General features: G+C 37.7%; 13 protein-coding genes across 13 annotated transcripts in view; 7 read left to right on the top strand and 6 right to left on the bottom strand.

The window, feature by feature from the left end:
- Window positions 1-16,181, bottom strand: part of Cbr-ckk-1 — a gene marked incomplete at both ends in the record, with an annotated part of 22,327 nt that extends 6,146 nt beyond the window's left edge. The window contains 3 exons of the mRNA XM_002641070.2: window positions 1-25; window positions 4,184-4,388; window positions 16,096-16,181. The exon at window positions 1-25 is cut by the window's left edge and continues 26 nt beyond it. Of these exons, the coding sequence (XP_002641116.2) occupies window positions 1-25; window positions 4,184-4,388; window positions 16,096-16,181 (316 nt within the window). The remainder of the gene's footprint in view (window positions 26-4,183; window positions 4,389-16,095) is intronic.
- Window positions 16,182-20,502: 4,321 nt separating this feature from the next.
- Window positions 20,503-27,895, bottom strand: Cbr-daf-4 (the record flags this gene model as incomplete). The annotated part of the gene is made up of 10 exons (XM_002641071.1): window positions 20,503-20,720; window positions 21,399-22,063; window positions 22,890-23,275; window positions 23,851-23,952; window positions 24,002-24,129; window positions 24,821-24,929; window positions 25,811-25,918; window positions 26,495-26,620; window positions 27,046-27,264; window positions 27,728-27,895. The coding sequence occupies 10 exons, from the start codon at window positions 27,893-27,895 to the stop codon at window positions 20,503-20,505; spliced, it is 2,229 nt and encodes a 742-aa protein (XP_002641117.1).
- An 11,477-nt stretch (window positions 27,896-39,372) lies between these two features.
- Window positions 39,373-39,588, top strand: CBG25847 (the record flags this gene model as incomplete). Its single annotated transcript, XM_045243662.1, has 1 exon — window positions 39,373-39,588. One exon carries the CDS (start codon window positions 39,373-39,375, stop codon window positions 39,586-39,588), a length of 216 nt encoding a protein of 71 aa, XP_045098862.1.
- A 245-nt stretch (window positions 39,589-39,833) lies between these two features.
- Window positions 39,834-41,358, top strand: CBG08965 (the record flags this gene model as incomplete). Its single annotated transcript, XM_002641072.2, has 3 exons — window positions 39,834-40,110; window positions 40,155-40,654; window positions 40,990-41,358. The coding sequence occupies 3 exons, from the start codon at window positions 39,834-39,836 to the stop codon at window positions 41,356-41,358; spliced, it is 1,146 nt and encodes a 381-aa protein (XP_002641118.2).
- A 621-nt stretch (window positions 41,359-41,979) lies between these two features.
- CBG25846 lies at window positions 41,980-42,494 on the top strand (the record flags this gene model as incomplete). The annotated part of the gene is made up of 2 exons (XM_045243661.1): window positions 41,980-42,013; window positions 42,304-42,494. The coding sequence occupies 2 exons, from the start codon at window positions 41,980-41,982 to the stop codon at window positions 42,492-42,494; spliced, it is 225 nt and encodes a 74-aa protein (XP_045098861.1).
- Window positions 42,495-43,491: 997 nt separating this feature from the next.
- Window positions 43,492-50,550, bottom strand: Cbr-bas-1 (the record flags this gene model as incomplete). Its single annotated transcript, XM_002641073.1, has 7 exons — window positions 43,492-43,677; window positions 43,722-43,826; window positions 43,878-43,976; window positions 44,026-44,379; window positions 44,429-44,638; window positions 45,079-45,546; window positions 50,428-50,550. 7 exons carry the CDS (start codon window positions 50,548-50,550, stop codon window positions 43,492-43,494), a joined length of 1,545 nt encoding a protein of 514 aa, XP_002641119.1.
- CBG08968 lies at window positions 46,163-46,909 on the top strand (the record flags this gene model as incomplete). The annotated part of the gene is made up of 1 exon (XM_002641074.1): window positions 46,163-46,909. One exon carries the CDS (start codon window positions 46,163-46,165, stop codon window positions 46,907-46,909), a length of 747 nt encoding a protein of 248 aa, XP_002641120.1.
- A 2,095-nt stretch (window positions 50,551-52,645) lies between the features above and the next one.
- On the top strand, window positions 52,646-55,082 carry CBG08970 (the record flags this gene model as incomplete). The annotated part of the gene is made up of 6 exons (XM_002641075.1): window positions 52,646-52,939; window positions 53,555-53,725; window positions 54,095-54,226; window positions 54,279-54,354; window positions 54,405-54,756; window positions 54,818-55,082. 6 exons carry the CDS (start codon window positions 52,646-52,648, stop codon window positions 55,080-55,082), a joined length of 1,290 nt encoding a protein of 429 aa, XP_002641121.1.
- Window positions 55,083-55,263: 181 nt separating this feature from the next.
- On the bottom strand, window positions 55,264-57,767 carry Cbr-gak-1 (the record flags this gene model as incomplete). Its single annotated transcript, XM_045243660.1, is given in 7 exon segments — window positions 55,264-55,338; window positions 55,386-56,670; window positions 56,726-56,885; window positions 56,939-57,030; window positions 57,076-57,277; window positions 57,304-57,309; window positions 57,326-57,767. The coding sequence occupies 7 exon segments, from the start codon at window positions 57,765-57,767 to the stop codon at window positions 55,264-55,266; spliced, it is 2,262 nt and encodes a 753-aa protein (XP_045093928.1).
- Window positions 57,768-59,053: 1,286 nt separating this feature from the next.
- Window positions 59,054-61,836, top strand: Cbr-madf-11 (the record flags this gene model as incomplete). The annotated part of the gene is made up of 8 exons (XM_002641077.2): window positions 59,054-59,120; window positions 59,244-59,344; window positions 59,394-59,652; window positions 59,881-60,176; window positions 60,480-60,686; window positions 61,071-61,126; window positions 61,180-61,630; window positions 61,678-61,836. The coding sequence occupies 8 exons, from the start codon at window positions 59,054-59,056 to the stop codon at window positions 61,834-61,836; spliced, it is 1,596 nt and encodes a 531-aa protein (XP_002641123.2).
- Window positions 61,837-62,065: 229 nt separating this feature from the next.
- On the top strand, window positions 62,066-63,664 carry CBG08973 (the record flags this gene model as incomplete). Its single annotated transcript, XM_002641078.2, has 3 exons — window positions 62,066-62,270; window positions 62,342-62,824; window positions 62,874-63,664. 3 exons carry the CDS (start codon window positions 62,066-62,068, stop codon window positions 63,662-63,664), a joined length of 1,479 nt encoding a protein of 492 aa, XP_002641124.2.
- A 251-nt stretch (window positions 63,665-63,915) lies between these two features.
- On the bottom strand, window positions 63,916-66,061 carry Cbr-ced-6 (the record flags this gene model as incomplete). The annotated part of the gene is made up of 5 exons (XM_002641079.1): window positions 63,916-64,217; window positions 64,269-64,716; window positions 64,765-65,064; window positions 65,591-65,868; window positions 65,917-66,061. 5 exons carry the CDS (start codon window positions 66,059-66,061, stop codon window positions 63,916-63,918), a joined length of 1,473 nt encoding a protein of 490 aa, XP_002641125.1.
- A 1,150-nt stretch (window positions 66,062-67,211) lies between these two features.
- The window catches only part of Cbr-ucr-1, a gene marked incomplete at both ends in the record, with an annotated part of 2,568 nt that continues 119 nt past the window's right edge, over window positions 67,212-69,660 (bottom strand). Inside the window, 8 exons of the mRNA XM_045243659.1 lie at window positions 67,212-67,276; window positions 67,342-67,471; window positions 67,517-67,727; window positions 67,774-67,885; window positions 67,940-68,240; window positions 68,287-68,486; window positions 68,535-68,751; window positions 68,799-68,948. Of these exons, the coding sequence (XP_045093927.1) occupies window positions 67,212-67,276; window positions 67,342-67,471; window positions 67,517-67,727; window positions 67,774-67,885; window positions 67,940-68,240; window positions 68,287-68,486; window positions 68,535-68,751; window positions 68,799-68,948 (1,386 nt within the window). The remainder of the gene's footprint in view (window positions 67,277-67,341; window positions 67,472-67,516; window positions 67,728-67,773; window positions 67,886-67,939; window positions 68,241-68,286; window positions 68,487-68,534; window positions 68,752-68,798; window positions 68,949-69,660) is intronic.

The raw sequence follows: 69,660 nt of genomic DNA, 5'->3' as shown, positions 1-69,660 counted from the left end.
AATTCGGTGACATGGTGGCGGCGAGCTGAAAAAAAGCAAAAATATAAAAATGAATTCAGCGAAGTGGTTTTTTTATTGTTCAGGAATACGAAGGACCCCGTATATTCCCGAATGCGTTTTTTGATATATAAAAATATATATGGGACGCCCTTTTTCTTCTTCTTCTCCGAGTCGACGTTTCGATTTATGCAACCTCGTAAAAAAGAAAAAAAGGAGAAGAAGAAGAAGAAGGCGTCAACGCCTTCTAGCCTTTTTTCTCATTATTCTAGACCCACTTCAAGACCCATTACAGTAAGATTTAACGATTCTGGAGGCGTCGAGTGATGACGTTGGATAGATTCAGATGAATTGGACGAAGAAGTAGGGATGAAAAGATCAGAAGAGGATCAGAAGGTAGAGAGGAAATGTTGCAAAACTTTGTGATCTTGGTTCCTGGACATTGTTACACTGGGAGAGAGAGATAGAAATAGAAATGAGGGAGAGCAGTTTGGGATAAGATGATGATGATGGAAGAAGGAGAAGAAGAGGAAAATTGAAATGACACCATTGAGATGTTGGAAAGAAGAAGAAGAAGAAGAGCACTTGGCTTTTATTGCAGATAAAGAAGAAGGTTCTTCTTCTTCTTTTTTCTCCTCGATTTTTCTGATTGAACCTATTCAGAATTGAGGTGAGAAAAGGATGGAAATGGAACATGTTGATCAAGAAAAGAATGATGTTAGAATTGTTTAAAAGTGGAACTTTGGAAGCATTTTTAGGCTTAAAATAGGTTGGGTTCATCTAGACAGGTCGGTTTTTTTAAATTGTTGCTACGGTGAGTCAAAAGCGCACACGAAAGTTCCCTTGTCTCTCGAGCTGAATAGTTGTGTCTTTTTTTCATTTTCAAAATCTACTTTAAAATTGGAAAATCGGAATTTTCTGAAATACCGAAGATTTGAAACTTGGAATTACTAGCAATTCAGAAGTTTTGAAATTTAGAAAATCGGAATTTTCTGAAATCCCTAAATTTAGAAAATCGGAATTTTTGAAATTTCGATTTTTTGAAACTCGAAATTTTCGACATTCCGAAAAATCCAAAAATGGTGTTTTGACTTTCTCAATTTTGTTTTTTTTCTCTCAAATTCCAAAAAACGGTTTATCCTTTCCAATTAGAAACACGGAAATTTCTAAAAAAATTTTTGAAAATTCAAAAATGCTGTGTTCTCTGTCAGAGAATATCCTAGAAAGAAGAAGATAAATGAAAAAAGTGATTTCCTATTTTTCAAAAAGCAAGCAAAATGTATTAGGCAAAAGTTCAAGTACCCGAGACCTCTCTCTTTAATCTGATTTTCGTCTTTTTTTTTCAAAAATCGAGTGTCTGCATTTGTGCTCTACGGCACTACAGACGAATCCAGGTATTAAGCTACAGTAATCAAGCAAAATGAATGCTGAAGAAATCAAAAAAAAAGAAAGAAAAATTCAGACTGGGCGGTTTCAAAAAAGTATAGAAGTCGCCCCTGAAATTCTCCAAAAAAAGAGGAGACGTTCGTATGTTTTTTGTTTCGTCCGAGTGGTTCATGTTCATCATTGAGAAAGAGAGCAGCTCCAAAGTGAGAAAGGGGTGTCTGGGGTGTATTCCTCCACACAAAAAAAATAAGAAGAAGAAATAAGGAAAGTGTCGAGGCACTCCCCTATGCCAGTTCATTCGAAATCATACTCCCCCGGGAACAATTCACCGCCATTATGAGGCATCGAACTTAAAGTGTCCAGCTATTTGAAGACCGACAATATGAGAAAAAAGGGGAGTTTTTGGAGACGAAAAAGGAGAACAAGAGAAGGATAAACTAAATTCTTGATGCTGAAAGTATTGCAAACACAACAAAATGACTGGGCACTGAAAAGGTGATGCTGGCGAGAGAGTGGCAAATGGGTGAGTTGTTTTGGGTTACGGTAGTTCAAAAAATTATCGACAAGGTGTCTACGCGAGTGGCGCTTCGATCCCCAAATTTGGAGAAAAGCATCCCAAATCACTGGAAAGTTAGTTATTGAGCTCCTCAGTCTCGTATTGAATCATGTCCAGAGCATCCTAATGAAAACAATCGAGATCCTCGATAGTTGTTCTCCTTTTTTTCAAATTTTTTCCAAATTCAAATTAATCGATTTATAAAAAAAAAGAACTGTGGTGTCTTCGATTTTCATCATTCACCGGAATATTTTCGAAACATTTTTCGGTATTCAAATTCTGATCGGAATATTTCCGACTATTTTTTCGAAGTTAAAGCATTTTTGACTACGGTATGTCAAATGCGCTCTCAAAAAGTTTCCTTGCGAGTCTCGAGTGAAATTACTGTAAACATTTTTTCCGCGTTTTCGAAATCTGTTTGTCAATTTTTCACTAATTTTTAGTGTTTTTGTAATTGGAAATTTCGGGATTTTCAAAAATCAAAATCTTCGAAAATCAAAAATTATAATTTAGAACATCGAATTATTTCAAAATTCCAAATTTTCAAAATCGGAATATTCCGAAATTCCGAAATTTTTAAAATTTCCAAATCGGGAATTTTGGACATTCAAAAATTCCAAAAAAAAACATTCCGAATATCCCTAGCAATTTTTGTAGATTATTAAAATCTTTAAATTTACTATCTGAGGCTCATTGGATAGGTTGATTCGTGGGATTTGAAGTTTCTATAAATTTAGAATTCCCCAAATATTAAATTCGATAATTTTAAAATATATTGAAATTTATTGATTTCATCGGTTCCTCAAGATTTCGAACTTTCAATTTCCGATGTTTCAACTTTATTCTCTTTTTCGAAAAAAATTTTAAGACTCCTCCGGGAAGTTGCTTTTGATGGTTTTATGAAGTCTGGTTATTAGAAATTCAAGTGCCAAGAATCAAAAAACATTCGGAGAAAAAAACGTTCCAATAAAGACAACTTTCGGATATTATAAAATACCAAACGGTTTTCAAAAAATACGAAAAAAGTGAAATCATCAGAGAACTGGGAAACCATCACATTGGGGGATAAGAACATGGATAATAACAGAAACCCCCCGATTTTCAGAAAAAAGAAACAACTGGAAGTTTCTAAACAAAAGCAAGACAGTGAATCTGAAAAGATGGAGTCTATTTCCAAAATTAGAACATACTCAGAATCACTCAATGATAACAAAAAGTCTAGGAATTTCTCTCAATTCTCCTGATAAAAGAAATTTCTAGTTTCATAAAAACAATATCTCCTTTTTCCCACATGATAACGGGAATCATGTGGAGGCGGTTATGACCTAATTATCTCTATTTTTGAGGATCTCTTCTATTTTCTCCAGGGATATTCATAATTTGTTTTTATGATGAAAACTAAAAACAGTGAGAATCATCTAAACATGACGTAAGTAGGAACCAATTAACACAATTTTGGGGGGAAGAGGAAGGAAGGAAGTCGAATATGCTTTCAATCAGGTAAGAAGGTATTGAGATGTTCAAACTTTACAGTAATCCAGAAACGCATATACTGTAAACATAGAAGGTTACCCTATACTTACACTTTGAGCTCAGTTATCTCAATTTCTATAAAAGATAACAAAAATCTGTCAATTGACAAAGTTTTTATCAAAGTATTGCCTACATTTTATCAATTGTCTGATGTTTTACATCTCTCATAGGAACCGAGATAATTGAGCTCAAAGTTGATGGTTTGGGCGGGCTTCTATCATAGGAAATGCAGTAATTCAACTTCACAGTACTCCAGAAACTGTTCTTTAAATACCCAAGTTAATTTTTTTCAGAAATGCATGCGTATTTGATTACTGTAGATTACTATGCCCAAAATTTTGTTAATAATTATTGTCTATTTATTTTTAACAGTATTTTGCTTTTTTTCTCTTTCTGGAAAATCAATTAACATTTGAAATTATAGGCAAAAATTGCCGTAAATCTGTATCAGATCTGCCTCACCTTTTTTGATAATTACGAAATTTTTGGGCTAAAGCAAATGTTTTCCATACTGTGTGATTTTAAAAATTTTCAAACGACATTCAAATAATTAAAAAAGAAGTTGTCATCTACAAAATCCGCCTTTCCAAAAATTTGAACAATTTAAACTTCTATTTCAGAACTGGATCTCTCGGTTTTGAGCACAAATTCTCTTCAATTTTTTCCTAACCACATTCCCCACTCAAAATTCTAAATCCCCTTTAAACTCACATTATTACTAGAATGTGGTCCAGCTTCATCATCCTCCTGTACAGCTCTCGCCCTGACAAGCCTCCTGACTCCAGTGGTATCTGATTGCTGCCGAACCATTGAAGCAGCCGATAGAAGTGACCTCCTATCCACCGTTCCAGTCGTCGTCATCACATTTGTTTGAGAAGAAGGTCCGGGCGAATCGTCGGATGTATCGCCGACCATCCTGAAAGAAAGCAAATGTTAAGAAATGAAGATGTTGGAGAAGAGAATGGTGGGCGATGTGGAGGGATTTTCGGAGGATTTTCTGGGAAAGGAGATACAGCTCTCTTCACGATGCAGATCCTGTCAAAATATCACAAAATAAGAAGATTTTGGAGAAAGGATCCACCTCGCTTTTTTTCTGGATTTTAAAGACATTTCAAGAGTTTTAACAGTTTTTTAAAAGATCCATGGATTATAAAGTATCATTTTTCTATTTTCAGAGTTTTTTGGAGTTAGAGTATGCATACTAACGTGATGGTGTACAGTGTTCAGTGTTCGAGGTCCCAGAAATTCCGTAAAAAAAGCCAAGGAAAAATGGGTGGAGTCCGGGGGCGGAGCCTAAGTTGCAAGCTGTGCACGGTTTCGCCGTACGCTTTTTCTCATCACCGAATTCAAATGAGTAAAAAACTATGCTGCAAACCCGTGCACACTGAACAGCTTGCAATTAAGATTCCACCACCTGACTCCGCCCACTTTTCAAAGGTTTCTTTGGAATTTGTGGGGTCTCCATAATTTTTATGTTTCGAAACCAAATCACGAAAACTTCAAACTTCAGAACGAAAACTTCAAACTTCGAAGCAGAAACTAAGAATTCAAAAATGTCAGTTTCAGCGAAAAATTCTCAAAAATTGATCAATAACTTCAAATTCTACAAACTGTTTGTCGTGCGAAAAATCTAGACAAATAACATTTATGTCCTTGACAGATATTATTATAACTAGAGATACATATCCTTTTCAAAAACTACAAAAAATGCAAAAAATGCATTTTCAAACATCGCCCCAAAGAAGGATCTGGAAAAAAATGAGAAAAAAAAGAAGGAAAAAACCGGAGAAAAAAAGGAGAAACTGGTGAATGAATGAATTAAATAGTGAATGAAACTGGCTGGAGAGCCCCTTTCCCCCCCGAATGGACCAAAAAGAGAAAAAAAAGAGGCAACAGAAACTATAAATTATTCAAAAGTCTTTCCCCATTTTTCCCCGAGTGAGAGCTTCGATGGAAAAAAAAACTGAACTGAAAAAAAACATTTTCCTTGGGTTTAGGTTTGAAAAAAAATTAAGAAAAATTTATAGAGCAAAACCAGCAAAAAGAGTTCTCTCTGACGAAAATCCGATAGATGGAATGGCGGGGATGAAGAGAAAAGAAAAGAAGACGGAAATTCGATTTCAGTTAGTCAGTCAAGTGGAAGATATGTGTATGGAATGGGCGAATGTGTGTTGGAATGTATGTGGTCTTTTGGGATTCTTTGAAAAATATAATCTTAGAAAATGTTGATTTTAAAGGTGTTGGGGTGTTCTGAAACCTGAGTGGTTTAAAAACTTGGTTTGGAATTAGAATTCTGAAAAAGGACCGTTGACATGATTTCCAGTCGCTCGTATTAATTTGGTCTAATTTCGATCCCCATTGCGGTCGAAAATCCGAGAGTGGGCGGAGCTTAGGCCCGGTAACTAAATCTTTAAAGGGTCATGTATTTTCGAAACTTTTTTAGCCTAGTTTTTTTTTCAAATTTTCGATAGATTTTGAATTTTTTTCACAGAAATCAGAAATTCGCGAAAAAAACGCATGAAAAAGGTAACTTTTTTCGAAAATCATTACGAAAATGCATGATCCTTTAAATGCGCCTTTAAGGATTTCGCTACCGGACCTAAGCTCCGCCTACTTTTGACCGCAACATTGAAATTAGACCAGAGTAATGGATATATTTTTTCTAATATGTCACAGTTTTCAATAATTACTGCTAAACTAAAAAAGACCAAATATCATAGAAAAGAAAATTTTCATAAATTCTTCAGTACTATTTTATTTATAGAAACCAAACCTAGCTAGACTCACTAGGCTTGACTTTCTCACGATACCTCAACTATGTGTCACTCTTTCTGGAAATTTCTATAAAATAGATTCTTTTGAAGTTTTCTTAGAATCTTTAGAATCCGTAGATGATTTGTTTTTTTCTAGATCGCAGAACAGGTGAATTTTTGTGAGTGATATTTTGTGGCATTTTCATTAAAAAGGTTTAGCATTTTAGTTTTTTTTTCAGATGGTTTATTTTTTCGGAGTTTCTGCTTGAGAAAGGTTGGCTGAAAATTAAAGATACAGCAAAGTTACAGTACTACAACGTTAAAAAGTAGAACTACTATCATCTAGTATTGATTTCAGTCTAGAAAAAAATTCTCAAAGAATGAGCACCATGAATCCGTCTGTTACATTAACACACATGTAGGTCTATCCGGTTTATTGCACACAAAATACATGGATTCGCAAGAGAAACGGAGAGAAATGAAAGAAAAAAAAACGACATCTCGTGAGAGAGAGAGAAAAAGAAAAAGCAATATAAAAAAGTCAGGTGTCCAGATATCTAACCAACGTTTTAGATCAATCTGAAAGAAGAAAGTGGAAAAGAGAGAAAATTTGGGGCAAGAATTGATTAAATATAAGCATGTAACCCCAAAAAGATTCGATTAGAAATTGGCTTGGTTTTATGTTGATTAGTTTTTTCGGAGCTATGCTTTACTCTTTCCTAGGACACAAAAATACTTATGAAACCATGTTTGGGCTTTAAAGGTGGGGGGACAGGAGATTTTTCGTAGTTTTTTTGTAGCTAGAGTATGCATTCTACCGTCACGGTGTACAACGCTTAATGTCACTTTGCGTACAGCTGTCGTCCTCGCCTTTATGTATGCAATCGGGCGGCCGCTTTCTCTTTGCCCGTGTAGCTCAGTCGGTAGCGGCGCCGCACCCTCAATCATTGCCCCAACAAGTTCAACTCCTCGAGGGGCATATTTAAACGAAATATCGAGAACATTATTTTTTTCATGTCTCCCCACCTTTAAAAAAAAGAAAAAAGGACTTGACCACTGCCAAGGTTGAACTTGCGATCTGCAAATCCAAAACAGAGGCGTTACCGCTTGCGCCATAACACACAGGTCCTGGGCGATGATGCGCATAAAGGACCCGATCCATATGCGATCCTCTAGAAGTCCGTTTGACACATATCGCGAACAACGAGCTGCGATGAGTCTCATATGTGTGCGATGCGGAAGAGGCTGAATCGAGTGTTCCGAATGCGCGCGTATCCTAGATGGATTCTAGGTGGGTGGGCGATGTGTGCGATATGGGTCTGATACGGTAGGCCGACTACAACACTCCGAAATCCCGGATGCGCGCATTGTTTACCGTAAATCCACACCGGCAACTTTGCCAATTTTTCGTCAATTCGAGCCTACATACTGGTTTTCGATTATTCTTTCGATGTTTTTTGTGAAAAAGAGTTATGGCAGACTAACAAATCGCTGAATTCTTGCAGAAACATGTCTTTCACTCGTCAATTGCTATGTTTTTCGCCAAAATAGGTGATATTGAGATTTTTAGGTTTCACTTTGTAATTATTGTAAAAATCGTATTTTCAGGTGGAGTAAAAGGTAAGTTGGTAAGTATACAATAATTACAAAGTTTGAATTATAAAAATTTTCGATTTTTCATGCAATTTCAAAAAAAGTGAAAGTGAGACATATTTTTTGAACAAATGAAAAAAAAATTTTAGCGAATTTTTTCCCATTTCCTTCTGGTTTTGATTGCATATCAAATTTAAATGGAAACTGCCATAAGTCTTTTTCAAAACCAAAACATTGAGTTTCAAAAAATCAGTAATATGTCGTTCAAAATATAAAAGAATATGGAATAATAAAGGAAAAGTACGAAATCGGAAGAACTGAACAAAATCACATCACAATAGAACTTAACTGATACTTCTAGGAACCCCCAACCAACGTTTTAGTTCATTTCATCGAGTGCCAGCAAGACAGGCGAGGAGATGCTTTGCGGCGGCGGTGTGCCCCATATGCCCCGTATATGCCCCATACCGGCGTCCTTTCCCTGTACCCAATTCATCGGCGCGTCCTCCGTCGCCCATCCATTATGCGTATGCGCGCCCAGGACCTGTGCAGTCACACTTAAACTGGCTTCAATTTGTCAACTATGAAAGCGGGCAAAAACAAAAGTGTGTGGGTTTCTCAGGATGACATCTCCTTCTTCTAGGGGGTTAATTGAAGTTTGGCGTTAGAAGAATAATGAGAAAAATGAATGACGAGAATAAAGGAGGATGACGTCGATCTGACGACAAACGAAATGGAGAGCGAACAACCTTATTATGTTAATTGGGGGTCCATGATATAGGGAAAATAGATTTTTTTTTTTGGATTTCTGATGCAAGAAGAAAAGAGCAGTGAATTGGAAAATAGTTGTATGGTTAGGGCAGTTTCAGATGACTTCCATTTTTGCAAAAATACAAAGATTCGGATGATTGGGATTCTAGGGAAGTGATGTGTTTAGAACAAAAATTAATGAATAGAGGATTTAGAAATTCAGAAACTTAGAAAATCAAACATCTAGGAATTCGGAAATTCAGGAATTCAAAAATTCAAAAACTCAGAAAATAGAAAGTTCGGAATTTCTAAGTGCAGAAATTTGAGAATGCAGGAATCCGAAAGTTCCGGAAATTTAGAAAATCAAAATTTAGAAAATTTAGAAATTCAGAAATTAAAAATTTGCATTTTTAAAAAACTCAGAAAATCGAAAATTTGGAAATTCGATGTGCAGAAATTCAGAAATGCAGAAATTTCGCAATTCAGAAATTCAGAAGTTCATAATCCCGAATTTCAGTATTCCGCGCTTCAGGCATTCCAAACAGATGGCTGGTGGGCCTTCGACGCAATATGACCTACTTTTTACTCTTCGTTCTCAATTTTTTCCTTTTTTCAAAGGGCCACGTAAATCTATATTTAATTTTCGCGTATTTTAAACTTTTCATTCACGTTACGCGAAAAATCTATAAATCAAAAAAAATTAGGTCACATCCCTATCTCTGTCCACGTTGAAAAATTCCACGTACTGAAAAAAAACCAGTCCTTTGGGAAATCCCGCTCTTTGAATTAGTTTGATAATATTCACTAGCACTTTTTGACTGCTCTGAAGCTTCCTGCGTAAGCTGTTTATTGTTTCATTCACTTTTTTCTTTCGATTGGTCGGATGCGAAAAAAGTTACAAAAGACCCTAAGGGTCGCCATGTTTGGTGGTTCATGGCTAGGTGAATTCATTTTCACTGAACGTCCCCCTTTTGCAAAAGACTCAAAGAAAGAAAAAAGAAACAAATGAACAAAAACAATAGATAGCGATCGTATAGATTTTTAGAACTGAAAAAGAACTACTGAAAATTATAAAACTGTCTCCTCGGAGACAGGGGTTTTTTGTTGGTATTTTCCCCCCGGTGAAAAACCATTTTCCCTTTCATGTACTGAGCCTCTACGTGGCGAAAGGGATAAACAGACGAAACGTCTGGCTAATCAGTACACTTTTGAAACTTTTTTATTTTTCCATGATTTTTTCCTAGAACTTCTCTCTCATCGCTGGCTGGTGCGCCTTCGGCGCGATTTCACCTATTTTTACAGGTTCTCTTTCTCAAAATGTCACGTCAATCTCCCGTAAACACTCTAATAGAAGGACTTTCTACACTTCTACTTTGATCTCCATTATCTCAATTCCTATAATTTTTAAAAAATTCCGTTTTGCAGAGTTTGTAAAAAACTATATTGTCGAGAAATTTGCAGAAAAAAAAGAAATGCAAATATTTAGAAAATTTCAGAATCAGATTCAAAAATTTGTCTGATGACAATTTTCAGGGAAAAGATTAAAATTTGAAATTTTGGAAATTGAAACATCGGCATTTCAAAACTTCGCGAAAACCTAAATTCATAGTTTGTTGTTTTGAATTCATAGTCTCAATTTCGACTTTTCAAATTTTTTCAATTTCAAAATTTCGAGTTTTTAAATAATCAATTTTCAGTGATAAGATTTAAATTGGAATGTTTTGAAAATCGAAGCATCCAAGTTTTTAAATTGTTTTAAAATCCAAATTCATAGTTTCTACTTTTTTAATTATGGGGAAACTGAAAACATATATTCAAACTTGAACATATTGTTAAAAATTAGTAAAACGAAATTTTTTGTGAATTCAGATTTGCTCGAGTTTCAAAGAATACAGTTTATATTTAAATTAAAAAATGAGAAAAGTAAAAAATAAAATATTCAAAAATTCGCGAAAATCTGAAAAAATCATATTTTGTATTTTTTTAATTAATTATGGAGAAATTGGAAAGGAAGTAAGAGCTTCAGTCAGAATTTTTTTTGAAACTTTTTCTCCAAAAAAAATTCTTCCGGAATCTACTAAACTCCAACAAAACACAAAAGTTCTTTTCTTCGGAAGAATCTTAAATTTGATTAGTTTCCGAGTGGATGAAGAACAAAAGAACATAAAAAAAAAGAAAAAAAAGGTACAGAAGACTGAAATAACGGAAAAAAGAGGAAAAGGAGGTGGTTGCACATAGAAAAACAAAAAGAAAAAATGGATACAAGTGATCCTGAGAGAAGAAAATGAATGAAGGAAAAAGGCCTGGCGAAGAAGAAGGACAAGCGCATTTGTTTCGTTTTTCGTCACATGTACATGCTCTTTTTCTGTGTGTTAGAAGGCTAAAAAGGGTGGAGGGCACACTCCTTCTGCCAATGACACTACTCGTAGCCCCCGTTTTTCGTTTTTCCAACCAAAAAGGCAATTCGAATGAAAAGAAAAACCGAAACGACGGAGCAAGAGAAACGAAAGGGTGTGGCGAAGACGTGCGAGACACAGACGGAATTAGAAAAAGCTTGATGAGAGAGTGAGAGGAGACGAGGAGACGCAGAGATATGAAGATGTTGAACGAGAAGGAAAAAAATGGAAAGAGCAACTGCCTTAGGAATAAAACGGAATACTGCTACCTGGAGAAAAAAGACATATAAAATTTATCACTTTTTCTTTTTGATACAAAATTAGAAAAAGGGCAAATGACCTTTTTGCATAGTTCAATGAGTTCATGAATTCTAAGATCCGGAAAGAGTTCAGAAGGAGACAACCAACGGGAAGATGAACACACAAAATAAGTCTGGGAATTTTTTAAATATTTTTTTGATTTTGTTTTTATGGAATTTGTGAACATAGAATCTTCTTCAAAAAATTATTTAGATTTTCAGAATCTTTCAAACTTGGAGCTTCCAAATTGCACGACTAGATTTTTAAACAGTTTTATGAACCAGACATTTGGAATTTCATTAGCCACTACCGTATTTGCTCTAATAGATTCCCACCCTGTACGTGCAGCTCCATTATCTCGGTTTCTATGAGAGATATCAATAAATGATCTATTGATAAAATGTTGGTGATATTATGATAAACATTTTATCATTCGATCACTTTTTGATATCTTTTACAGGAACCGAGACAATCGAGCTCAAAATAAACGGTTTGGGTACTGTTCTATTAGAGAGCTTACGGTTGAGCTTAGTTATCTCGGTCCAAGTAAAAGATATACAAAATTTAGCAACTGATAAAACATTTGTGATATTATGTTAAACATTTTATCAGTTGACAAAATTTTGACATCTCTAATAGGAAGCGAGATAATTGAGCTCACAGTGCACGTATTGGGTGGGCTTCTATTAGAGAAAATACGGTATTTAGCACCCAAAAGCATCAGATTTTTTTTCGAATTTCGATGATTCTTTGTGAAATCTTCAAAAGCCAGAAAAAATTTTCAAAGTTTCGCAAATTTTGAAATTTCTTTTTGGCTCATAGTTTCTAAAAATGACATTTCCAAATGAACCGATTATGCTTAATTAACCTCCCTCCAAAATGTCTGAATGTATTTTAAATTAGCTTTTAATTCGAAAATGGAACTTCCTGAATCTATTTTTGGGAACAAAGTTGATTGTGGTAAAGTTGGAAAGTATCCGAAAAAGAACCAACCACTTTGAAAGATATAAATTTTAGATTTTTCTCAAAAAGACCAAAAATTACCCTTGGGGTTCGAATTTGAAAATTGTTTAGATCAACTCATAAAATGCTTCAAACTCAATTTCAGAAAATATCAAGCCCGGAAAAAATTCCAGATGTTTTTTGTTTCAAAAGTCTGTGAACTTTAAACTACACACTTTCTTTTGAAATCAGACATCAGAATATCAAAAACGTGGACCTATTTTTGAAATTCCAGATACCACGCCACTTTTCTAGTTTGTGTTTCGGATTTTGCATTGCAAATCCTAAAGTCAGATTACACAGACTGAATCCAGGATTTCAAAGATTTTTGGGGGTTTTAGTTTACCAGAATTTACATATTCGCCATCTCTCAATTTCCGTGATTGGTATGGAATTTCAAAAATCTTTATTAAAATATGACTATTAAAATATGACTTAAGAAGGAAAAAGGGAGAGAAGTGCACATTATTTTGTAGTTGACTGGGGAAAAAAGAGGAAGAGAAAAAGGAGAAAGCCCCCAATTATATTATATTATGGTGCATCTTTCCACAAAAATGCAGACAATCAAGGATTATCCAGAGTAGATTAAATGGATGGAGAAGAAAAAGAAGAAGGAGAAGTCGAGAAAAAAAATAATATGAAAAAAAGAGAATGAATGAAAAAACGCCACGGGCAATCGGAACAAAAGGTGTATAGGTTCTCTGATGATGACTCTTTTTTCGTACTTTTTTGACGACTTTTCCCACTAGAGAAAAGAGCAAGAAGAAATTAATATATAGGTAGTGCGGTTGTTCTAAAATTTTTTGAGAGAAAATTCAGCTTCTGCTGGTACAGGGGACATTTTAAAAAAGTTTTTCGAAATTGCGTTATTTGAAGCCCACCCAAGCCATCAACTTTGAGAAAAATTATCTCTTTGCCTGTAAAAGATATCAAAAAGTGGTCCACTGGTAAAATGTTGGTGATTTTATGATAAGCATTTTGTTAGTTGACACATTTTTGATATCTTGCATGGGAACTGAGATAAACGAGCTCAAATTTGAGGGGGGGGGGACATTTTTTATTTGAAAAAGTTTTGTACAAAAATTATGTGGGTTCACATTCAAACAAAGAAAAGATTTCAGAAAGAAGAAAAGCGCATTGAAAAAGCGAAGCGGAATCTGAAAGTGTTGGAAATAATTCAGGTTTTCAAAGATTTTTGAATCCCAGATCCAGTAATCGTGAATAGGAAACTTTGTACAGTATCCTCGAAGTTTTTAAATAAGATCCTCATAAAATTCCACATTTCCTAAAAGAAAGAACTTAATTTCTCCAGATTTATCTGGTCTAGAAAATTCACATTCGCTCGCCAGCCACCGTATACCACTTCGCTATTTTGATGCGGTTTTTTGTCATTTTATGATTTTTTTTTTTGAATTTTCACTTTTTTAAAATTTAATGTACATGATTTTTTGCACAAAAAAAGCAATAAAAATTCCGCCGTACACCACATTTAAAATCCAGAGATCAGATTGAGAAAATCCTTTAAAATCAGAAAAATGTGTAGGAAAAAGGTGTTACGTAGTTTCTGATTTTCCAGGAATTCATACATGGATTTTATGATTGAAAATACAATTTTCAAAATCAGATTTTTTCCAGAATTAAATTTTTTGCATTTGCATTTTTCTGGACACAGAATGATTGGTTTTCAGGGAAATTTGAATTTTGAAGGCCCAGAATCTTTTAATTCGAGGATTTCTAGACCTAGAAATGTTAGAATGGTAAAATTTCAACAGTCGGAAAAGTTTGTAATCTCAGAACTTTAAAGTTTATGAATCTCAAATTATGAAAATCCCAGATTAAAACTTTCAGAACTCTTCGGAATTTTGGAGTTACAGTATCTTAAAACCTCTAGTTTTCAGAATTTCAGAATTTTTAAATGCGAAAAACTCAAGAAATCAACCTTAATCCCACATTCCTGAAAACTTCTATTCCTTTGATCCTTGTCCTAAAAAAAGAAAGAAAGAATGTTGGAAGAATTCTTTTTTTCATATTCGGAACACTTTTTGTCTCGTTCCAAAAACCTTTTCTAATCCCTTTTTGCTAAAATCATAGACTTGTTTTCCCTCTTTTTTCTTTTTCTTTTTTATTTTTCTTGACGAATTTCGTTTTTGAGCTGGAAAACTAAGAAAGGTTTCATTTGATCCCCACAGATTTTGGAAAATGTGAACAAGGGTCAAAAAGTCAAATTTTGGGGATTAAGACTGGCAGAAGACGTTCAATTTTAATGTTAATCTGGTTTTTAGAAGAAGATTCGCGAACAATCCATTACGGACGCTCCGCGTTCGCGCGCGGTTGAAATAGGAACCGCATACGGACCGTATCCGTTTGGTCATGATTCGCAATCGGATCGGATACGGAGCTCGCAAACGGACAGGATACGGATCAATCCGAATAATGTACTGATATTTACTGAAAACGGTTCGCGTACGGTCCGTATGCGGTTCCTATTTCAACCGCGCGCGAACGCAAAACGTCCGTAACGGACCCGTTCGCATTTTACCTGTGGTGGTGTTCCTGATCAAGGTGTGCAGAGCTAAGTTTCAGAATTTTGAAAGTTTTCGAAACTTTCAAAAATCTGAGACTGTAGTCAATAATTCGAGTGGTATTGGAATTTTCATATATTTGAAAAAAATTTGAAAATAAGGAAAAAGTGAGATTCAGCGATTTTCAGGTATTAACACTTTTCTATTAAAAGTAAATTTAAAACTTCTAAACTGATGAATTCGGAATCTTTAGCTCTAAGTTTTGACGGTGCTGAAAATGCTAAATTCTGAGTTTCGGAGGTTTTCAAATTCCGTTGTTGGGAGAGTCTCAGATTCCAAAGAATTCTGTATTTTCAGAGATTTCTTTCAGGATTTCGAAACTTGGAGAATCTGAGTTTCCTAAACTCAAAATGTGGAAGTCAAAATTTTTGAGATTCTTAGGATTCGAGAAATTGTGATACATGAGGTTTTTGAGGTAAATAGGTTTTGTAATGCTTTAGTTTTGAATTTCTCAGGTTTTGAAATTTCGAAAGATATTCAATGGATTACCGTAAGACCTGTAATAGAACGATCCCACACTGTCAAGTTTGAGCACAATTATTTCGGTTCCTATAAGAGATATCAAAAATTAATCAACTGATAAAATGTTTGTGATAATATATTAAACAATTTATTAGTTGACAACTTTTCCTGATCTTTGGCAGGGACCGAGATAAACTTGCTCAAAATTAAAAGTTTAAGGGTGCTTCTATTACAGGTTTCACAGTAATTACGGTTTACAGAGACACTTGAATTGTTAGAGATCTCAGATTGAGATCCATTTTCATAAGAAAGTAAATAATTTTAAGGACATGAATACCATAAAACCTGTATTAGAAGGGCCGGCCCTTATATTTTTCCAAGGTACCTCCGGATGGCCCTTCTATTACAGGGGCTCTTCAATTATCGGGAGCCCTTCTTTTTTCCGGCCATTTTTCTTGAAATTTTTCATCGAAAAATTCGACGAATTTTTGTTCAAAATTTATGAAAATCTGTTTCGTTTGAATTGAGCAAATTGTCTAACAAAATAAGTGTTTCAATAAATTTATTGTGAAATTTCCGGAATATTTTTCACTGAAAATTTTTTATTACGTGGGTCCTTCTATTACAGGGAAGCCTTCTATTTTTCCAAACCCCTCTTGGAGGGTCCTTCTATTAGAGGAGCCCTTCTAATACATGTTTTACGGTAAATGAAACACAAATGATATAACACCTGAAACTTGGGAACTCGATATCTAGAAGGCTCCTTATTTAAAACAAGAGCTTACCATTCATTCCATTGTCTCAAATGTGAGATAACATTTTCCGGAATACTGGGAATCGTCAAAGAGTATCGTGCAAACGTATTCTTCATTATTGCTCCTTTTTTCTGAAAAAATAAAAACTTTTTCCTGGGATGACACTGGAGAGTCAGTCTCGCAAATCCAGAAAAAAAAGAAGTGAAAAGAACGAAAATGGAAAAAATGGAAGAGGAAAAAATGGGAGATAAAAACAACAACAAAAAGAACAACAGAAGGCAAAAAAAAGAAGGGAAAGCTGAAGGGATAAAAAGAGGAAAGAAGCGAGTCCGCTGCTGTTTGGTATGGCCAATTTTCGAGAAGGTTTTCCTCTCTTCAAAAGTCTCTTTTCTCTTTTTCTTCTTTCTTTTTTTCTGGAAGAACTTCTGACATGGTAATTGACGGGAATGAGGAAGAGGAACCTCCTTCCCAGAAGAAACACATTTAAAAATAAACTTTTTTATGGATCAATGCATTTTCCGGTTTTTTCCTCGGTGAGAAAGAGTAGGATTAAGAAGTCGTATTGAAGGAAAAAGACGAGAAAGAAAAAAGAGAGATGAAAAATATTTGAAAAATGTATTGCACTTTAATACTAGGTGTGCTACGTAATTCTCGTGCTTGATCTTCTGGATGGGTGGAGTACAATTCTTTTGGGATTCTGAAGAAAATGGGAATTGTTTTGGAATTTGGGAATTTGGGCAGCGGATATAGAATAAATAGAGTCCGATGAAATAAAAATTTTTGGATTTTCGGGATTTTTCAAAAATTCGGAGTTATTTTGAAATTTTTCGTTATTTGTAATTGCTAGATTTTTCAGATATGAAAACGATTTGTGGATTACTTCAGAACTTTCTGAGTTTCCAAAGATTTTGGATCTTTTTGGAAATTCAAGATTTTTGGAATTTTCAAGCTTTTTGTTGTACATTCAGAATTTCAGTATATATTTTCATTTCAAAGTTCCAAATTTTCAGAATCTCAGAATCTCAGAATCTCAGAATCTCAGAATCTCAGAATCTCAGAATTTCAGAATCTCAGAACTTCTTGAAGTGTTGGATTTTTTCGGAACTTCTAGGTTTAATGAATTTTCAAAACATTGGGATTTTTAGGAATCTCTGAATTTTTCTGTTTTTATAATTCTCGGATTTTTCAGGTTTTTTAGAGTTTTGGGAATTTCAGGATTGTTTTAATTGTTAGATTTTTCAAACTTTTTGGAATTTTTAGGATTTTTTCTGAATTTTAAAACTTCAGAAGTTCAGAGTTCCGGAATATTTGAAACCAATTGAACAGAAATTCGGTCAAAAACTGAACCATTTTAAAACTTTGAACCTAATCATTCCGACTAATTTCGGCTTTTCTTCCGAAAAAAAAGCTAATTTAAAAACAGAAGATCAACTTTTGTTTTCAAAGGAAAAAAGTGGAAAAAGTGAGATGGGAAAAGAGAAAACGAACAATAATTGGGGATAGAAGTGCAATTAAGATATCATTTAAATGTGAAAACTAATGGAAGCTGAGCAATTTCAAAATAGAGTTCTCAGTTTTTTCCTGTGAGCTGAAGAACAGTTATAGAATGCATTGGATATTGAAATGAAAATGAAATCATAGAATTTATAAATCTGGAACTATAGTAATCTTGGATCCTGACAATCTAACACTTTCACATTTATTTAAAAAAGCAAATCAGAAAATTTAGAAGTCTTTCAATCAGCGTATTTTAAATTTTAGAAAGTTTGAAACTTCATAATTTTCACTGAAATCACACGGAAACTTTTGATTTTTTTTGAAAGAGGCCCTTCTATTAGAGGGGTCCATCTAATACAGATTCAATGGTTATCACATAATTGTGGATTTTCGAAAACTTGAAATATTGGAATTTTTTGAGTTCTCCGGATTTCCAGGACAATGAAAATGCCAAGATGTCCGAATTGGAAATTTTTAAAATTTCAAAATTTCAGATTCTTGAAAGTAGATTTTTCTGAAGTCTCTTGAGGGTGAGAAAACAAGAAAAAACAACTTTTTCGAAATTTCGTCCATGTAAGCCCCTCGAGGAGTTCAACCTGTGGGGGCTACCAGCAGAGCTACGGTGGCTCAAGCTAAGGCGGTCAAGAGATGAGGTTTAAAAAAGTAGTCCGAAAAATCTCCTGCCCCCTCTTGTGAGCTCTAGACTCCAAAACTCATAGGAACATAAATAAATTAACGAAAATACCACCTAAATTTGAAAAACAATCTACCACTTTGTATCTCCATTGAGTCTAAAATAGAATGAAAAAAAAAACGAGAAATCGTTTCTCCAAACTCATATAAATTGTATTGTTTTGGGGTGGTCCCAACAAGAAAATGAAGGGGAAAAAACTGAAAAGAGACATCTTGAAAACCGAGACTCAAGACCCCATTTCCTTTTTTTTTTCTGTCCAATCCAAAGTGGGAAAAGCGTCTCTTGGACACTGAAAGAAAATATCGGTGAGTTCGAATTTCGGGAATTTCTAGACAAGAAACAGAAGAAGAAGAAGAAGAGACTGCTCCTCCACAAAAAAAGAATTTCTTCTCTTAAGAAAAGACTTCTCGGAGAGACCCCAATCGAATTCGTTCGCACGCTTCTCAATTTGACACACAAAACATCGACAGAATTCTTGAAAGATGAAGAGATCAAAAAGATTGAGAGACCGCAGAGAAATAGAGAGCAACATGCCAAATATGATTGATGTACAAGACATGGCCGAAAAAAACCAAGAAGAAAAATGAACCAAATTGCGTTTACTCCTTCTACGCTAAGAATAGATATATCGGGTCCTTTTTTTCGTCCACTCCACTTCGTTTTTTTTTTGAATTTTCGTTGACGGATTTTGAAATTGATAACAAAATTTGTCTGATTTCATGTAGAGAATACATTTTGTGTAAAAGACAGGCTGTTTCAGAATCTGGATGTGTTGAAAAGAATTCAGGTTTTCAAAGATTTTTTGAAGATACAGTAATCGTGAAAAAAACCAATACAGTAGAATCAAAATTTTGAAAGAGGATTCTTCGAAAAATTATATAAATGTTTCGAATATCCTGGAACTTTTGATATTTTTCCGATTTATCTAGACTTCCAGAATTACATAATTGATTAGAATTTTTGAGTAAGTTTATTTGAAGATTGTTGCTTTTTTAGTCGGCTTTTTAGTCCTTTTTTTTCAATTTAAACACAATCTGGCTTGTTTATCAATTTGAAAAATGTTTTGGGATCCTTGTTTTCAGAGAATCTCAGCTGTCTAATCTTGGGTAAAACGAGCCATTCCCTTACCAGAAAACTCTAATAGAAGTGCTAAGAATCTTCACCTTCCTTATACCGTAAAACCTCTAATAGAACGACACCCGGATCGTCCACTTTGAGCCTATATATCTCATTTTCTGCGAAAGATATCAAAAAGTGGCTAACTAGTAAAATGTTGCTGATATCCTGATAAACATTTTACTAGTTAACCACTTTTTGATACCTTTCAAAAGAAGTGAGATATATAGGCTCAAAGTGGACGTTCCGGGTGTCGTTCTATTAGAGGTTTTACGGTATATAAAACGCTAGAATAGTCTGTTGGCCAGAGTTCAAAAACGTCGATTTTGAGCCGAGTTATATCAATTTCAAACTTGTGGCCTAGAAACCCAAATTTGAGAAAACTTGGTTATGGCGTACATGGTTCAAAAGAGCATGATTTCAGAGTTCGGGATCAGTCCTTAGATTTGGAAAATGTCGTTTTTGAGCCAAATTATATCAAGTTTTGTTTGGTAGCCTAGAAAACCCCAAATTGCAATACCTAGTCCGCGTTCAAATCTATTTTCGAATTTCTAAACTATGTTTTAAGTTTTTCCATTTTGTCAAGAAGAGTTTGAAATATTTCGGAATTCGAGACTTCTGGTTTTGGTATTTAGAAGTTCTGAATTTCTGAGACTCCCAAATTTCAAAATTCGAAAAATTGGCAAATCCGAAATTTCGTTATAATCTAATCTTTTAAAAATCCTTTTTTTCCTGAAATTTCAAACTTCAAAACTGTAAAAAAAACAAGAGATATTCATTTGCAATAAATTAGAAAATTTACAGAGAATCTTTGATAAATTATACAGATGATGTGATGATGGAGACTACTGAAAATCACAGATCGAAAACATAGAGTAGGCCAAAAAGAAGTTTCTCTGAGGTATTTGACTGATGATTTTAGAGATCTTTTGAATGACAGAAAACAGTTTTAAACAACCTGTGAAAGAGAAGAAAAGAACGATGAGGAGCAGTTTCTAAATCCTAGAAAAAATATAACCGGTTCAAAAAAAGAAGGGGGAGAACGTGACTGGTAAAATTTGTGGAAATATACATAGACTTGATTATTTGATGCCTAGATTGAGAAGCAATGAATCAGACAAAATCGATTTCTAGAAATGTCCAGCTGGTGTTGGAGTTGATGCTCTGGAATTGAATTCTTGTGCCTCGGCAGCCTCTTTTTCTTGTTTTTTGAGCTCTTCGAATTCGGCTCTTGTCATTAGCATCTGCTTTTCGACACTGAAAACTTGTTCAGGCTCTGGTTTATATTCCAGGTACTCCTCGAAAGCTTCTTGAACTGGTACATCTGGAGCGTCGCCATGAATGACTCCTGGAAATAAGAGGGGGATGAGAATCTGTTCGGAGTCATTCAAAGCTACAGTAAACCTTAAAGTAAAAAAGTACGGTTTATGAAACTACAGTATTTCCAGAAACGATTATCTTTGAAATCACAGTAAGCTGAAACTGCAGTGAACTTGAGGCTACATGAATCAGTACAGTAATCTACTGTGAGGCTTCTAGTCGGTCGGGAAATGTAACCGACCGACCGACTGCCGACCCTGTTGACCGACCGCAGATCGACTTGGCCGATCGGTCGACGCGCCGACTGAATTCGTGCGATTGCGCGTCAAGTGTTTGCGTACGCCGCATTGAAGTTTAAAAAATTTTAATGCATCGTGAAGTCAAATGCTGCGTACGCAGACACTCTCTGGGATGTTGACCCGAAAATTCATGAATTTGGTAAGCTCGGTCGACTGTCGGTCGGCGGTCGGCGGTCGGTCTGCTAAATTTCGAGATAGAATGGAAACCTTACAGTGAACTTTCAAAAGTGCAGTGTTTTCAAAACTACAACGCTACAAAACTACCGTATCTCCAGAAACGTCAATCCATGAAATTTTTGAAACAACTACAGTAAACTTGAGGCTACAGAAACACATGCACACCAAAACTAAGGTAATCATGAACCTATCGTAATTTTCAAAATACAATAATTTACTGCAATCCTTACCATCTTCAGTACAGATCGGAACGGTCGGCGGTGGTGGATTATCGTCGTCCATTGGATCCGCCGATGGATGTGGATATTTCCCCGGAAGGTCATGATAAACCTCAAGTGGATCACTAACTTCCAATGGATTACTCTCATCGTCTCCACTATGATATCCTTCTGAACGTCCTCTGGCGGCCATTGTATGAAGCCAGAGTTGATTGAATGCACAACCAGCAGTGATTCTTGAATCCGCATCCACATCCCACATATCCTCAGCCACTCTAGCGAACAAGCTCATCAATTCATGCGAAAGGACTGATGGTCGCCATGTTGGACGCATTTTATTAGTGATCACATGGGTTCTGACATCCTGAACTTTGGTATTCTGAAGTTCTGGATACGGTTGCTGGTATTCTGGAGATTCTGAAGGCAGAAGTTTTGTCCGATTGATAGTTTCCCACATCACAAGTGACATTGAATACACATCCATTGCTTTGAATGCAGTCGTTGAGAATCCTGTTGAAGCAGCAAGCATTTCTGGAGCCATGTATCGAGTCGTTCCAACTTGTCCAAGTAAATCACTTCTAGCAACTCCTGTCTTTTCGTAAATTCTGGCATATCCAAAGTCTGTGATACAAGCGGTGAAGTCAGATCGGACCAGGATGTTCCGAGATTTGATGTCTCTGAAAAAACAACTCTTTAGTTCCCGTTTTCTCGATTTTCATGATCCTCAGGCTAAAAAAAGGATTTCGAAGGATCAAAAGAACTCTCCTAATCCCAGAATCCATTAGTCAAAAAGGACTAAGTGATTTCAAATTGAATAGAAATGCAAAAAATATGAGATCAGTCATTTTTCCTTGCAGATGAGGACTTAAAAATTGGTGTGTAGCGTGTTGCGGGTGAGCGATAAATAAATACTTCCTCGTGTGAGCGGATGAAGAATTAGGTCATCGTGGATTATAAGGCAGAAACTCTAATGATTCGGAAGCTCAGAATCTGTGTGTGATTTTTGTTACGTTCGAATGAATTTTCTGAACACTTTCGTTTTTTCGATCGATGTCAAAAATCACACACTCCGATTTCATGTGAGGAATATAGTGCTTTTTCTAGGCCACCAGGAATGGTCTGATATGTACCGAATGTGTTTTCTAAGTCATTTAACATGCTGACCTCACTTATTCGCAAATTGAGTTGTCTAAGCCACCATGGTAAATGGCCTAGAACACGAACCAGGTGATTAGAAAAAAAATGACCTGAAAAACGGACCAGGCCATTATTGGACCATTTACCATCGTGGCCTAGGAAACTCAACTTGCCGAAGTTAGACCACCTTGTTAAAAGGCCTAGAACGTTTGCGTTTTCGAAAAATGGTTCGAACAAATTTTCAAACTTTTTTGAAAATAAAAAATTCTAGAGAATCTTAAAAGTCTGAAAATCTAAAAATTCTGCAGTTCTAGTCAACTAATTATTAGAATCTTCCCAGTCAATCCCCAGTTTTGAATACCATACCTGTGAATGATTGGTTTCTTTGGAATCTTGAAGAAGCACGGTCTGTCGTCGTGTAAGAATTGAAGGCCATCAAGCATCGTGAGAATAAGCCTATAGCACAATGTTGGATTGATAATGTTATGCTTCAGCATTTCATAAAGACTGAGTCTCTCCTGGAACTCTGTCACAATCCAATATTCATCTCCAATCCTCTCTGCACAAACGAACGGAACAATCGCCGAATACCATTTTCCATAAGAGTGTAGCTCCTCGAAAATCTTTTTCTCAGCCTCATAATCTCTTCGATTGGCCTCCATGATTTTTTTCACCGCCACTATTTTCACCTCTCCCGAGTCACAAACCCATTTCGCACGAAAAACTTTTCCGAAGCTGCCGAAACCAATTCTCTGCAAAAAAAATTGAGACGGATGAGAAAAAGCAGTTGGTGTCAGAATGTGTGGGAAATCACGGGAAGTGGGGTTTTCCGGGTTGGTTGAAAAAAAAACTAAGTGTTCGGAGTTCAAAAGAATTCTTGAACACTTGAACTCTTTTACTGATCGGTTGGTTTTCAAAAATAACGTAAACACTCTAATATAACGCCACCCAAACTGTCAACTTTGACCCCATATATCTTCTTTCCTGTAAAAGATATCAAAAATTGGTTAACTGACAAAATGGTTATCATTATATCAGCAACCATTTATTAGTTAACCCCATTTTGATACCTTCTACAGGGAATGAGATACACGATTACCATATCTTTTTTACCATATCTTTTTATACATGGGTTCAAAGTTAGAAGTAGGGGTGACTTTCCACTACAGTGTTTACTGCACATTTTAGACAATTGTGGGAAAATAGATAAATTCAAAGCCCTGAAGCTCAGACATGTCTACTAAATGTCTGTTTTTTCTTTTTAAATTTTTTTAGTTAACTTTTTTCAAAATTTAAATTCCTAAACGTCAGTTATTTTCAGACTTACCACAAAATCAGTGATTGGCAATTCTTTTGGAGTCTCAACCATCTCGAACGACTCTCGATCCACGAGCGGGCGATTCCCGTTCTCCATTGCATTCGTTTTCTCCTAAAAAACCATATTTTCAAAAACCTACAGTAATCCCAACAACGCTTACCATATCTTTATATTTCTTCTTAATCTTTCCACACCCCGTATACAAGAAGCAGGCGAGTCCGAGAACAGCCGCAACGATAATAATCACGCCCAAGCAGATTAAAAGCTGGAGATAGCCAGCTTGTTGAGCTGCAAAATTTCGAACATTTTTTTTCAGAAAGTTTCAATAGCAAACGCGCTCTATTGATAGACAGAAATCAGTTGAAAGTATTGGAGGCAGTAGGCTTGTAAACGTGCTCTACCATAATCAGTTTCTGAGAAATCTACCGAAATATACGGTAGAGGGCGTCCGCAAGCCGTCCGTTTTCTAAATTTAATGAATTAGTAATCCCTGAAACATGCCCTCAATAAAGCGCGTTTCCCGAAATGTTAGTTTTCCCAATGGGTACGATAGAGCGCATTTTCCCACATGACAAAAATAATGTACCTAGTTGTTGTAAAAATGTGGGCGGTGGACGCGGCGTTGGAAACAAGATGTTCCTGGTTTCTTCGGATTCTGAAATATTTCCCATCGTGTGTGCATTCGGTTTTATTCAGTTTGTTGCTTTGTGCGGTGTGAAAAAAAATGGAAAAATTATAGAACAGAACAAAAAGTGGAAAACCATTGCAGTGGGTGGAAACAGAGATACGGTGAAAAAATTCTAATGACCAAGCATGCGTATTTTTACACAAAAAAACGAGATAAAGCTGGTGGTGGCAAGGGAAAAAGTATAGAAACAGAAGAAAGGGTATTACAGTAGTCTTTCTGGGAAAGCAGCAAAAATTTGGGTGGAAAGAAATGGGTGGTTGTGAAGTGGTGCGTGTTTCTGTGCTCACTGACCCTTTAAGACGTCTGGATTCAGATGATGGAGGTCGCCCATTGTGTTACAGTTGTCTGTTGTACAACAACACGTGGCAATTGTGTTGCGAGTGAGACGAGATTGTTTGCACTGAAATTTAAGGTATATGTTAAGCATTCAGGTACAAATTCGGAGCAGTAGCCGCTGCCGAAGGTCCCATAACGATAACTACCATAACCAAAAAAATATTCTTTCCCTGTTTATTTTCTCGTTTTTTACTACTTTTCGTCAATATTTCTGTCATTTCCTCCGACCTTTTTAGACCTTTTAATGTTTTTCAGCTATTATCAAAGATTCGTTATCGATTTTTCCAGTTTTTTTCGTTTTAAATTTAATGAAACGGTGGTTGATTACTGTAGATTACTGTAGAAATAGAATATCCCTTCGTAGTTTTTTTTTTGCAATCACAATCATTGTCTGCATTTTGACGTGATTTTGGTTGCAAAAAAACTACAAAATGCAAGGGTTTCTACAGTAAGCTTCAGTAATCTACAGTAATCAAACACTGTTTCGTCAAATTTCAGACAACAAAAACCGGAAAAATCGAAAAATAATATTTTAAAATAGCTGAAAAAACCTAAAAAGGTCTGAAAATGTTGAGAAATATCGAAGAAAAAAATTTGTTGTTCTCGATTTATTCTATCATTACCCACTGTTTTCGTCGATTTTTCTGTTGTTTTCCGCCATTTATATCGGAATAATAGACATTTAAAAAAGAAACGGAAACTGTTCAAAAAAAAAAAAGAATCGATTTGGCTACTTTTCGAACTGAAATAGCGAAATAATTGTAAATTGTTTTGTATCTCATCGGAGAGCCCATAAAGTTTTCTTCAATTCTATATCACTTTTATATTTCTAGGTAGAAACTGAAGCAAGTTATGTGCCTTAAAGTTGCCCAGAGAACGAGGCGTCTCGCAGTCTGCGCTCTCTCATTTAACACAATGTCTTGCAAATCGATATTCTTGACCTACCATTGTTGGATGGTTACAATCAGCGACTTCTGCTGACTGAAAACTCATGCATCCTAACGTTTTGACCGTTGCAGCTTCGACTGGCCAGTGCTTCTCGCTGGAGTTGGTCTAAAAAAGTTTTTTGTGTTATTTTATCTTACTTTCATTAGAGCGCATTTTCTTCATTCTTTGTACTCAGGTGTCCACTTTCAATGAAGCCCCGTTTTTTGTATCAAGTTACATCTATGGAAATTTCTAGAGCCGCCCGGTCATCCGTTTCCCTCGATTCTTGAAACTTAATTTTAGATGTTTATGACATATTAGATTATTGTTGGCCTAAAGAAAATTTTTCTTGGCGATGAAAATTGTTTCTAAAGCCCTCATGACCTCCCTTTTGAAATCGCACTTTATCCTTCGATTCCTCATCTAATCCCTAGTTTCGAAACTATTCTTATCCTGATAATGTATTATCACTGCTAATAGGATTGCTAATCTGAAAAGAGCAATAACAAAATGTTGTTATTCAGAATTCAACTACAGAATTTTATAAAGAAAATCTACAATTCCTTTTTGAGTTCTGTTCTTCAACCCAAAGAAGTCAAAAGTCAGATGCTCCTTCCTTCCCCTCAGCGTCATTCATGAATAACAAAACAATATAAAAAAATATGCTTGCATACTTACTGAATAGAAATGAAAAAAACATACCACAAGATCCTTTGGAAATTCAAAAACTGCAACGCATCCTATGAAACTCAAATGGCCAGAAGGACGACAGGTGAGAGTGGTGACGTTGCATTTTCCTTGTTCTCTACACACAACTTCATCGTAGTGCTGGAAAAATGTAATTTTTAACAGAAATAGACTAGGCCAGTCTAGCGCTTCCATTTTGCCGGAAAGTTTAGCTGGCCGAATGACCGCCGACCCACTCGACCGAACTCTTGCTTTTGCGCGTCAACATGCCAGTGTTTGCGTCCGCAGCATTTTTTGGCCTTCAATGCTGCGTACGCAAACACTATCTGACATTCGAACGCGCAAATTCGGGCAGCTCGGTCGGCGGTCGGCTATTTTCACCCGACCAGTCCGCGACATTTCTAATAGTTCTGATCATTTCTAAAAATTATAGTGACATTTGTAGAACTTGTTTACGGGAGGAATTGACTACTATCATTCAAACGTCATTCGAAACAGAAAAGAAATGCAAAATTTAGAAGATGACATCAATCAAAGTTGTCAAGGACCACAGTAGCCATGCCTACCTGACACTCAAGAGTTGGCCCGTCTTCTTCTTCTTCTTCTTCTTCGAAATTCGGAACCTCCTTCTTTTGAATAACTGAAGCCTGCAATGGTTCTGGCAGCTGAAACTTTTGTGTAGTTGTCACTAGATCGGGCATCAGTGGTCGAGGATTACTCGCCAACATTTTGCCCGTTTGGTTGTCTTGTTGTACGTCGACTCGGCTGATCACATTGTTCAGCCACTGAAAATTCGAATCTCGTAGAAAAATGAGATTGTAGCGGATTTTGGAATTATTGAATTTTGAAGATTTTATTTAGAATTAGTCAGATTTGGGAACAGCAAAATATAAGTCAATTTTCCCAACTGGACTGAAGACTTTCTTCTGAAATCATCAAAATACCGTAAGCACTCTTGTAGAGAGTCACTCAAGTGGTCAACTTTGAGCTTAATTATCTCGCTTAATGTGAGAGATATCAAAAGTTTGTCAACTAATAAAATATTTGTGATATTATAATAAACACTTTATTAGTCGACTTTTTTTTTGATATCTTTTACAGGAAACGAGATATACGAGCTCAAAGTTTACGGTTTGGGTGATACTCTATTAAAGAAAATACAGTAGTATTAGTTCTCCCGAGAGTATCAGCAGCGCTTCTAGTCTACACCGTGTCTTACTACCTGGTATACCAAAGTAAGATACTCACGTGAAGCTCAGCTTGCTCCGCTTGGAGCCGTTCGTTACGCACCTCGACTGGAACTGGCTCGCGTGATGAGACCGAAGGGATATCATCCGCAATGATTACATGGAGTAGGGCGAAAAATAGGAATAGGCTTCTCCGCCACTTGAGTTTAACTGTACCCCTTTCGACCATCACTGAAATAACATTTTGAAATTGTTGCAGGAAATTTAGTTGGAAGAAGAAGAAATGAGTTGGTAAGGGCGGGGGAAATGAGAGAATAGAGAATAGAAGAGGAGAAGGAAGAAAGGGAGCAATATTTATTTGGGTTCTCCTTATCACTTGTTCTGAAATGCATCTTGTTGCATCTAGATAGAGGAATAGAAGCGGAACCCATGAACACTGCACTGAATGCATGCTGCTCTCGCTGCTCTTTTATCGGGGGAGGGCGAAGAGGGCGGAGCCTAGAGTCAAGCTTTTGCTAGGAGGACCTCTGAACGGAGAGGGGCGGAGCATTGGAGAAGAGAAGAAGAAGTAGAACATCTGCTTGGACCATTGTGTTTGTTAGGAAGAGGAAGGGAAGGTAATTAAGATAATTGGGATGAGGGGATGATGTAATTTAGAGTAGGGGAAAATTATAAAAATGAGGAAGATCTAGGTCAAAAGTGGGCTGTAGATTAATAAATGGTACCCAAACAGGTGGTTGAAGGTCCCACAAACCTAAAAATATTTTTATTTCCATGATTCATTTACTCGATTCTCACTGCTTTTCGTCAAATAATTTTCTTCCAAAAAAGTAGGAAAATTAAAGTTTTTGATACTAATAAAATTGCCAGAAAATGAACGAAAATCGAAAAAATAAATGGTTTTTTTCGTCGATTTTTCGCAAAATTTTTAGACCTTTTTAGGTTTTTCAGCTATTTTCGAAGATTTTTTTTTCGATTTTTCCGGTTTTTGTTGTCTGGATTCCGAAGGAACGGTGTTTGACTACTGTAGATTTCTGTAGAAACCCTTGTGTTTTAAAAAACTGCAAAAGGAAATTAGGTTTCTACAGTAATCTACAGTAATCAAACACCGTTCCATCGAATTTCAGACAGAAAAAACCAAAAAATCAAAAAAGAACCTTTGAAAATAGCTGAAAACCCTCTAAATGTCTGAAAACTTTGTGAAAAAATTCAGTTTTTCCTTCGAAAATTCGCGGAAATAAATCGCTAATTTTTGAAACTGTTAAGTGCGTTTTTCAAGTTTACAAACTACAAAAATCCTTCACAAAATATGTTTCGTAGTACATTCTGGGAATTTCAGAAGAAGAATGGGTTTTCAGATTAATATTTCTACAGTGTACTTTTCAATATCCTACAGTATACCCGCGCACTACCCTACCTTCCTAAAAGATATACAAAGCTCAAAATTCCAACCACCCCCTCGTGTCCTTGTTCCAGGTACCGATTTGGGCGGAATATGTGTTTTCTTTTAATCAAAAAAGCGCGGCATAGGCCTTTTTGCCCAGAAAAGCAAAACATAGAAAAAACTGGAAATGAGAAAATTGTTGAGTCGAGAGTTTCCAAGGTTTCCGATGAAAGTGGGAAAATTGAAAGGTACTTTTTTGGGGGATGGCAGTTCCAGGTACGAAGATTAAGTATAGAGCAAACGGCAAATGGATATGGAAATGGAAAATTGGATAGGAGATTAGCAATATTCGAAAAAAGGGGATTGATGTAGTCCTTCGAAATACTGGAGGTGGGATAAAACTAATCCGAATAAAAAAGTGACGGATGGCAAGATTAGGAACGAAACTCTAACAAACTACAGTAGTCAATTTAATGAAACTTCTTCAAACGAAAACTACAGTAAACTGAACAATAATTTTTTAAACAGATGTTCTCTCTTACAAATATCGAATTTAAAAAAAATCGAAAAACTTATTTTCAAGTTCCGGTAGTTTTTGTTCTGGGACTTGTGGATAGGTTTAGATACTAATTCAACAATTGAATCTACCGTAATCCAACTATTAAAAACTACAGTAATTCGAAAATTCAGATCTGAAGTAAAGCAAAATCGCTACTTGAAAATATTTTTCTGAAATTTTTCAGTTGTTGAAATTTCTAATTTTCTCAGTTTTTGGAAATTTCTGAATTCTTTAAAATCCGAATTTTTAGGAATTCTAAGTTTCTGAATTTTCTCATTTTTTGATTCTAAGTTTCTGAAAATCTGAATTCTTCTAGTGCTTTATGTCAGAATTTGTAGAGAATGATGGCTAAGTTCAGATGAGCGACGTGTCGCTGAGAATCCTAAAGTAAGAACTGCCTAGTATTTTGGCTACAGTAATCCATCAATGACCGCACTCTCTAATTGCCACCACTTAAAGCTATAGCTCAATTTCCTTAATGTACATCCCCCGAAAGAAAATTGAGCATCCACTTTCTGCTCAATTTGCTCTTCCCCCATTTACCTTCACGTCATCTAACATAGATGTCATTTTCCTCTTTTCAGGTGAATTTACATTTTCAAGTGTCACATTGAATCTCTTTTCAAGAAAAACAAAGAACTGAAAATTTGTAATAAGAGCAAAAGGACTTGAACAACATTTCTGGGGGGAGTAAACAACTCTAGAAATGAGATTTTCGGGGTTGCCAAACAACCAAACAAGATTTTTTTTTTTTGGGAGGGAATATGTGAGAAACTTTTTCTCTCTGCGGGAGAGAACTACATGTGACATATGGCACACCAAAACCAAAGTTCTTGAGCTCTTTCAGGCATAAAACTGTGGAGAAAAAGTTCTAGAGTTCTAGATAGATTCTAATTAGATGTTTCACGGACAAAGTTTCTTTATTAGCTTCAACATCAAACATTTGAAAACAGAAATTTAGAGAAAATTTGGGAAAAGGTTGCGTACCATATTAGAAGAAGATATGAATCGGAAGTGAGATTGAAACAAATTTTTTGGTCAAAAAAAAGAAAAGAGAGAAAAATATTCGGAGAGGGGAGTGGTTTCGGAGATGTTGCGTAAAAGATTCAGAAGATTGATAAGAACACGGAGAAGAAGTGATTTGATATGGGATGATTGTTGTGAAAGACCACCAATAAAGAAGGTAGGTTGGAGAGTAATCAAGAAGGCTAAAAGTTGTATTCTGGAAACTTCTTCAAAATCCAGATTGCTGAGAATAGGCTTTAAAAGTACAGTACCCCTTCGTGGTGATTCTTTGAAATTCTAAAAAGATCGCGTGCCCAGAGAGCATCCGGAAGTTTGACATTTAAAGACTGGGACACTAATTAATGCTGGGTAATGGGTTTGTACTTTTTCAGAACTGGACTTTCTAGAACTTCGAGCCATGGGGCTAGAGAGGAGACGGAAGGAAACTACAGTAATCCCCTAGAGATTTATTTCGGTTTTGACTCCAAACTTCGGAGTTGATAAAGAAGGCGGAACTGAAAACTATTGGGCTGGGAATTTTTGGAAAACTAGAGAAAATCGAAAAATGTGTGTTTTTGAGGAAGAAATACAGTATTGCAAAAAAAAGTTGCAGTATTCCATATTCGAATTATTATTGAAAAGTTAACTGACAGCAACATGCTGTACTTCTTCTAATAGGAACACATCTAAATCATCAACTTTGATCTCAATTTTCTCGATTCTTGTAAAAGATATCAAAACTTTGTCAACTGATGAAACAGTGGTAATATTATGATTAAAAATTTATTAGTTGAATATTTTTTGATATCTTTCACAGGAATCGAGATAATTTAGCTCAAAGTAGACGATTTGTGTGGGCTCAAGAAGCTAAATAATCAGAATCAGATGGAATGCAGATCTATCTTGATTACTGTAGTTCAGAATCAGTTTTTTGACCTCCTATATTCCTTTATCACGAGATATCTTTTCAATTCTTATGATAAAAGTGCTAGAAGCTGTAAACGGCTTCTTCTTCAAAACAAGAAGACTATTTTTGAACACGTGGATACCAGTGTGTACGTGAGAAGTGGAAGAAGAAGAGGGATATGGAGAGAGAAGAAGAGGAATTTTTTGCAGCGGCTTTTATATGAACGGATCAGAAAAATAAAGAGAACTATGGAATCAAAGATTGAAAAGATAGGACACGGAAGCATAGGGCAGTTACAGTAATCGTTTACTAGATTTCAAGATTGCTGTGGAATCGAAAATATGAATTTTATGACTAGAATTTAGCGTTTTTTAATCAAAATATTTCAACGAATCCAAATCCAGAATGCTTTGATTTGACAAAAGTCACACTACACTAATCCCCTAAAAGTATTCGTGCACTTTTGAACATTTTTTTCAAGCACGTCAGAAAATATCCAATTGAGGGACTGGATCAAGAAAATGGATTATTTGATTTGTCTTCCCTGAAAAATTGCGATAAGTAAAAATTGGTGAAATGAGGGATTATGAAAAAAGGCATTACATTTGAGCCAATAGTTCTGAAAATGTTCAGGAAGAGAAAACAGAAAATGAGCTAAATTATTTTTTGTTGACTCTCTTTCTCAATTATCTGGGTTCCTATGGAAGATATCAAAGTTTTGTCAATTAATAAAATATTGGTGGGATTATGATAAATAATTTATCAGTTTACATATTTTTAATACCTTTGACAGGAATTGAGACAATTAAGCTGAAAGTTGACAGTTTCTATCTGAGCAAATATGGTTTAAGTGGTGAGGCTCTTCCTGTTCTAAGCGGCATATCTTAATTGGACGAACTTTTTCAGAAAAGTTGTCAACTATATAATTCAAATTTTGTTTTTGCTTGGTATACTTGAAACCTTTCACAGATTTATTGGGTCAATTCTGATACTCTAATACCTCTAATAGAAGTGCCCCCTTCCATACTGTCAAGTTTGAGCCCATATATCTCGTTTTCTGTCAAAGATATAAGAAAGTTGTTAACTAAGAAAATATTGGTGATATTATGATAAACAATTCATCAGTTGAAAACTTTTTGATATCTTTCACAGAAATTGAGATAACTGAGCTCAAAGTTATTAGGATGGTAGCCGACCGCGAAACTTAGCCGACAAGGGCTGAATTGTCAACTTTAAGCTCAATTATCCCGGATTCGATGGAAGTTATCAAAATTTTTCTTTAAAATTTTTTTTTAATTGATAACATTTTGATGATATTATGATAAACAATTTATCAGTTGACAACTTTTTGATATCTTTTACAGGAACCGATATAACTTGGCTCAAAGTGAAAAGTTAGCAGATGGAACCTTTTATTACAGATATTAAGGTAATTTTATAATCCCAAAAAAAGGTACGGTAAAAATGAAAATTAAAGATAAGATTGCTGATGACAAGAATCAAACTACAATAATTAGTATAAAAGGAGATGACCGGTAGGTAGAAACAGGAAAGAAAAGAAGAAGACGGCGATTTGAGAAGACGGAAAAGAGAAAAAGAAATAAGAAGAAAAGGAAGGAAACAACATTAAACAGGTAGGTTTTGGTGATCGGTTCTCGAGGTCAAACAGTATTTGAAAGAAAAAAAGGACAAGAAAAAAAGAGGTATTTGCTTTTGTTCTTCCAATTTAACCTCGCATCGCCGTGAGAGGAAACGAGGAAGAGAAAAAAGAAGAAGGATAAGAAAATAGCAAAAATAGAGAAGGAAATCAAAAAATTACTTGAAATTTTGTTGACAGAAAATGAAAAAGAGAGGTTCGAATTAATTGAAAATCATTAGAACCGGTCAATTTTTGGATATAGAAAAATGAGAGAAGAGAAAAAAGAGAGTCAGGTACTGGGTATAGAATCAGCTGCTCGAATGAAAAAAAAGATAAAGTAAACAAAAAAAAACGATAATAGCGAAAAAAGATCTGGAAAGAATAATAGCTTATGAAGTTATTTATAGAATTTAGAAAAGTGAAAAAAAATAAATATTAAAAATAAAAAATAAATATTAATAAAAAAAATGGACTTCAAAAAAAGTTTTTGGAGTCTAGTTTGGAATTTTAAAAAAGCGACAAAAAAGTTCAATAATCTGACGAATAAAAAATGTGGGCGCATATAAAATAATGAAAAAAAAATCCTGAGGGATCAAAAAAAGAAAGTATAATAAAAAAAGAAATACGATAAGGAAAAAAAGAAACATTTGAAGTCATGTTTCTGAATTTCTGAATTTTATATAAAATCTCGGAAACTTCAGATTTCAGAATTGTCCCAAAATTACACAATTCTTCAAAATTTCAAATTTTCAAAATTTTAGAAATTCATATTCTGAATTTCTGAATTTCTGAATTTCTGAATTTCTGAATTTCTGAATTTCTGAATTTCTGAATTTCTGAATTTCTGAATTTCTGAATTTCTGAATTTCTGAATATCTGAATTTCTGAATTTCTGAATTTCCGAATTTCAAAATTTCAGGATTTCAGGATTTCTGAATTTCAGGATTTCTGAATTTCTGAGTTTCTGAATTTCAAATTTGCAAACAGAAATTTTGAAAAGTTACGCAATTATAATAGTGTACCTAACAATTTCAAACGGTTTTTATCAGTAAAAAATTTTGAAAAAACACACATCGCACTACGAAATATCGAAAAAAGATAAGCAATTTTAATGATTGAAGTTGAATCACAAATGACGTACGAAGAGGAATACAGAGTTATCAAATAATAGAAGAGGATATAAAATTTGAAAAAAAAAAGTTCAATACAAAAAAAATCTGAAAAATCAGAAATTTTAAAAGCTAGAAAAAAGAGAAAACCAGAAGTTTAGTCATAAGTAGAAAAGAGTGAAATAATGTCAAAATTAGTGCAGAATCAGAAGCAAATCCTGCATGACGTAGAGGACCACACAGGCAGAAAACGGTGGAAAATGATTGAACCCTCTCGAAAGAAACCAAGAATCACTTCTTTTTGCAAGATGAAGATGTCAAGTAGGTCATTTTTTGCAAATGGCCTCTGTGAAGAAACATTAGGAAGAAAAATGGAATGGAAGAGAAAAGGAAGGACGAGTAAATGACAGTTTGGTGAAATATGATTATGATTGTTTAGTAAACGACACAAAGGAACAGCTGCACTGGCACCGGAGAGCACCTCGAGGATGGCTAGAAGCAGAAGAGACAGGAAGATTTGTTGAAGAGTTACTAGGGTAGTGACCAGGTGCGGAGTTGAACCAAGTAACCGGCGCGATGGTGGAGTGGGGGGACGGCGCCTCTACCGAGGGAGCTAGCGAAGACTATAACTGTTAAGGAAGTATAAGGCGTATAGAAAAGGGAGCAACGCGAGAAGTTTTATGAAGGTAACAACAGAAGACATTTGATGTGTGGAAAACAGTTACGGCGGGTACAAAACCATAAAAAGGAAGAAAGAAGGACGCCTATGGAAGAGAACGGAGTACTTAAAATTCGGAATGGTATGGGTGTCCTTTCCTCTCTCTCTCTCTCTCTTTTCTCTTTTCGCGCATTTTCCACAGCCCACGGTGCGCGCTTCTCTAATCATTTAGTCGATGTGCCCGGGCATTGTGAGCTGTTGTGTGTTCGGGTCGCAAAAGAAGAGAAGAAAGAGTGCTTCTCTTGAAGAGAGTATTCCAACCACGAGGTAGTGTCTGCGTCTCTCCCTCTCTCGCCCAACGGCTTTGCCAGATGATGCCGCTGTCCGTTTGGCTGTATATTCAGTTCTTTCTTTTTTCTTTTTCTCTCTCCCTCTCTCTTCAATGTTCCGTTTACTCTCTATCTCTCTATTTCTTGTTCCCCTATAATCTCTTCTATGCTTTCTTTCACCAACTTTTCTCTTCTTCTCCCATCTCTCTCTCTTTTTCCCACACCCGTTCGATTTTTGCAGATGACTGAATTTCAGAGCGAGGTGAGGGAGCACCACCACCCACGTGAGGTGTGGTTGAATGGTGGAGCGAAAATTTCAGAAGGTTTTTGGACGGAAATTTGTTAGATTTTAACTTCCTGGTTTTGAAAATACGTCAGGTTTCTAATCTTTGAGACTTGGTGTTTGTCAAATTAACGCTGGTCATAATAGATTTTAATTGATAAGAAAATAATTTTTTAATTAATCGAGGTTCAATTTAAATAATATAATCACATAATTTTTTACTTTTCAATTAAAAAATATTGAAATTTCGAAAAAAATTTCTAAAATTTCATACAGAATTTTTTTCAGGAAAAATTGCGAATTTTGAAGTTTAGTGAGAATAGCTAACTTTGAGAGTCTAAAAAAGAATTATATTCATTAAAATGGTACAAAAAAGTCAGAATGTTGGCCAAGAAACGCCTTGGCTGAAGGTCCCACAACAGTAACTACCGTAACCTTAAATATGTTATTTTCCTGTTCTTTTTTCTCGTTGTTCACTGCTTTTTATGTTATTTTCCCCCAAAAAACCAATTTTTTAGGTTACTGTAGTTGTCGCTGTGGCACCTTCGGTTATGTCCACCGGTGATTCTTTTCCACCGCTCCGATTCTTTTGTACCAGAATAATAGTGTGGTTTTTTCATTAATTTTTGAGAGAGATTTTTTAAAAATCCCAATCTTCATCCGATTTTTTTGAATCCCAGATTTGAGTTTTTAAAGCCTAAACCCTTGATTCTTGGGATCACACATCGGTGCCACCAGGTCCAGCTGAATTTAAAAAGAAAATTTAAAAACCAAATCAAGGTCAACGCACGCCTAGCTATCGCCCTCATGGTATTTTTCGAATTGGGTAACTAGTTTTCGCGCGGACAAGCGTAGAGATCTATCTCGAAGAAATCTCCGATACACTTTTAGAGATAGAATCTGGAAAGTATAATATAAAGAATCTGACCGTATAAGGAAAGAAGGATGATTTGAAGAAAGAGAAAAAGAAAGAAATAATACCGGAAATTTTAAATTACATGAAAAGAAAAAATGCAAAAAGGACTAACAGTCAATGGTAGGAGAATGAGAGAGAATAGAGAAAAAGGGAGAAAAGGAAAACAAAAACATCCGATTTGGGAAAAAACAAAAAGAGATTGTTGGAAGGCTAAAGGGCAGAATCCATACTTTCAGGGGCTTTTTTCTAGAACCAGAAGTGTGGATATAATTTCAACAAACTTTCAGAAATACAAAAAAGGGTTCCATACGGTTTAAATGACTTTAAGCTTATAAAATTTTGTGATTGTTTGAAAAATTCTGCTCAGAAAGAAAGATCTTTGAAAGACCCATTTACCGTAAACCTCTAATAGAAGGGCTCCCTAACTTCCGCCTTTGAGCCAATTTATCTCCATTCCTGTGAGAGATAAGAACAAGTGGTTAACTGATAAATTGTTTATCAAAATATCACAAGCATTTCATTAGTTAACACATGTTTGATATCTCTTATAGGAATCGGATAAATTGGCTCCGAGTTGACAAGTCAGCCTTTGTCGGCGAAGCTGCGCGGTCGGCTACCAACATCTTAACTTTGAGCTCAATTATCTCGATTCCTGTGAAAGATATTTAAAAAATTTCAACTGATAAATTGTTTATCATAATATCACCTATATTTTAATAGGTGACAACGAACCGAGATAAATTCTCTCAAAATTTGTGGGGGTCTTCTATTTTGCGGCAAACGTTGATAGAAATTGCTCAATTTACATTCCTGAACCATTTTAGAAGAACTTTACAGATTTTATAGTTGTTTTCCCATATTCTCTTTCTCTTAACCCTTAAAAGCTCATGGATGTTGCTATTCACATGCTCTCCTTGCTGTTTCGTTCTTGCACTTTTACACTATCCTCCTCTTCATCTTTTTCTTTTTCTTATTCATCCCACCAAACAACCTTCTCATTTTGTTAAAAGGGTCCTTCTTACTTCAGTGTAATACATCTCCAACCACCCAGTGTGCAGTAAAAAACTCAAAAACTTGAGCAGCGCTTTGAGCTCAAAGAATGAGTGATGGTTTGCACAAGGGAGGAACAAGAAGAAACGGTGATTGGGGAACAAACAATCAAAACACAACTACCTCGGGAATAAGGTCAAACTCATTGTAGTCGGAATGAACACAAAGTACCTTTTTGAGGTATAAGAGAATCAAAATATGTTTTTTTGAGTAGAAGGGTTTGGTGAGAATCGAAAATTTATGATTGTTTCAATTAGAAGAATTAGGAAATTTGAAATATTGAGATTCCGAGGAAACCAACATATGACTTTTCTGAATTCGAAGATATTTTTGACTCCAAAACGAAACGTGATTCCTGCAAATTTTCTTGTCAACATGTCCACACTACAGTTAACATATTAGCACATGGATCTTGATTTTCGTGCCAAGTCAAGATGAACCAAAAAATTTTTTTTGAGAAAAACATTTTTCAGATCATTTTTCTGACCAAGATAAGTCAAGATTTTCGGTGTCGCGTCATCAAGTCAGTGCACACACCTGGACAAAAATGACTGAAAAAAGATTCTCAAACAAATTAGAACTCATTTGAGGGTTAATCAAGGCTGTCGAATCAGGGCCGCGGCTTTTTTCGTTCGGCTATTTCTGGCATTGGTAGGATTCGGCGGCCTAGCGGCCCTGATAGTTTTTGGCTGACTGAGCTTATTTTCGAATGAACGAACTGATTGGTCCACGGTAACATACCCGCGGCCCTGATTCCGTCAGCCTTGGGGTTAATATGGAAGTTTCAGATATCAGAATTGTCCTAAAATTCCACAAATCTTCAGAATTTCAGACCTTCACGACTTCAGGATGGTAGAATGGCAGAATTTCAGAATTTTAGAATATCAGATTATCATAATTTCCTAATTATCCCAAAATTTTACACTTCTTCGGATATTACATTATTCTGAAGATACAAAGATGTTATCCATTTTTCCATTGTTCACCAATAACCTATTTCCCAAGATAATAAAAACTGCTCACAACGCAAACCTTTTTCATTTGTCTCTTTTTGTCTTCTGTGACTCAATGCCCTTATTCTTATCAGAAAACATTTCTCGAAATGCAGCTGTCATTTGTACCTTCTGGTACTTCCTCACTCGAAAAAAGTTCACTTGTTTCAAAAAGATTCGAGAACAGAGCATTAGCGGCTGCTGTTCAAATAGAAGTAGATACCAAAAAAGGTTTAAATTGGAGACAGATGGACATTTACGGAAAAGGACACGATATATTACGGAAGGGGTTACAAAAAGGACATAATTGGAGAGTCAAATGAAAGAGAGACCTTTTAGGGTAATTAGACAACAGGTGAGGGTGAAGGATTCATGGAAAAGGACATCTGAAGATGCAAAGCATAAAACAAATATAGAGCTTCATTTCTGATATTTTCAGTCTGGAGAAAACAGTGAATCAATTACTTTAATACAATAAAATCGGAGCAGAAACGCTGGTGGCCGAGACTGATTGTCACACAACGGCGAGAAAATGAATCCTGAAAAAATATATTTTTCAGGTTACGGTAGCTGTTGTAGGACCTTAACTTCGCCGTTTCTTTTTCACAGCCTCCGATTTTTTGTACCAGAATAATACATAGAAACTACTATAGTATTTCTCATAATTATCATATTTAGTATCAAACACCGTTATAATGAAACCTGCAAAAAATTAAAACCAGTGTACCAAAACATGTCAGAAACATACTTTCAGCTTGACTTGGCACAAAAATTATGAAAATATGTATTCTGACATGTTTACTCTGGTAAGTAAAAAAATTCTATTTTGGTTTTTATAAACTCATCGAGCAGATGTTTTACATGAATTTGCTTGAATGCATACAGTTGAATCGTACGTCAATCTGATAGAATTTAGTTTCAAGATGATCAAAGTAACGACAGATTTAATTTCAGAATCTCAGTTTGCCCCGGAATCCCAAAAACTGAATTTCTTCGAATCATGGAACTTCGAAATCTTGGGAGCTCACAATCTCAGAATTTCAGATTCTAACAGTCCTTCGGGATGTCAAAATTTCAAAACCTCCAAATAGAGGTTACTGTATCTCATTTTTCAGCACCATTCCTCAGAAATTTAACTATTGTCCTTCGGCTACGTGACCCAGAGAAAATATCCAGAAAAAAACCATAATTTTGAATTCCCGCGTATCCTATTTTGTCCAAACCAGGCTAGATCCTTATCTTTCTGCATAAAAGGCGCTGATTTTGTCAGATCTCGTCATCTTGGAACTGATAATTTCAGCCAAACTCCAACGATCGACGTTATCAACATCTTGTGATGGCGCCGAAACCCAATCCACCGCCGAAAGAGGACACGTGGGCGTTCCAACCGATTGGTTCGCCGTTCCCACCTAGTCCAGTCAAATGTATGGGGGAGCAGAATATGTATGTGGCCTTGTGGTACAAACACGGAAAGCCAATTCATGGTCGCTCGTGGAACAACGGAGGAGTCGTCGAGTGTTCGTTCCCGTACAAGGAGGCTGAACTGACCACCAAGCAACAATTGGAGGGACAGATTCAGGTGCTTCAGTACGTTGGAGACCACAACAGCCAAGGTAGAAATCCTAGAAAGGAATCCAGAAACATATAATATTTACAGGTTTCTGGTACGAATGGATCAAGTACAAGGATCGCATTGAGAAGCTCGACGACAAGCATCAGCTCGTCCGTTGTGGAGACTCTTTCCCAATCTTCTGGAAGAGAAAGGAAGGAAATCTTCTCGGCTACGTTGACAACAAAACCGAGGAGGCTTGGTTCTCATACAATGGAAAAGTTATCAAGCAGATGGGACCACAGCTCAATGAGATGTTCATCATCACTCGTAACTGCATTGGTGGACCACCACACTGCGAATGTGACAACTGTCCGAAGCCACCGCCACCACCACCAATCCCACCACCGGGTCCACCACCACCACGTGTCATGCACGACGAATGGATCGATATTCGCGAGGGAGATCCGTTCCCCACTCGCAAGTTGGTTCAGGCGTTGGACAAGACTTTGGATACGCTTCCTGGCGTCAATCCGGATCAATATGTCGCTCTGTGGTACATGCAAGGAGAACCGGTTATGGGTCGTGTCTGGAACGAGAATGGAAAGGTTTGTAGGGGCCGACTGGGAGAAATATGATACCATAGTGGGTGCCATAGCAGGTACCATAGTTTTGGAACCATAGTTTATAGTGTTTTGTGTTTGGATATTCTTTGTCTACGGTACCCTAGATTACTAATTTTATCTGAAATCTATCTGGGACCCTAACTGTCCAGGTTATTGTAAGATGTGTAGAATATGTCATGGTTCCAGTTGGATTCATAGCGTCCATAATTTCCTTACATGTTACTACCATAAATTTCCCTTGCCCGTAGTTTTGAATCTGTAATTAAGGAACCATAATTTAGGAGATCCGTTATGTACTAAATTACAATTTCTTGCAGGTTGCTGCCAACTTCTCCTGGTTCAACAAAGAATACAGCAAGAACGTTGGTTCGATGCAATTGCTGGTCCGCCTTGGACCCCATGTCGTTGGATACGAATACGGATGGATTCCATTCCCAGAAGCAGCCACATTCGAGGAAGGAAAGACCTGGAAGCCAGTGCACGTGAACAATCACAAGGGAGACATCTCCGTTGGAGTCGTCAATCTTGCTGGTGGAAAACAGATCCTGGCCAAGGTTGATGTTCGTAACGAATCGTACGGATACGGATACGGTGGAAAGGAAGTGTCTGCCCGTGGTCCGGCATGTGCATCGAGTGTCACTGTGCTCTGTCGCAAGGCTCTGCCAGGATACAAGCTCGATGGATAGGTTCCATGCGACGACGAGATCAAACAGAGACCATCACCATTCATCACCCCCAATCGAAGCCATACATGATTACTCTTTTTTGAGTTTTCTGATGTTTTAAGTAAAGAGTTCGAGAAAATTCGTTGTTGTTTTTGCTTTTCAATTTTTCAGTTCGATGATTTTTTTTTCTATATTCTGAATTTCCACATTTGGAATATTCCGGAATTGTGTAAAACTTAGGATTTCAAATTTTCAGTTTTTTGAGTTTTTGAGTTCCTGAAATTTTGAATTTCTGAATTTTTAAATTTTCAAGTTTCCGGATTTTTGTAAAACTTTGAATTTTTGAGTTTCGGAAATTCTCCAATGCTCAAATGTTTGAAGTTTTTTTTGGATTTTCGGAATTTCGGATTTTTGGATTTTTAAGTTCCCAATATCTTAGATTTCCGAGTTTTAGAATTTAGAAATACTGAACTTCTGAATCTCTGAATCTCTGAATTTCTGAATTTCCAATTTCCGGAATTTTCTAATTTTCGAGTTTTTCAATTTCCAAATTTCTGAAACTACCGTATGAATGAACTTTTGATTTTGTCAGTGGCAAGTAAGAATGATTTGCAAAAGACAAAAAATTATCCAATGAAACACATGATCTCACATGATGTATCACTGAACTGTGATGGTAATTTTCCCGTAGCTTTCTTGTTTTTTGAGACCTTCAAAGATTGGGTGAAGATTGGGCATAACTTACTTAGAATTTCAGAACTAGAAAATCCACAGAATCGAAATTCGGAAACTCAAAAATTCAGAAAAAGATTCGAAAATTCGAAAATTTCAAGTTTCAAAGTTTCAAACTTCAAGAAATTCGGCAATAAACTTGAAGTTTTGCAAGTTTTAACCCAACTTTTACAGTTTCGCCCATAAAATTTTCTTCGGGGTTGGGGTATAAGAACCTCGCTCTTCGTCGCCTAGAGCATCAGATCTTCTCTGAACATTTTCTATTCAACTATGAACGTTTACTCTGTCTTCGTCTCGCCATTTTGGCTGTCTCCTCCGTTTCCGGAATCATCAACATCGGAGGTGGAAAGAAGTGTGGAGGATATAGCAATGGAGGATATGGATCCGGAATCATCATCGGAGCTCCAAAGCCAGGAGGAAAATAATTTCATGTTTCCTTGGAAGTGAATAAAGTATTTGAGAACTTCATTGTTTGTTTTTTTTGAAGGAATTTTTGCCTATGGAAGGTTTTTGAGGAATTGAGCTCATGTGTGAAAATATAAGAGTAGCGGCCAATTTCAAAAACAAAGGCTTTCAAAAACACTTTTGGAAAATGTCAAATTCCGGCAGTTTCCAAAAATCTTAGTTTTTCTGAGTCTTCCGAATTTCGACTTCCAAACTTCGAAACTTCTGATTTCCAGCTTTCGCTTGATTCCATGAAAAATATTCCAAAAAAAGTTAAAAGAAAATATTAATTGCTGATTTCGTGCTACTCTGAGAATCAAGCTGTTTTGCTACCTGGAATCACCCCCACAATATTCTCCTCCGGCCATTTCTACATGGTGGCCTAACTTTCTCGTTTTCTAGGCCATCACGATAAAATGGCCTAGAAAACCCACAAATAAATATCAGGTCATTGATAGGCCATAAAAGTTGGTGGCCTAGAAAACTGAGATTGGAAAAGTTAGGCCGCCATGTCAAATGACCTAGAAAACACATCAGATGCATGTCAGGCCATTTTCAACCCGAAAAAGTGGTGGCCTAGAAAATTCAAAATGCGAAAATTAGGCAACAAAGTTAAATGACCTAAAAAGAATCAGGTGCATGTTAGGCCATTTCTGGACCTCCAACTGCGGTGGCCTAAAAACGCATGTTATGAAAGTTAGGTCACTCTATTCCTAAAAATTCTTGTTGTCTACATATCTTCCGGATATCCTCCACTGTACCAGACATCTGTCCACCAATACTCCTGTGTCCCTTTAATTGTTCTCACCGTAATCTCCATAGTTCTATTACATAACTGTTACTTCCTGACACCTGCACCCTAATATCTCTAATTATCCATTTATTTTTTGTCGATCTTAAAAAGAGCAGGTAAAATGTTCTACATATAGGGGGATGAAATGACAGATAGCAGAAAAAAGCAATAGATACAGGAAGCAATTAGAATAATCTGTCGGCGATTTCAAAGATGACGTCACGACCGTAGATGACGTCATCAAGAGTTGTCAGTTGACTGCAAACAACCATACGGAGGAAATAAGTTCCATGGACTGTGGATGGAACCAAATGAATACGACGGTCATCGTTGATGGCATTGCACAGTTTTTCGTTGTCAGCGTTGGTGGACTGAAAATTTGATTTTTCAGAGAATTCTATGGTGATTAACTCACATTCTTCAACCTGAAACAGGTCAATCCGAGGTGTTGGGGAACAAAGTGCTCGAATTTTCCATTCTCCAGAATCAACTTCGCAAATTCGGCAGCCAAAAGTTCGGTCTAAAAGTTTGAATCATTTTCCCACCCTGATATTTTTAATGTTTTACTCACTCTTCTCAAATACTCTCGAATCTTATCAGCGCCCATATTCCTGAGGACGAACCAGATCTTTAAAGATCGGAATCGGCGACCAAGAGCCACTTGCAAGTGCTGAAAAGGTTTTGAAAATATTATTCAAGCCTATTTGTAATTCTCTCACTCTATAATCCGCAGCAGTTGACTGGTACTCGTGAGCCAGATAGATAGCGTCAACATTGAAGTATCTAGAGACATGAGTTCCATTTTTGAAAAACATTGGTGAGCAATCAAAGTTTATCATTCCAGCCTTGTGTAGGTTGAAATTGAAGGAATCGACGTGTTCCATTCCACGAGTCAAATATTTGAATTCGTCGCATAGAGCGAAGGTTCCAGCATAGGCAGCATCCACATGGAGGTATAATCCTTCTTCAACACATACTGGTCCTAGTTCGTCGATTTGATCTACTCCGCAAGAGCAAGTGGTTCCCACGGTGGCCAGGAAAATGAATGGGATGTAGCCGCGAGCACGGTCTTCCTGGATATCATGGTTCAATGAAAGGAGGGATTATTTTTAGTGATCTTACTTTGATAGCATTCTGAAGGGTCTTTTTGGTGACCCCATAGTTTCCTAGAAATCCTCTAGTAGCTTTTAGCTTCCGAAGACGTACTGCAGAGAGCATCGCTCCCTTTTCAACAGAAGAATGAGCTTGGTCAGAGCAGTACATGACGAATCTCTCAAAGACAGCTGGGTCATGGAAGTATGGAGCAATGATTCCAGATGCTTCGTCATCAATCTGCAAAAGTTTGAACCAGTGAATCAAGGTTTTAAGGTTTGTTAGATGTTTTGACAGGGTACTATAAGGAATCACAAAATCAATCACCATTACAACAGGAAAAAATCGCAACTTACAGTAACCGAAGCTGGGGAAACCAATGTCTACAAAGCATAATTATTTTTCAAACTCGTTCTGACAAACAAAAATTAATTGCTATCGAACATCTACTACACTTCCGAACTATCGTAAAACCTCGAATAGAACACTTTTCTATCTTTTAACTTTGAACCAACTTATCTCTGTTTCTGTAAATGATATTGAAAAGTAGTTAACAGCAAAAATATTTTTGACATTATAATGAACATTTTGTCGGTTAACAACTTCTTGACATCATTTACTGGAAATGAGATATGACGGGTGGGTGGTATTCTATATAGTTTTCCCAGTATCTCACTAACCTTATTGACTTTGACTCGATCAAAAATTCCCCTCAGAGTTTTTCCAACTCCAGTTTCCGAAACCCATTTCATAAAAGTTGGTTCCGCTTTAATTCTCTCCACATGAGACGCTCTTGCAGCCATGATGGCGATCATGGTACTATCCGAAGCAGTGCTCTGAATAATTCCACATCCTGGTCCATCATGAGAGTTTTTGAAATGCTCTGGTAATCCCATCAAATCGACAACCCAATCTAGCGACGACATCTCCAATTCGGTCATCGAAGGACACGATTTCCAGGTGAAGCCGATTCCTGCGATTCCGCCGGAAAGGATGTCTGCCATGATTGATTGATAACTGAGACCAGTTGGAAAATAGGCAAAGAAATGAGGATGATGCCAGTGAGTGGCTCCGTTGAGGACCACATTCTCGAGGTCGTCAAAGATTTTGGACCAATCTTCCGGGGAAGATGGGGCTTGGGCAGGGACCTGAGAAAATATAATTTAGAAGCTATGTATCATTCTGGTACAAAAAAAAAGAAGCTGTGGAAGACTAACGCCGGTGGGCATGGCCGGAAATCTCACAACGACAACTACCGTAACCTAAAAATGTGTTTATTTTCTGTGGTCATTTTCTAGATTCTCACTTATTTTCGTCGAGTTTTCAGTTATTTTCTTTGAAAAACTCAATTTAATGAAAACTGCAAGAAAATCGAGAAAACAAATGATTTTTTCTTTGACTTTTCGCGAAATTTTTAGACCTTTTTAGGATTTTCAGCTATTTTCGAAGATTCTCTTTCCATTTTTCCGATTTGTTTGTCTGAAATGCGATGAAACGGTGTTTGATTACTGTAGATTGCTGTTGATTACTGTAGATTGCTGTAGATTACTGTAGAAACCCGTGTATTTTGTTGTTTTTCCCGTCAAAATACAGACGAAAATACCGTTTTTATCTGCATTTTGACGTGGTTGTGTTTGCAGAAAAAACTGAAAACGGAAATTAGGTTTCAATTTTACTGTAGTAATCCCCCTCATTCGATCTCCCCCTCTCCTTCCCGGCACCCGTCCCGTATCTATTATTCGCTAACTTTTTGCCATCATCGCCATGTCTGCCATGGCGCCTCCGGCCAAGAGGAAATTTCATTCGAGCCTGGACTCCGAGCCTCCACTGTTTGTGGCATATGACGATTATCTGGCAATGCACAAGCACGTAATTGTTCTAACCGACATTATCCAACAAATCCGAGATGGACAACTTGGACCTCCTGTCTCAGCTCTTTCTGAAGTATTTGTCGATGCCGTCTCTACTCCCGCTCCCTCTTCCTCTACCAAATCGTTCGCCAATGCTGTCCTGTCCTCCATGACTACCTCTGCTGAGCGTACTTCAGCTCCAGTCGACCCTTCTGAAATCGCTAAGCAGGCTTATCAACTCTTGGAAAAGTCTACTAGAGCGGTGATCGAACGTGCCCCTGATGATAAATCCCCAAATCAAGATCAAAAAGACTCTGAACTCATTGCCGCCATCGCTAATAAGCACTCGCTTCCAATCCCATCACAGGTGTATCGTCACGTTTGCTCTTCTCGTTTCCGTCCTCTCAAATTGCAGTTCTCCTCCAAATCCGAACGTGACACCTTCCTCAAAGGATTCAATAAGATCAAGAACGACGAGCCACTCCTGAACACCATCGAGCCCAAACTCAGAGCCCGCCGTGACCTGGCCCGTTCCGAACTCGAAACCCTTCGTGCATCCAGAAAGTTCGTATACGATGAGAACCTGAAGGCGAAGACCACCAAGTACATTATGCAAGATATCCACTACAAGCTCAATGATAAGCCACGTACTTTTGTGTAAGTGCCTGCACTGTTTCTTTCCCTTTTTCCAACCCCCACGTTTGTCACAGCTTCCTCTTCCCGTCCCACCAAACAGTCCAGAGTTTCTATTCCTTTCCATCTGCACCTCTATACTTCCTTTCCATCTGCACCTCTATACTTCCTTTCCATCTGCACCTCTCTCGTCTCCACTCCGTCCCTCTCCCCCTTTGACTGTCTCGAACTATGATGACATGTGCATTAAGGTTTTACTTGCTAACGTTAGAGGCGTAGCCACTATCTCCAAAATCATCTCCTTATTGATATTTTTGCCTCCTCTTCTCAACATCTCCTCGCCTTGTCCGAAACTTTCCTCGACGACCCCATCTCCTCTTCTCTATTCCATCAACGTGGACTGGAGATTCTCCGTGTCGACAGAGACCCTCTTGTTCATCACAAAAAAAGAGGAGGTGGGGTTGCTTTCCTATTTAAACCGACCATTTCACTCTCGACTCTTCCTCTTAACATGGACCGTCATTATCCTCTTCATCTTTCAGAAATACTAGCTTGCTCTGTGTCTCCGTCCTCATCGTATCCCTCTAATGTTCCTTCCTTCTCTTCTTTCACTATTGTCCTAGTTTATAGGCCACCTGACTCCTCTACTTCTCAAACTTCCTCCCTCATTGCTCATCTAGATAAGTTCCTCCCTCTTGATTCCTCCATTCTTGATTTTAATTTCCCCAGTTTATCTTGGAATCCCCTTAACCATAATCATCAGTTTGTATCTTTTCTCACTTCTAGAGGTCTTCACCAACATGTCTGTTTCCCAACTCGGGTCTCCGATACCTCAGCTAACATTCTGGACCTTGTAATCTCCTCTGATGATCTTCCTCTCTCTAACGTCGCCGTCGAGCCTCCACTGCTTAACTCTGACCACTTTGCCGTCAAGTTCCACATTCTTCCTACCACTCTCACTCCTCTATCATCCATATCTCGCCCTCATTTATGGTTCAAGAAATGCAATTTGCGCTCCCTCAGCATATTCTTTCCACACTTATTCGTAATCATACTCCTCTGCTTCCTCCACCCAAATCCAAACCCTTTTCTCTACCATTTCGAAAGCTTAAACGGGCAAGGCACCTCTACTCCAAGCTTCTTAAAACTCCAACTACGGCTCCCAGGAAAATTCTCCATATTCGAACTCGTATCAAATCTCTCACTCGAACAATCAATAGGAAAATGGTAAGTGACGAATTCCGAATCCTCTCAGCCCCACACTGTCGTGCTGCCCGCGCCCTCATCAAAAGTAGAATTAGATCTTCACCTAAAGTCCCACCTCTTTCTGCTAATGGCTGTCTTATAACCTCTGAACACGAAAAATCCACCCTTTTCACCAAAACATTCTCTTCTAATTATAATCATCTCACTTCATCCGCATCCATCACTCCCGCAATAAGTCATCAGCATCTTCCTTTTTCTGGCTCTGACCTTGAAATCTTCGATCCCTGGATAATTGAGAAGCTTCTTCGCAAACTCCCGCCTCATTGTGGCTATTCTCCCCATTCGGCCAATTACTTTATCATTAAAAAATGCGCCACCACTCTAGCATTACCTTTATCGATTATCTTCTCTGACTCACTCTCCACGTCACATGTAACCGACTCTTGGAAACACGCAGTAGTCGTTCCCATACCAAAAAAGGGTTCTCCTTCATCGCCCGAAAACTATCGCCCCATTTCGCTCACTGACCCATTCGCTCGAATTTTCGAACGATTGGTATGTGATCCCGTCAAATGGGAATTCGTCCATCAATTCAGTAGTCTTCAACATGGTTTTCTCTCCAACAGATCCTGCACCACCTCTCTAGTTCAATCTTTTTCGAATTATAAAGCTACTCTTTTGAAATACAATACACTAGACGTCGTCTTTTTCGATTTCCGCAAAGCCTTCGACCAGGTACATCATCAACTTCTCATCCAGAAACTTGCTAGCTTTGGAGTCCCTAAATCTTACGTAGCTTGGTTCTCCTCGTTTCTCTCTGGTCGAACGTTCTCTGTCAAAATCTATGATTTTATTGGACCCCCTTCCTCTGTCATTCTCTCTGGTGTTCCTCAAGGATCAGTCTCCGGTCCCTTACTATTTCTCATATTCATCAATGATCTGCTCTTAGAACTTGAACAAATCCCCTCTCTTCACCTTGCCGCCTTTGCTGATGATATCAAATTGTATTCTCATGACCCAATCGCCCTTCAAACTGGTATCAACATGGTTGTAAATTGGGCTACCGCCAACCATCTCCCTCTTGCCCACTCTAAAACTGCCCTTCTTCGCCTAGGTTCCCATAATTCTTCCCATCCTCTCAATATTGCGGGTGTCACACTTACTCCCTCCTCCTCCGTCCGGAACTTGGGACTCATTACTAATTCCTCTCTCAAATTCTCTGCTCACATCAACAAAATCACATCTCTTCTCCGTTCCTCTCCGTTCCGTTCCAGCTCTTCTCCGTTCCAAACAACTCTTAAAGTAATTTAGATCTAAGTCTCCAGAATTCTACATTCATCTTTTCAAATGTTATGTTCTCCCGATTTTTGAATATTGTTCTGTAGTTTATTCCCCTCCGCCTTCTTCTCGCCTTGCTCTAAAACTAGAATCTCCCTTAAGATTTTTCTCTAAGTGTATTTTCCAGCGTTGTAATATCCAGTACAGTTCCTATTCTGATCGTCTCTCTATCCTCAATATGTTCTCCATTCGACATCGTAGGCTAAAAGCTCAACTAATTCTTCTCTATAAATTTTTAAATGGCTCTGCCTACTTTCCTAACCTAAATGCACATGTCAAATACTCCTCCTCCCCTCGTCGCCCTATGAACTTAATTATTGTTCAGCCCTACTCCTCTGACTATTTTTCTATAATTGTTCCCCTGTGGAACGCCATCACTTCCCAAGTTACCCGATTTCTCCTACCTTCCGAGTTTGAATCCTTAATTTCTTCCAGTATTACCCGTTATTGATATATTTGCTCCCTATTTTTCTTTTTCTACCGGTTACATCTTTCCTGTGTCAAATATCTAAATTATCCCGTTTCCCCTCCCCTACTCAGATCGGCCTCGTGAGGGGCATTTTTTCTGAGTCTTTCATGTCCTGCCCTCTAATGTTTTATTACACCTGATCAATAAACAAATTAATTAAAATTAATCTACAGTAATTTACAACAATCAAATACCATTCCATCGAATTTCAGACAAAAGAAACAGGAAAAATCGAAAAAGAACCTTTAAAAATAGCTGAAAAACTTTAAAAGGTCTAAAAATTTTGCGAAAAATCGAAGAAAAATAGGGTTTTCAGCTCAGATTTTTGTGTACCTGTATAGGAAATGAATGAAACTAAATTAGAGAGCAAACTACCGTATTTTTGAGCCTATTTTAAATATGATTGAATCGTCGAAAAATGGGAAAAATTGGCTCAAAAAATACGGTAGTTCGCTCTTGCGCCTTTAATTGCGCCTCCAACGGGACCATGGCTAGGAAAGAATATAAATTTTTAGCAATCAAACCTTACTCACCAACTCATTAATATATCCTGGTTTGATTGCTGGAAGTGGCTTCCGATCACGAATTCCATCCCAATAATCCGCAACAAAATCTATCATCTTTTTTCCTTCCTCTCTCAACTTTTCTGAGTCCATTTTTGCCGATTTCTCGATTCAGAAGGCAAAGAAGTTGTAAAGCTGAAAGTTGAGGTAGATAGATAGAAAGAATTATCCCACGGCTCCCTAAAGAAAATTGGAGAAAATAAGGAGAAGAGAATAATGTCGGGAAAAGAGAAGAAGAAGAAGAGAAATACTATGGGAACCGCACATTTCCGATACCTATTCATCTGAAGAGACAGAAGAAGGAGACGTCTCTCATCCGGAAATGGGCGTCGCAAAGAGAAAAGAAATAGAGAATGGGGCGCTCCAAAAGGATACGTTTGATGGATTCGAGAATGGACAGGAGAATTGAAAGAATATTTTTTAGAATAATCTTTTCTTCGTGCTCAAATAGACAACAAGAGAATAATTCTGAAAAAATCGTGGTTCTTACATGTATGCGAAAAAAGTGCACTAAACAATAAAGTGGTGGGGGAAAAAAACGAAAAAAAGACCAATTTTTATCAGTTTGTTATCAACTTGGTTGTTTGAATGATACGATTTTATTTTCCACAAGCACCAGGAAATTATTGAAACCGAATATCAGAATGGAATTTTGTTATTTTTCTCCTATCAGCGATCGAATTTTGAATTTTGTGATTGTTATTAAATAGTTTGTGACTTGTACTGAATCGGTTGCAAATGAAAAAAGTAGAAGAAGAAAAGATGAAGGTCAATTTATATCAAAAACTGGTTAAAAGGGCGTATCATTGATAAAGAAACGTTGGTTAGTTTCTGATCTCATGCAAGAAGAAGAGTACTGTACATATTTATAAAGTTCAAGTTGTTCAATATACCGCCCACTGAGTGGTATAGCGAAACTAAACCCAATCAACGTTGAATTTCTCACGATGGACCAAAGAGGAAAAATATTGAAAATTTTACTTAAACCAAAAAATTTTTTCAGAATGTTCAAAGATGGGAGAGATAAAAAAGTTCTTCAAAAAGTTATGGTAGAGATGAAAAGAGAAATTTCGTTTCAAAAAAAACACCGAAAAATCTTCTATTGCCGCTTAAAAAAATGTTTTTTTTTGACTTTCAGAAACTTGCTCCAGACGCTCCGTTGAGATTTCTATTTTTTTCAGATTGAGTAGGGAAACTTTTTCATAGAAATTGTGGTATTTTGTCCGATCAATTATCGTCTAGTTGACAACCTTTCGATGTTTTTCGAAGGAAGCGAGCAAATTGAGCTCGAAGTGCATGTATAGAGTGTGCTTCTATTAAAGCATTTACGGTACGATACATTTTGAGTTACCGTATACGTTCAGTGACTCAAGATTTTTTTTTAGAATAAATATCGTAAAACCTGTAACAGAAGGGCGCCTGACTTTTAACTTCGAGCTTGTATATCTCATTTCCTATCAAAGATACATATAAACACCTTGTCAATTCATAAAGTTTTTAGTATTATGACAAACAGTTCATCAGTTGACTTTTTTTTCATATCTTTCACATCAACCGAGATAAATTGGCTCAAAGGTTTGAAGTTAGGGGGTCCTTCTATTACAGGTATTACTGTATTTGTTCAAATGAGGTATGCCGTTTGAAACCCGAAAAACTATCAAAATTAGCTTCAGTTCTCTGAAAAGTTTGAATAACGTTATCTTGAGTCACTGAAGGTATGGTAGCTGGTGATTTATCATTGAACAAAAATGACGTCTTCTGATGAGTGTATAGTGATGATAGTCAGAAGAATAGGAAAATCCAGTCTTCCAGAATATAAACTGAATAATAAATGATAGTTTTCTTCTTCTTCTCATTCTCAGCCTCTCCTTTCCACTCAAAAACCTTCCAGAAGATCATTAATTGAATGCAAACAAACGCCGTCCAACCGGTTGGGAAGATTCCGTAATGTCGGGTGATGTGGGTTTCAAAAAAAGGAAAAAAAGAGGACAAGGTCCTCCGAGGGCACATATATAGTCAGAGAGCACACTTTGATAATCAGTTATCAGCTATCTATATAGGCATAGTCAATCAGTGATAACGAACACTTTTTCCACACTTTCGGGTTTCGGTTTGCCATCATCAGCATGTTTTATTTCTTTCAGTTTTCTTATGTTTGACTTTTTTCCTTATTGATTTCTTTTCAGCCATGGCATTCTCATTCTTGGTGGCTTTTGGCCTGGGCGCAGTCGCTTATCTAGTTCTGCAATTCCTTTTCCGACCAGATCCATTGAAACTTCTAAACATTTATGGGCAGCCTGGAAAATGGTACTTCTTGAAGTTCCATCTGATGAGATTCATCATTGATCGCCGTCAAAAGAAAACGAAGAAGGGGGACTCTTCTGAATCCAAAAACAAAGAGAATTTGATGAATTCACAATGGGGAGGCGATGGAGGAGAGAGGGACATTGAGGAGATGGAGAAGAAACATGATATGAAACAGGTAAAAGATTCCAGAATATTTGGAAACATAAGTTCCGGGAGTCCCCTAGTGTTGTACCAGTTGATTGAACATCCCCTCTAATAAAAGCCCGTCCAAATCGTCGGCGTTGAGCTCAATTATCTCGATTCCTGTAGGAGATATCAAAAATGTGCCAATTAAGAAAATATTGGTGATGTTATGAAACATTTGATCAGTGGACAACTTTTCGATATCACTTGCAAGAATCGAGATAAATGAGCTCAAAGTTTTCTGTTTGGACAATTGAGCTAACGCCATGGCGCTTACAATAGAAAAGTTAATTTTTTTTTTCTGTTTTACATTTCCTGAAATTTTCAGAACCAGGTAGCTGATTTCAGATTTTTACAGATCAACGAAGTTATCAAATCTTTGCCATCAATACATTTTATCGCTATTTCGTAGTGTTACAACCTGATCATCATCTTGTAGTTATTCCCCATTTGAGCCCAGTTATCTCAATTTCTATGAAAGGAATCAAGAAGTTGTCAACTGACAAAATATTATTGATCTTATGATAAGTATTTTGTTAGTTGTTCACTTTGTGATATCTTCGATTAGTTTTTTGACCCCCATTACCAAAAAAATACTGTATTCCAGGAATGGTCAGCCGACGCCGTCTTCTTCGACGCCTCAAACCGTGACGGATGGTATTTCACACTTGGAACCGCCCAAAGACCAAACGACATCATCAACTTGTTTTTCATTCTTCGTATCCCAGGAGTCGGTACTTTTGTCAATGAGGAACTTCACACCGATACCAATGTCAAGGTATCTCAAAATTTTAACCTATGCGTTTGAGTTCAATTATCTCGGTTTCTATGAGAGATATCAAATAGTGGTCAACTGATAATACATTGATGATTTTATGAGTAACATTTTGTCATTTGACAACTTTTTTCAATGCTCTACAGGAAACGAGATATATAGATTCAAAGTTAAACGTTCGGCGCTTGCCGGCCGAGCTAAATGGTCGGCTGATCTCTTAACTTTGACCCGATCTATCTCGGTTCCTGCGATATATATCAAGAAGTAGTGGCATTCTGAGAAACATTTTATTAGTTGACAAGTTTTGGATATCTTTGACAGGAATTGAGATAAATTGGCTCAACGTAGGGGGCCCTTCTCTATAATTTTCAGAGCATCCGCTGTTCCGAAAAAGAATGGAAGACTGAAAGTGGATTCATCGTGTCCTGTATCGAACCAATGAAAAAGTGGAGAATTCGATTCAATGGAAAACTGGCCTCGTCTCCGGGAAAGCTGAATTTTGTGGTCAGGAAAAAATAATTGTTCAGAGAAAAAAGAAAAAAAATTGATTTTTCAGAAAAATGGAGCCGTAAAAATGAAGGATGATGTCAAGTTTTTCGATGCAAACTTTGACTTGACATGGACAAATTTCGGTATTTTCAAACTTCTTTAATACAATTTTTCTCAAGCAAGAGCTTTTCAGGAGCCCAATTTGATTTCGACAAGCAATGCTCGCCAACAGCGATCGCTCATTCGCTAGCTATCGAACCATGGAGCAGAGGACTATTCGACAAAATGAGAGCTTCTCATCAGACACATTACGAACAATTCGGAAAACTTGTTGGCGATGTAAAAATAGGAGATCATGAGACCAAAGGAGTCAGAATGACAAGTATGAGAGATCATACCATCGCTGGATTCCGTAGATGGTCGGATATTCGAAGATACATCATGATGATTTACCATTTGGAAGATGGAACATGCATTCACACATCGGTTATCTCAATGCCAGAAACTGTCTTCAGTCATCTAGAATTCGGATACATTGTTACACCGTAAGCCTTCCCAAGGAAGACTTCCTTCTATCCTTTGAACAATTTCACATTCTTTTTTTAGAAACGGCGAGACGAAACCAGTTGATCGCGTTCATTTCTCTCTTCCCAATCATGGAGAAGATCGTGACTTCCCAAATGACTTCCACTATTCTTTCGAAGTCGATGGCAAAACTCACTATGCAGATGTACATATCAAAGAGGCGGTCTCTTTCAAAATGGGGTTAGATCAAGCTTGTCAGGTCAATGAAGGAATGGCCGAGTACGTTGTGGATGGAAAGAAGGGATGGGGATTCGCAGAAGTCGAGTATCGCATTCAGCCTTACTAATTTAACTTTTCCTACTTTATTTTCCAGAGAATAATTGCTAAAAGCACACATGAAAAAGAATAAAAGCCAACTACATCATTTTAAAACAGTTTGTGTGGAGGGGTACAAAACAATAAAAAGAGAGAGCTACAATAATTGAGCAGGCGGTATACAGAAATATCTAAAAACAGAGAATGGGTTTTTATCCGCTGGCTTCTCCAGAGATCCTCGATATGAGAGATTGTACAAGTCCCTGAACCACTTGATCAATTGGGATCTGGAACGAAAATATAAGGTTTTGAAAAGCTCGTTTTTAAAGTTCACCTCTTTTTTACGAGATCTCAAAGTCATCTCAGTTGATCTCGATGGAATTCCATCAGCTGGCTTCACTTTCTTCGGTCGTCCTCTTTTCCGTGGACCAGTAGTTGGAGCAGCAGCTTGATCCTTCTTGGTTTCCTTTTTGGGTGGAACATACGTTAGGGGGCCAGAAGACGTTGAAGCTGTTTCAGATGTAGTAGCAACATCTTTCTTCTTCAAAACTGGAATCACAGCCATTCTTGGGAGTGGATATGGGGCGTGAGCTGTACGCAGAATTCTTGGATTCTGAATGGATGTCCAACGGAGTACTCCTTTCTTCAGCGGTGGTACTGTAATATCTGTAGGAGAAGTAGAAGTTTCCTGTGAAGTGGATTGCAAGCTTGTGGATGGTAGATAGTTGGTGAGAGGATGATGTCTTTTCTCCTCTTCCTCGTCCACTTTCTGCGCCGGAGGTCGACCGATTCGAGGCAACAGAGGAGGACCATGAGCATTTGTTGTTCCTTTATTAGCTGAATTCTGGGACTTCGCAGAATAATAATGGGTCAGCACATGAGGAGTCCTCATTGTTTGTCCGAAAAACTTTTCGTTCTCAAAGGCAGATTTCAAGGAGGCTAGTTCGTTTTTCTGAAAGGAAAAACAATTTCGATAAGATTTTTGCTTCAATTTTTCGCTCACCGAAACTCCAATCCGATCAGCACACCTCGGTACAATCGACAAATTGGCGATTTCAATGCAACGACGAACAGTCGCACTACAGAATCCTGTCATTTGAGCTGTCACCTCATCTGGCTTTTGCCATACCGTTCCTGTTGCTCGATCCCCGAGCTTTTTCGAATACTCTCGATTCCATACGGCTGTTCTCGCAATCATGACACGTGTTTGATCGCACAAGTGTGCTCGAACGGATATCACAGTTGAATCATCGACAAATTTAAATGACGACATGTCAACTGGACTTCTGTCTCGACACCGAACACATCTTCCACGAGCGTCTTTGTGAAATGCTCCTGGTTTCTGTAATAAAGACTCCATAAGACTTTGAAAAACGAAAAGAAATCTTACATTCACATTCGAATACAGAGTCATCGGAGCCTTGTCAGTATACGCTGGAATTTGAACGCTTCTTGGAGCACAAGTGAAGTTTTTGGTTGTCGATTTGGAACTGTCGACCTTCTTTATAACTGCATTTCGAGTCATTCCCAGCGCAACCTTTTTTTGTTCCATTATGGATTTCGAAAGTGGAAGAACAGGTCCTGGCTTGTTCGACTTTAGAGACTGCGGTGCATCGAGGCTGAAATATTTTGAAACTGCTTTCTCATTTCGATAAAAATTCAGAAAAAAAAAACCTTGATCGCAGCTCAACACTGTCCTCATCAATCTTCTTTGGCAAATCTCGATTTTGATTCTCTGTGGTTTGTGGTTCGAGTCGTGGAGGTGGTGTAAAATTGTTGGCATAACGCAAGCTCGACGGATCGTCGTCCTCCGAATCATAGCCTCGACGATTGTCTGGTAGGAGGAATAATTATTTTAGGTCAACGACAATGTCAACTTTCTCTTACCTCGCTTAGATTTGAGTCCAAATCTAGATCCGAGCGAACTCTGTGGCGGTAGATCTGGTGGGTTTGCTGAATCACTGACGTCTAGTAACAATCTGAAACAACACAATGAATTTTTAGTCTCACAAATTCAACCTTACGTAGATTCTTCTTCATCAAGACCGACTACATCAACATCTGCATCGGAATCGGAAGACACTACGTCAGCTACGTCCTTTTTTGCTAATTTTGAAGTGGGAGAAACTGGAGAGCCAGAGACTCTCTTAGTAGCAGCAGACACATGATTGGAGGCATCGTAAGGTTTAGTTTTGGCTCGGTTCGCTTGGTGTATGACGTATACTTCTGAAACAAAGTGAATCGATGAGTGCTATAAGCTTCAAAAAAACTTACTTCGCTTTAGTGGGACTGGAGCAGAAACCACTTTGCTGAGCACAGGCGGAGGCGGTGGAGGTGTAGTGGGAGGTGGTGGACGAATGGATTCTCCAAATGACGCCCATCCGAGATGAGCCGTTGGTTCGTAGCCATCGGGTGAAGAAAATGGTTCATCGTCATCATCCACTATGAGAAGGTCGTCAACTTTGAAAGTTTTCCGAGGACGAGATGATGAGTCAGAAGGAGATGTTGAAGGGGAAGAATGACTATTCGAATCGTTTTTATTGGGAGACATTTGCTCTTCATCTTTTTTGGTATCTCCTTCTGCGAGTTCGGATGCTGGGAACTTAAACGCCGCCTTCTCCTCGTCAGTCATGAAAGCGAATGACAATGGTGATATTGGTGGGGCAGAATCTGTTGTCTGAGAATGCTTTAGCAAATTTTTTGCTAAATCATTCATTCTGAAAAAAGTTAGCTCAGTGAAATCCTGATAAAACAACAAAGAGTGAGAAGAAAAGTTTTAAAAATTGTAAAAAATTTTATTTTGTTGTTTTAGTAATTTTGGGCGGGGATGACATTGAAAATAAATAAATAAATAAAATCGGAAACAAAAAAAGTGAAATTATAAAAATTTAATAGATTACTGTAGTAATTGGTCTCGAAACGATGGAATTCTTTGTTCACTCTGCGTATTGTGCAGACTGACTGCTTACCGTAACCTCTGAAAAAAATCGATTTGGTTGAAAAAAAAATAATTTAATGTGCATTTTAATGAAAAAAAAAACAGGTTTTTGGATCAAAAACCTATCAAAAATAGAGAAAAATCCTCTTTTAGAGTGGGAACCGAGAATTTCAGTTTTGGAAGAATAGTGTTCAAATTTCACTAATCTGGGAATATTTTCCAGGCAATCGAACCCTTTTTGATGTTTTTTTTACATCGACATTATTAATAATTCATGAATATACATTCATTTTGAGCAAACATGCGAACTATTAGACTTTTTAAAAACTTTTTTGACTGTTTTGCTTCTATTTTGCAAGGCTCCGAAGTTCCGAGTGTGCTTCTGAATATTACAGAATTTACAGTATTTCTCTGTCAACTAATGTAAAAAATCTCTGGAAAATGGATTTTCGATTTAAAAATATTGTTTTCTTTCATTGTAAAATGTTGGTTTTCCTGTCGAATCCTTCCCTCCTCTATGTTGTTTTTTTTTTCCGAAGTTTCCCATGGATGTCAGGACATCATACAAAACGTCACAGAATTCCCATTCACGACACATCTTCTTTGAGAGACGCAGAATAGGCAGGCAGTCAACATAAGTGGGCGGCCTAGTGTCCCGACCCAGCCACCAGCCACTACCCATGTCTCGTCCTCGCTCTAACGACCTTTTTCTTTTGTTTCGCTCCGTTTTCTTTCGAATATCGACCGCTTCGCATGCCTGTTCCGTTGCGGTTTCTGAAGCGTTTCGGTTGCGTCGCGGTTCCCGGCTCCGCCCCTCTTTCGAGTCTCGGTCTGTGTGTCTATCACCTGACCAACGATCGCGATCGCACTGTACTTGCTTAACTACAAGTTTAGACTTTTAGTATAGTCATTACTGTTGATCAGAAAATGGTATGTAGTTGGGGACGCAGCAACTGGAATGCTCCAAGAAATCGCAACAATCGGAACATAGGATCACACTGAATTTTTCTAGGATTAGGAGATTAGTTGGAATTCATTTCAGAACTCTGTGACTACAAATTCAGATGACCGACAGGAGGAGGCACGTCTCCGAAAGTCTTCAAATCGCTGGAATCAAAAATAGCATGACCAGTAAGCACATGTTAACCTAGATTGATAAAAGTTACCTTAAGCATAGAAAGTCGATAAATTAGCCTGGAAAAATGTTTTGTCACAAATCTAGTGAGACTATAGTCCAGTCATGTGCTATTCCAGGTGTTGCTTCGAATTCTCAAAATGCCCAACGACCCAATACAGGACTTCAACAGCCGTTTGTCCGTGAAGAAGCACCTGGAAAAACAACCCAATACACACTTGTAAGCTAGCTCTATTGACTAGAATACTGTCAACACTGTGAAGTTTCAGCTCCAGCTAATTAATATGGTTCGAGAAAATCCGATCCTCTATGATGAGGAAATGCAAGCTTCTATACCAGATTCGCAGTTGAAAGTTCAGAAAAGAGAAATATGGGATCGGATACGAAACGATATCGTGTGGCAGGATGTTTCCCTTGTTCAAGAAGTTTGGTGTGATCTACTAGATCAGTATTCCAGAAAATCTATTGATATGTCCGATAGCTTGATTGATGCAATGCGATGGACAGACTCAATTATCAAAAAGAAAGGTTAGTTTTCAAATCAAATAAGTTTTTACATCATTATAGTACAAAAAAGTTGGAACTCTGGAAGAGAAACGCCGATGATCGTGCCCGAAGGTACTAGAACGAAAACTACAGTAACCTAAAAACTATTTTGGTTGCTGTAGTTTTCGCTGTGGGACCTTCGGCTACGGCCACCGGCGTTACTCATCCACAGCCAGAATAATAAAACCAATTTACAACTTTTTATTTCAGGAGAATCACGTCCCCCTTCTCAGATGAATCCGTTATCATCCGGGCTCGAAAAAGACTTTTATAACGATGTCCCACTCGCTGACGATGTTCTCGAGCCTGGACCGTCCCCCACGATGAAGTATGATTATGTTGTTATCCAACCACCATCAATAGGACATGTCCGGACAAGCGTACACCAACCAGTTCAGCCATCCCAAAACAACACTCAGTATCCCCAGAAACGGAGGTCACCGTCCCCACGGGAAACTGAAGCAATTGTGCGATCGTATCCTCTTGATTCTCCGAAAAGAATCAATGTAAGTTATCAATGAGGCAAAGTTACCCTCGGTGGCGGGCGATTGGCGGCCGCCTCTCGCACACTCACATATACTCCCTCTCGTTGCACTCACCGGTGATGCACGCATGACCGACTGGCTATCAGCCGCGCTTGCGAAACTGACGTCGCAGGTTCGATCCCCGCTTCGTGATGCATTACACTTTGAAAATTACAATGTGTGCGCGACTCATGAAGCAATATCAATATCTGCAGTATCTGCTCATTCGCCGAGTCGTAGTTGATGAGCTCGTAGTCCGATAACATTTTTTTCTATTTTTTTCAGCATCGAATACCAAGCCAACAAGAGCATAAGTTGGCGACGCCAGTAAAAAAGGAGCCGAGTGCGATGATTTACAACAGACAATCTTTAGTGGTTGAAGGCGATCCGACGGCCTATGGGAACACGAATACAAAAATGTACAAAGTGATTAGGAACTCAACACATCAAGCGACTGTTCATGTGACACCCAATCGAAGAATACATCAAATTGTAAGTTGAAGTCTTTGAAGAAAGGCAATTGAGCTAAAAACTGCAAGGAAGACAATTTTATTCGCCTTTTGAAGCGGTTTTTTAAAGACTTGCAAACAATTTTTGATTTTTTTCCTTTTTTTTCATGAAAATCTTCAATAAAATCTACGTTTTTGCTGAATACAAAAGTTTTAAAGCAACAGAACAGCTTTATAATCGAAGGTCTCATAGCGAAAACCGTAACCGAGAAATATTTATTAACTTTGTCGATTTTTTTTCTCGCTTTTAACTGCTTTTCGGCGACCGATTTTCAATAGAAGACGATTTTCCCAAGTCCGCAAAAAAAACTTTATCAAAAATCAAACTCATTTTTTCCCTTACCTTCAAAATAAATTGCGTTTTCAGCCACACGAATCGAGCAATATTGGATACGAGACCATGCCAGACCAAATCATTGAGCCGTAAGTTTTATAATTTTACCTCTAAATATATGTGTTTATGTCAAATTTTACAGACCAACTCATTCCGAACCTCCGAGAAAAAAAATTATGATAGACGCTCGACAACGGAGCAACACAGTAGCCGGACCAAGCTCGTCCCGAATGCCAGCTACTCATTCTGGCCCAATTCAAAATGTGAAAATGATTAACAGTAGTGGTCCGCTTGTTGAGGAAGACATCATTATGGGGGAAAGTCGAGAAATTAAAATAGGTCCTTCCGGTCTCATAATGACGTCGCAACACACTTCTAGTGCTGGAGATCTTGAAATGGATCCTTCTTCGTCGGACGATCAGATGCATCATTATCATCATCAAGATATAGAAGATGGAGGAGTCGTTGACGATATTGAACAGCAAATTGTTGTTACTAGTGGACCGAACAACGAGATTTCAATGCAGTATAACGAAGATGTCGCCTTTCAGCAGCATATAAACAGCATATTGAACAGGCTGAGCGATGAAGATGTAGGTTTTTCAATTCTTCTATATTCAAATGAAGAAAATCGTTTCAGAAGACCCTAATGAAGTTCAACATGCAAAAAATTATTCTCGATGCAAAGTTCGGACCAGGAACCGCGAGGAACATACTGAAAGAGGACGATTTATTGGAAATTGTAGAGTCTCAAGTGGAAATCGATGTGGATCCTGTGTCGAATGAAGATCAGATTTAGTCATTTTTTCCGGAAAATTGTATTAAAATATTTTTCTTGATTTTTTATTTTATTTTTCTTTTCAGCTGTACTTTTTCTTTTTTATTCTTGAATTCTGTAAATCCTTATTACTTAAAGGTAACATCTTGTTCTCAGATTATCACAGGTTTCCTTGATTCCAAAGTCTAATATCTGAATTTTCGCTACGGTGCTTTTTGTGTCAGTGTCTGAATTTCAGATAAAAGGGTCAATGCCACGAGAGGAAAGTACAAAAGATGCGGAAAAAGAGAAAGTGATGCGGTCACGACGGGGCACAGTCGAAACTGAGCTCAGTGCTCTGAATGCTCTACAAAGCTCGCTGGATGTGGACGATGCTCCGTATCGAGCTCGTCTTTATCAGTTGTTCGGCCATATTGAAAAGGAATTCGATACGTTGTATGCGGAAAATTGCGCCCGTTAGTTTTCTCTTCCAATCAAAATATTCAATAAATAGTTTTTTTGCTTCCAATCTTCCAATCATATCAAGTTTCAGTACGTGCTCGAATCGTCCAACTGACACAAACCGAGGGTGAGGCGGCGGCGAATGTGGTGACACAAGAAGTATTCGGTGTGCAAGAGTCAGGTGCCAAATCAAGTCGAAAAGCCATCCAGATGGGGCAGAAGCTCCGGACAGCGCTTCGAGGTCCTCCAGTCTTCCGTGACGGCTCCAAATTCCGTCTTAGTCGATATCTCGAAGGACACAAGGATGGTGTTTGGCACGTGGCCGCGGATTCAGCAAGAAATATTTGTGCCAGTGCCAGTGCTGATCAAACCGCACGAGTATGGTCTTTAGAAAGTGGAGCTTGTCTAGCTACGTATTTGGGTCATACTGGAAGTGTCAATTGTGTAGCTATCTCCTCAACCTGCGCAGTTAACAATTCAGAAGGATCTGGAACAGCTGCAGGTCTTCTACTAGCAACCGCCAGTGGTGACGAGTCAACTCATATTTGGAAAGTTCCCAGCAACAATGGTAAGTTTTAAAGGATCAACTTTTCTCCCTTTAAAAACATTTAATTCAGCACCACTCGAGCAGAACAGCTCGGAGGAGGAAGAAGAGAATCATGGTGGAAATCGAGACCCAAACAATATTCTGGGTTTGGAGCACAACAAGAGAAATAACGAGACTAACGAAAAATCTGATGGACACCGAATCCGTGTGCCTGTCATTCGACTTACCGGTCATCGAGCGCCGGTTATTTGCTGTGAATGGCTTGCTGGTGGACAACAGATGGTCACTGCGTCCTGGGATCGCACTGCGAACATTTGGGATGTGGAGAAAGGAGAAGTGGTTAATATTTTGAGTGGTCATGAAAGTGAGCTGAACCACTGTAGCACTCATCCCAACCACAAGCTCGTGCTCACTTCTTCCAAAGACTCGACATTCCGTCTCTGGGACTTCAGAGAATCCATTCAGTCCGTTGCGGTATTTCAAGGACACCAAGACTCGGTTACCTCTGTTAGCTTCAACACCGACTATCGAATAGTTTCATCTAGTGACGACGCCACTGTCAAAATATGGGATCTCCGCAATATGCGTACACCTCTTGCCACAATCCGTCTATCATCTCCAGCCAATCGTGTTGCTGTTAGCAAAACACACGCCGTGGTTGCTATCCCACAGGACAATCGCCATGTCAGAATCTACGATCTCAATGGAAATCGGCTTCCGAGAATGCCGAATCGTCGATGCCACGAACGAATGGTGACGTGTTGTGCTTGGCTTGATGAGCATCCTACGAACAATCTGCTCACATCTGGTTTCGATCGAATGGTGGCCGCTTGGAAAGTCAACACGACAACGTCTTCATAAACTTGTATTTATTTATCCCCCGATGCTTTTCTTAATAGTTTCTGACACATTCCACTTTATTCACATGTAAAATTTTAGCATACAGAGAGTGAGTTTTTTTTTCAGAATTGTAAAAGCTTGTAAAATATTAAAAGTACAGAGAGTTAGACAACTAGATTCGACGGCAAGTCAGCCGGTACCATAATACAAGAATGCATGAAAACACCGTACAAGAAAAAGAAACACTGAGAATTTAAAATTGAAAGAGAATACTATTCTTTCAGATTCATCACTTTTGGGTTCAAACGATCGGATGGTGTCCCATAAGCGTTTTCTGCTTCGATTCCATCAAGATCGCCAGTTTGAAGCTGTCCAAACTCGAAAGTTCCATTTTTCATAGCATCCAGCCTCCTATCAATATCATGGATCATCGCGTCATACTCAGCTGGTGTCTTCTTCGATTCTCCACCTGGAAGTCTTGAAATCGCTTCAGAAGCCAAAAGAGCGGCTGTTGCAGATGGGGGAGTTGTCTTTCCATTCGTAAGACTTGGCAGGAAATCTGCACCGAATGGATCTGCAATTCAGAGATTTCAAATTTGCTCTATCAATCAATAATAAATCTTACTGTATTCTTCCTCTGCAACACTCTTCTTTTCTCCAGCTCTTGGATCAAACGAATCATCGAACACATTGCTTGGCGTCTTCTTCACTTCTCCAAGATCTAATCCTTCCAACTGTCCAGCTGTAGAATTCTTCGGTGACACAAAATTTCGGCGTGGCGCCACTGGAGGAGGTGGAGCTATCGCAGTGGGAGGCGTCATTGAGGCAGGAGGACGTGGTGGAGGCATGGAGGGTGCTGGTCCCGATGGTGACGTGGATGCAGGACTTGTAGAAGATGATGTTCCATTGGAAGATGTAGAAATTGGTGGGAGTCTTGGTGCCATTTCAGTTGGAACCCCTTCATCGTGACGTGGCATAGAATAGATATTTGAGGCAACACTCGGTGGAGGCCCTTGAGGCATCGGGGATAACGGTAGAGCCGGAGGAGCAGCTGACGGATGGGGAGGGATGCTCTGGAAATAATTTTAATTGCAAATACAGTTTTTTAAAAAGAATCTTACATAGTCATTCGGGAGAGCTCTACCATTTGCAGCTGATCTGCTATTATTCTGCACTTCTTGGAGGAGAGTTGCTAATTTCTGATTCTCACATTCTAGCTCTGCGATTCGTTTTTGCAACAAGTACGTGTTCTTCTCATTTTCCAGAGATGCACGATTCTTGTCGAGGAATCGTTTGTAGGCCAAATCGAAAGCCTCTCCGATGGTGCAGGTGATAGCTTCGGCCAGTTTTTCAGAAGTGAACGCGTAGCAGAAGTGCTTCCCATCGTCCCCACGAGCGATGAATGAAAACATTCGTTTGTCCTGAAAGAAATGTAATTGTGTAATTTATATAATAGTTCGAATTTTGAACCGAAACCTTGTTATATATAATTTGGTCAATAAGATATACGAAAGCGTATTTTTTATTTGATTTTCGGTCATTTTGAATAGTTCAAGGTGTCTAGAGCTTGGCTGTCAAGTTTTCAATCACTTTGAAAATTTTGAAGGATGTAAAACCGACCTAGATTGAAAACTTTCATTCACAGAATTTTTCAAAAATCTCTAATTCTCCGGCTATTTGCCAATTTCTAAAAGACACCTTTTTTTCGCTTTTTTCAGTACAAAAACTGGCCAAAAAGGGGTGTCTTTCAGAAATCGAAATTAAAAGGAATTTACAAGAAATTCTGCGAATTCAAAGTTTTCAACCTAGATCTGTTTTATATTCTCCCAAATTTTCAAAGTTATTGGAAACTTGACAGCCGAGCTCCAGACTTTTGAAAATGCTCAAAATCAACTGTCAATATTTTTATAACTCATTGCCCAGTACTGTAAGTGCCAAAAAGCTTACATCCTTATCATCTGCACAAAATGATATTCTTGGCAATTGGAATTGATACATCATCGTTTTCGTTTTCGCATCATCCACTCTCACATAATCAATGGATATTTTGATTTCCACTTTTTGAAGTTTCGCCGTCTCTCTTGTCTGTTCAGATCTCTTCAGATCCCGCTGAAACCGTATCGCATGAATCGCCTCCCTCGCGACAGCTGTTCCATTCTCTTTTGCTGTTTCAACGCATCCAAGAAATCGGGCACCATATTCAACATGACCGTTTATCAAGAAATCTAAAATAGAAACAATTTATTTTCTACAAAAACAATGATCCTAAATACCTGGAGGATGGATCCATGTTCTTCCAGTCCCTCCTCGATATTTCGCATTGTTTCCGCTGGTTGATTGCGCAGAAGAGCTTTCTCCACTTCCACTAACAATTCCGGACACCGACCGCTTGAATGTTTTATAAATGTCTTTGGCCATCTGGAACAAAACTTTCAAAAAAAAATGGGGAAAAGGAAAATTCGAAGATGAGCAAACTGTGTAAACATAAGAGAAAAGATCGAAAAGAAAATAGAGAGAAACCAGGGAGGCGGGTCTCAACGAATTGATAAAAAAGCGATGAGTCATCACCGAAAAGTCTCTGCGAGAGGATGGATTGATTGAGGACCGGAAGGTCCAATGAGTCAGTTTATTGAGTCCGACGCCCCATTATTAGAATAAACAATTCGAGGCTCTATACTAATGAAGTTGTATTCTGTGTCGGCGGTCCGAACGCAAACACAAATAAACCCTTTTTCTTTCGAGTAAGTATGAATGTAGGACAGAAAAAGAAAGAAGTAAGTGAGTAAATTGGGTTAAGAGACGCAGACAACCAAACGACCGGTAGAAAAATTCCTGAAACAGGATTTTCTCTTGAGAATTCGGAAGAAAAGAATTTCTGAAAACAGTTTCGTACTGAAAATAAAAAAGACAGAAATCACATGATTTTGATTGCACTGGGAAACTTGTGATCATCACATCAAAGAGAGGAAAGCGAATTTTTCTTCATTTTTTTTCAAATTCAACGATTTTTCAGGGTTTTTGATGCAAAAAATCAAATCAAATAAACAAAAAATATTGGGAGCGAAGTGAGTTCAGTAAGCGGATAGCCTCTCTCGTCCACTAGGCTGACAATAGTGGTCAAGGCCAACCAGGAGACACAATTAATTGGTGTGGAGACCCAGATCTATCTTTCGTCCCGATTGGGGGAGCGGTCTTGTTTTTTTTTTTCATCAGTGCGCCGGTTCAACAATTTCGATTGGATGATTTTTTTCGAATTTTGAACTTGAAATAGTAAAAATCAAATATATTCGAGGATTTTCTGGAAAAATTCAATGATATTTAACAGTTCGCAATCTCATTCGTCAATTCATTCATTTTTATCCCAACCGTGCAAACAAAGAACGCTACTCTAATTAAAAATAAAATATGGATAAGACGAACAGGAAAAACGTTTTTCTAAACATTTCTTCGATAAGAAAAAGAGAGGCGATGGACGAACGGCGAAAAGTACATAAGGAAATTAAAAAATGGGCGATTCGAACGTTGACTATTTGGATTATTTGAAATACGCTCTTCTTCTCTTTTCTGCTTACAATCTCCACCATGACATACCGGCACGAACATGGGCGTAGTTCGGGAAGGCTTCCGTGCGACCTAGAATGTAATTGTAGTTTTTTAATGTCGATGTTTCGGATAGTTTCAAAATAATAACAACTTACCAACTCCAACAGCAGCAAGATCACGATCGTAAACGTGTCGGGAAATAGCCTCGCGAACAACTCCTGCATCGATCTTTTGAATTTGAGCCTCAAGATCGGAAAGTTGTCTGAGATTTCCGGTGTAAAGAAGCTGAAAGAAAAATTAATTATGAGTTGATTTTTCTAAAAACCATACTTCTTTAGCATTGAATCCAGCCTTTTGGGTGTTGGTTTCCAGATTCTGGTACAAGGATGTTCTCAATTTGTTCTTGGCCATGGCGACCTCCTCATCGGTGGTAGAAGAAGCCAAGTGCTTCCATTCGTGAGCAACAGACTTCATGATTCCACTGGTGTCGTTCAAGTCGTGGGCGTCAGCGACGAAATAGATTCCGAACAATCCAGTGTCTCTAAAAACAAATTTTTTCAGCTATGTTTATCAAACTGCAAAGTTACTTGTAGTTGATGTTGAAATGTTGGAGGTTTTGAAGACCATGGTCATGTCCGATCTTTTGGACAAGTCTGGATGGGGCAGTTCTAGAAGTGGCATGAGTCACATCCCATTGTCCTAAAAAGATATAGTTCACTAAGTTTCGCACACATTTTTCGAAGAAAGACTAACCGATGAATTGGTTAGCAACTTGAAGAGCAAGAGCGTCCTTATGGGCGTATCCGACTCCCTCAACAGCGAAAGCAGCATACATGTGTGGAACATTGTCGTTGCGGTATCTGTATTCGGATCCGGTGAATCTGGTTCCGTCGACTTGTGGAACTTTTCTTGGGTATTCGTTGCTGAGGTCTCCGAAGTACTTTTCAGCAAGGTTCGAGACGTTGGAGACTCCTCCTCCGACAGCGGAAAGAACCATGCGAACTGGTCTGTAATGGTCCTCTTGCCACTCCTTGAGTTGTTGAGCGGTGATGGTCTGAAACATCAAATCTAGAACAGTTTTTCACAAAAAAAATACTTACTGGAATGCTAGCGCTGGTTCCGAGAACGCTGTGGGCAAATGGGGTTCCTTGATAAGCAGCGGCGTGGAGCATATCAAAGAGAACGAGTTGGTGATGGTTATCAGAAGCATCAAGTTCCTTCAAGATATTTGCTCGTTCCGAGTCAATTGTAGAAGCATCAAGCTTGCTGTTACGAAGCACATCGGCGAGAATGTCGACAACTGTTGAATTACTCAATTATGATGTTTCGAAAAAACAAAATTCGATACCTTTCTCGACGTCTTGAGCTCCAGTCTGAACAAATACGGCTGTCTGATCTCTCTCGGTGAAAGAGTTAAGCTTGGCTCCGATGGCGTTAAGCTCAGATTCCAGAGCAGCGGCAGCTCTCTTTCCGGTACCTTTGTGAATAAGACGCTCAAGGAAATGAGCAGTTCCATTGTTCTTCTCGTTTTCAAAGCGAGATCCGGTCTCAATCCAGACTCCAACCTTAATTGGAATATTTTTTATTGAATTTAATCTAACTGAAAACTTACTGTAGCGGTGGCAGTTCCGTTATCTTCGGTGACAACACGGAATCCATTCTTCAAGGTAGTGACTTCAGCTTGTGGAGCGTTGGCAAGAACATCTTTCACCGAGACGGCGGAAGAAGCATTGCGAACCTGAAATGACTTTTTTTGATTTTTCTTGGCATTTTCTGACTTGCGCATTAATTCTAAGCATGTTACAAATATTTTTGAGGTGTCTAGACCTCTAGAAAGTATAAAATAATGAAATAAAATGAAATATGAATTTTTGGATTTTTTAGCCAACACTCGGGCAGGTTTTTCGGTAAGGAGGCACTTTCAAACAGCATTTTTGATGTATTTCGCATTTTTCATCTAATTTGGCTTTTGTGGAATTTTTGCTGATTTTGAGAATTTCAGTACTTTTCAACTGAAATTTTTCAGAATATTACGATTTTTGTTTTATTTTTCAGGCTTAGGCCGAATTGTCTTTCTTGTGGCAAGGGGTTTTGGCCTAAGCCTTTAATTTGAACAAGAACACTGAAAATTTGGGAAATTCCCAAAATCAGCAAAAATTCCACAAAAGCCAAAATAGATGAAAAATGCAAAATACATCAAAAATGCTGTTTGAAAGTGCCTCCTTTCCGAAAAACCTACCCTAGAATTGGTTTAAAAATCCAAAAATTCATATTTTAGGTTCCAAGGCGTTTTTGCCTAAGCCTGAAATAAAGAAACAAATAACAGGAATTTTTATTTTACTTCATTATTTTACACTTTCTAGAGGTCCAGACACCTCAAAAATATTTGTAACATGCTTAGAATTAATGCGCAGGTCAGAAAATGCCAAAAAAAAACCAAAAAGTAGTGCCCCCCCCCCCCAACCAACATAGCG

The sequence above is a fragment of the Caenorhabditis briggsae genome, assembly GCF_000004555.2.
Source record: "Caenorhabditis briggsae complete genome, chrIII, whole genome shotgun sequence".
NCBI classification, from domain to species: Eukaryota; Metazoa; Nematoda; class Chromadorea; order Rhabditida; family Rhabditidae; genus Caenorhabditis; species Caenorhabditis briggsae.
This window is presented reverse-complemented; position numbering and strand designations above follow the sequence as displayed.